We start from the raw sequence: 63,556 nt of genomic DNA, 5'->3' as shown, positions 1-63,556 counted from the left end.
CTCCTGCTCTCTTGGCCCCACATTCTAAGTATTTTCTTTTCTCTCCTGGGACACAGTGGTGCAGACCCCATCAGGGGGCACGGGCCTTGTGCACTCCTGGTAGTACTGCGGGGCCCCAGGGGGGCGGGGCCAGATTGGAAGCAATCAGTCACCACTTGCATCCCAACGGCCCCCTCCCCCTGCTCACATCTGCCGTCACAGCAAACACTCCCCTGCTTGCACCCTTACCAACATCCACCTGCCACTTGAACCTCTGCCTGCTGCTCCTCCTCAACCCAACTTGCTTTCCCCAACAGTATGTGCACTTTGCGCACTCTTCCCCCTGCTCGTATCCCTGTCGACACTGAGGACAGCGCATGCGCATAAGTAAAGGGGAAGTTTGTAGCACACACAGTCCTCAGTGCCTTAGGACAATTATGCGGCTGGACGGAATGCCGCCTGTCTGGATCCAAAAAAAATGCTTTGGTATGCTAGACATTAGCATCCCGTCTGACGGGATGCATTTTGTTGAAAAAAAAGAAGTGGCGGGATGCCATCCCACCGCATCCCACCCCAATTCAAGCACTGGATGTGGGATGTTTGTTTTGTGCTGTGATATGAGTGCATACAGCATAGGGGTTGGCTCCACAAATTGCCTTGAAGCAGTGTCCAGGGGAGGGAGGGAGCCCTTCAAAAACTCATATTACTTAAATCTATCACTTAAATAAGGATTATTATATCTAATTTTCTATTACTATTGGGGCAAGTGGATATTTTAACCCAATATTAGCAAATGCAGCTTTTCACATGACAGAGAAAGCATTGTCCTGCATCATAATTGTAGCAATTAGGCCATATTCTTGCGCAAATGTCTTTTCCTACCTGATTATTGATAACCAACCTGTCATTATTTCTATTTGTTAGGCAAAACTTCTCTGCAATGAAGAACCCAACTTGATCTGGATTGCAAGATCAGACATGGTGGACTATTCCTTACTCAAAAAGGATCAACTGATAAACAATTTCTGCAACACTAAATGCTTTACAACCAAAGTAAATAACCTTCTATTTTACTTACCTAAGTCATTCTTCGAAACGAATACAAAGTAGTACAATTTTATAGGGGTCTTTTATATAACTTGGCTCCCTGATTGATAAGTCTCCTTCAGTTGAAGCTACTGTAAGTTAGACCTTTGCTATCAAGCAGCTTACTACACCCCTGTTATGTCAAACATGCCATATATACAGTATATATATATATATATATATATATATATATATATATATATATACACATATATATATATATATATATATATATATATATATATATATATATATATATATATATATATATATATATATGTTGCTGGTAATAATTACTCCATCATTTAATAAATAATGCTCAATTGCCAATATATATTCTTCTTGCTTTTCTTCAAATCTCTTAGTTGATCATTTTTTTGTGTCTTTCTTCTAGGTGGGGTTGTGCAACTTGTTAGGCGAAATGCGTTGGAATGCAGATGTTGATCCATACTCCTTTATCCCACGTTGCTACAAACTGGGAAAGGAAGAAGAAAAACAGGAATTCATTGGTAAGTGTAATAGTCCTTGACTAATCAGCCCATATTTTCATTGAGGAAGCAGGACCAGTTTTGTTTCGTATTATAGCTTCACATTCATACAATTTTATTAAAACACGGTTTGCATACTGGCCCATGTTTTTAACGAAAGCATCGTTTTAAGGTTAACCTCACTTAAAAGTGGATTATTCTAACCATGGCTTCCTTCTTCTTTCTTTAGATGACTTTTTGCAAACAGCTGCTCGTGGTATATTGAAATGGGTTTCAGATGCCCATAGTCAAGTAAATCCATTTGAAAAAAGCAGATTCCCACGGAAACAGTGGTTAGCAAAAACTGGTAAGTACGAAACAATTCTTTTCAGACCAGTGTCTGTGTGTTGGTGCAAGATACTGTCATAACTGCCCTATATAGGTGTTATGAACAATAACTACCAGCCAAGAGACATTGATGATCCTTTATCTCTGTTTTTTTAACCAAATAGGAAAAAGGTCTACTCATAAGGGACGTGTCGGATTAGAAGTCCTCTCCACAGCTATGCAAATATGTGAAACACACCTCAACAATTTGGAGCACAATGACATCGACCAGAAAGAGTCTAAACCCATGTCACCCAAGTTCTGGAAAGAATTCTTACGTGACTATTACCGGGTTATCCAGTAAGTTATGTCCCATAGTACAAAATGAATAATCAGTGTATGGGGGAGATTGTTGTAACACAAAGTCATGCCTATCTGTGTTTTTGCAGTGACGGCGCATCTATAGATCATGCTCATCTCTATGCAGAGCAATGCCGTTATCTCTTAAATAAGCTGGAAGCGGTGTTCCCACAGTTGGATACTGAAGGTGGAAGGAACATCTGGATAGTGAAACCTGGAGCTAAATCCCAAGGAAAAGGTGAGAGAGACCTTGCCTAATTGCAATTGTTTTTTTTTTTAGAAAAAATATAATTGCTTAATGGATTACAAGATGAAGTTGATGCTAATTGTACAATCTTTACAGGAATTACATGCAAGGATAATTTGGAACGCATACTGTCGGCCGTTGATTGTGATCCAGTACTAGTGGATGAAGACTTATGTGTAGTACAGAAGTATATTGAGCGGCCACTCTTAATCCATGGGACCAAATTTGATGTGCGCCAGTGGTTCCTGGTCACGGATTGGAACCCTTTGACTATATGGTTCTACAACAGATGTTACCTCCGCTTCTCATCGCAATGTTTTTCTTTGGAGAATCTACACAGGTAGAATATTTAATATATATCGGATTGCTGATGAAAATAAGGCAGTGTTATATATAGATTTATAGATATTTTTTATAGATATTTACTTTACCATAATTATTGTTTTTGTCCTTGCAGCTCTGTCCACCTATGTAACAACGCTGTACAGAAGCATTATAAGAACTCTCCAAAGCGTCACCCAGATCTTCCTAAAGAGAACATGTGGTTTGACCACCAGTTTAACGATTATCTGCAGAAGATCGGGGCAACCAATGCCTGGGATGAAATTATTTTGCCAGGAATGAAAGAAATCATCATTCAAACGATGAAGACTGCCCAGGATAAAGTTGATCACAGAAAAAATGCTTTCCATCTATACGGTGCAGATTTTATGTTTGGCGAAAATTTCCAGCCATGGCTGATAGAAATAAATGCCAGCCCTGCACTGTCAAAATCCACCTCTGTCAATAGCATACTCAGTGCCCAGGTCCAAGAAGACATCCTACGAGTTGTCCTTGACCGAAAGCAAGACAGCGAGTGTTATGTGGGCAACTTTGAACTCCTGTATAAACAGGTATGTATATAGCAATAGAAATTTATTTGGATTAAAGGGGATGTAAATACATAGTTACATTTAAAGGAATAAACTGGTACTGAAAACCTCAGAATGATGATAAGAAGCCATTATATACAAACTTTCCTTACAATGTTTCCATATTGTGTTGAAATGAATGGAGAAATTGCTGCACCAAGTAAAGCCCAGTTCTTAGAGTGCTGCAGCTCACTAAAGTGAAAGGGCTACAAATTATAGGAATAAAAACCGCTAATACATGAATGCACTGCTGTTCTAACAATTTGCTACACGTTTCATTTTAGCCTGTTATTAGAACGACTCAACATCCAAGAGCAAATCTGCTAGTGAAAGGAATTGCGATGAGAAAACCACATCTACTAGAAAAATGTCATGTTTCCAGGGTCACCCTACATGACAAACAGAAAGTTAGTGTAAAACCTAGTAATAAAGTGCAAGATGACAGGAGAGAAGGAGCCAAGCAGTGTACTAAACCTACACTAGAAAAAGAGATTAAACAAGTAAGAGATCATAGCAAAGAGAGAGACAACCAGCGACTTTGTCTGCCTGCTGTCACCAAACCTGCAATAGAAAAGCCTCTAGAAGTAAAGGAACCTGTGTTATACAAGGGAAGAGAACCTATAGATCTAAAGCTCCCTAAACAAGAACCTGTCCAAGCACTGCCAAAGCTGAAAGAGACTAAACAAGTGCGAGGACGTAGTAAAGAAAGAGCCAATGAGAACATACATTTGCTCTCCACTTCCAAACCTACATTGGAAAAGCCTGTGTTATATAAGGGAAGAGAACATATAGATCTAAAGCTTCGTAAACAAGAAACTGTCCAAGCAATGCCAAAGTGGAAAGAGACTAAACAAGTACGAGACCACAGTAAAGAAAGAGCCAATGAGAACATACATTTGCTCTCCGTCACCAAACCTACATTGGAAAAGCCCAAGGTGAAGGAAGTATTGAAAAGACTTGATGATGGCAAATTGAAGCCTAAAAATCTTTCATGTGTATTCTGCAAGAGGCAAATTTGCCCCAAGCCCATGAAGCCAACTTTGGTGCCTACAGATATTTTCAAGAGAACACAACTGAATAAGTAATCAGATGCCAGTGAGAAAATACACTGTGCACAAATCCAGGCAACACAAATAGCAGCCAGCATGGTACAAGGATTAAACCTGATCATTACTGTTTCATGCATATTCTATCTCAGGATGAACAATCATAACCGCAGCGTGGAAATCCCTATAGATATGCAAATCACTACTCCCCGGTGCTGTATGGGAGGGTGGGTTGGTTGAGGAAGGATAGTTGTCCTTCCTTACATCAGCAGACCCGGGAGTAGGGATCTTTTTTTCCTTCTGTACAGTGGAAAATACAAGAATATTATTTTTATATCATTTCAGTTTTTTTCATTCTGTTTTGTTTTATACTCTTTGTACAAATAAAATATTTATTACAAATAAATATACAAGTCAAATTTGTCCATTCATTGAATTTAGGATTGATATACTGTATGTATAGTTTAAAGACATTAAAGGGGTTGTGCACCTTTAAATTAACTTTTAAAAAACTTTTAGTATTATGTAGAGAGTAGCTTTTTATTCAGCAGCCCTCCAGTTTGCAATTTCAGCAGTGGTTGCCAGGGTCCAAAGGAACCTAGCAACCATGCAGTGTTTTCAATACGAAGCTGGGGTATGGATAGGAGAGGGCCTGAATAGAAAGATGAGTATTAAAAAGAAGCAGTAACAATACATGTGTAGCATCACAGAGGATTTGTTTTTAGGTGGGGTCAGTGACCCCCTTTTGAAAGCTAGAAAGAGTCATAAGAAAAAGGCAAATAAATTAAAAATTATAGAAAAAATTAAGACCAATTGAAAAGCTGCTTACAATTGGCCAGTCTATAAGATACTTAAAGTTAACTAGAAGGTGAACCACCCCTTTAAAGTTTGATATCAATAGTGTGACAAGAGCTCTGATAATGCTGGAAGCTGCAGGCCTGAAGGGGTGGGGCAGGGAGGTCACATGGTCAGGAAGCTGTTTGCTCAGAGAGGTCAGGAGGAAGTGGGAGTGCATGCTGGGAAAGAGGTAACAGGAAATACTTGCTACAGTGTGGGCTGGTGGCTGCACAACAGAGTGGGATAAGCTGCTCCGCCCCCTCCATTTGGACTGTGATTCCTCAGAGTTGCACCCCATGTTTTGTTACTGGATTGTTAACAGTGGCGGAACTACCGGGGGAGCAGGGGGTGCGAGCGGGCCAGGGCCCGCACCCCCTCAGGGCCCTCCCCGGCAGCCCGTGCGCCACAGAAAATGCGGCCGTATGGAGGGGGCGGGGCCCGGCTGCGCGTCACGCACCAGGGCCCGCCCACCTCTACTTACGCTACTGACTGTTAATCTATAATCCTGTTATACATATATAAGAGCAGCTGGTATACTCTGACTTTCCCTCTTGCTGGACTGCCTGAAAGAGACTGGAGGTGAATCTTACTATATATAAGATTCTTATATGAGACTATTGCCTGGGGCCAGGTGCTGCCTGAAGGGACTAGGTCACAAATATACACTGACTTGAGCAGTTGTTCCCTACCAGATGCATAAAGGGATTGTTTGTTATTAAAGTTTCCTTGTACTGTTACCTGCCTGTGTGCTTCTTTTGTGCTCAGAAACCAGTCCCGTGCTCTGGGACGTCACAAACTGGTTGGCAGCCGTGGGATAACACACTGGGCACCATGCGCAGGCAGGAACTGGAAGAATTAATCCTTGCTACGCTAAGAAAGTGGTGTCGCAATCGGGGTATTGCCCCTGAAGGGAAGAAAAAGACAGAAATCATTGCTTTACTACTACCACTCCTACCTTCAGATGCAGAGACTGTTACATCTGAGAGTGCAGTTGCTGGGGCCCCCGAAATGGTCTAGGGGCCACCAACTAATCCTACCCGGGATCGGGTTGGAGAGGTGTTTAAACAAAGGCTGGACTTATTCAGTGAGGAGCTTACCGTCGCAGAAAAGATGGAGCTGATGATACAGGAGGAGGTAGCCCGTAAAAGATCTGATTTAGGGGAGCACGGCAGGCTATCAGTGTCTTCAGTGGAGAGTCGGGCCCGAGACATTCTAAAGTTAGCCACGGCTTTCCATACATTTCAAGAAGGGCAGGACAGCATTGATGCCTTTCTAGAGACATTTGAGATTATTTGCAGAGCCCACAACATCACAGAAGAGGATTGGCCCTGTATCCTGTCTGGCAAACTAACAAGAAGGGCCAGCGCCACATTCCGGGCCTTGTCCGATGAACAAAGACTGGACTATGAGGAGATTAAGCAAGCTTTACTGATCCGTTACGCTATCACCCAAGAGTTTTACCGGCAAACTTTCTGGTCACTGCTAAAGACCACCCAGGATACCTACCTGGAGTTTCGAAATAAGCTGTCAAGGGCCCTTGACCAGTGGATTAAAGGGACTGGGGCCGAAACCATGGAGCACTTAAGGCAATTATGCCTGAAAGAGCAATTTTTGGAGAGGTGCCCCCTAGGAGTTCGGGAGTGGATTATGGACCGTGAGCCACAGACAGTAGAAGAAGCTGCCCAGCTGGCCGACAAGTACACAGAGACCAGGACCCCCACCAAGAGTTCAACCCAAGCACAAAGTACTACAGGTGCCAAGGCTAGAGAGTTTCCAGGCTGTCAACAACGTTCCTCTATCACCACTTCCACACCCCGCCAACCGTTACCAGTGGCTGGGCCCAAAATCTGTTTTGGATGCGGGGCTCCAGGTCACTTTCAAGCTACTTGCCCTCTTAACCGAAGGGCTGCTTCTCCTTCAGGGCCCCCTAAACTGACTCCTGCTCGACCTGTTGCCCCTATTCAGAAGGAGAGCACAGAGTGTGACCCGGCCTAAATCAACCTCAGTGAGACCCCTGAATTTGCAGTAATACAGATTCATTGGGCAGATCAGTCAAAGAGAAGATGTCATGTGGTGCCAGTGGAAGTAGATGGAAACCGCGTAGAAGGATTTCTGGATTCTGGTGCCTCTGGACTGGGGGGAAGGGCCTGTGCTGCATGAGGTGGGAATCATGGATAAACTTCCTGCGGATGTGCTGCTGGGTAATGATGTTGGAGACATCTGCTGCAGCATCACACGGAGACAGGCAAAGTTGGGTGAGCCACCGACAGCTGTCCAGGAGGTAAGCGGGCAGACAGATGTGACGGGTGACCATTTTGACATAGGAAACTGGCAGGATTTTAGGGCTGAACAAGCAGCAGACCCTACACTGCAGACATTACGAGACAGAACTGTCCCTGGATTGGAGGGCCCTAATGCCGGGGAACAAATAGTGCAAGAGAATGGGTTGTATTATAGAGTCCTCAAAAACGCTAGGGGGCGACAAAGGGACGCATGCCGTCAGTTGTTGGTGCCTGCCAAATTTAGGACCCAGTTACTTCACCTTGCACATGAGTAGTGATGGGCGAATTCGCGGCGAATTTGTGCGATTCGCCCCCAGCGAATAAATTCACAAAACGCCCGCGAAAATTCGTGGCAAAAATTCGCCAGCTTTTTTTTTCTAAAAACCGGACGCCGGCGGCAAAAACGGGCACCGGCGTCAAAAACGAGACGTCGGCGCCGTTTAGCGAATTTCTCGCCGTTTCGCGAATTTCGCACGAAATTCGCTAATTTTTTCGGCGAAACGGTGCAAATTTGCCCATCACTACACATGAGGTACCCCTTGCAGGTCACCAAGGGATTTCTCGCACCCGCTATCGCCTGCTACAAAATTTCTATTGGCCAGAGTTGTCGCAACAAGTGGCACAATTTTGCAGATGCCAAACAAAGGCCCTTGTAGGCTGCCAGTCTTAATGGAAGCTACTAAATGGTCAATCAGAGCCCTTATTTGTTACCTCCAGGAACATTTTCCATGCTTGTGTTGCCCCCCCAACTCATTTTACATCTAAATGTTGCTCACAGGTAGAAAAGGTGGGGACCCCTGGTCTAGATGGTAACTCAACAGCTAGGACTAGGGTCAGTATTACAAATTTGTAATACCATATAAATCCCAACCTTTCCTGACCCTCTTTCCTACAAATCACCCCTTATTAGTACAGGCCTGCCTCTGTCCTACTCATTTCCCCGCCTAACTCACCCATGTCCCCAGTTATTTCCTCTCTCTATGACATCACTCAGCCTCCAATTTAAAGCAAAAAAAGGTGTCAAACCTAATTTGAAATAACTTAGTAGGTAGGTGGGAGTCATAGAACTTCTACAACTGCTTTCCCCTAGTTTCAGCCACAACACCTACAAGTAAAACAAGGGCCCAGAGAATATGCATTTATGTACAGTTTTGACCAAAAGAGTATCATATGCAGGTATAGCAGGGTAAGATGGGGATACAGGGTCAAAATAGTGACAGTATCCCATTGTATCAGTGTTGCATGTAGACCAGCCTGTGGCCTTTTAGTTACAGCTACTGACATGCAACTCCAAGTGCCTTCCAACAGGAGAAGGTTGCCAGTTTTAGCTCAACAATAGCTGAAATGCCATAGGCTGGCTACTATTAACAAGGTTTTCATGGAGTATGTTTGTACTTTTTAAGCACCTACTTGTGTGATGCCTATATTGAGATGGAAGTAGTTAGGGAAACACATAAGGACCCAACTTTATCACCTATTTTGGGGAATCGTTTGCTTATAGTGTTCGGTACAAAGTTTTACAGCAATGATGCAAAAAGTAGAATAAATAAATCAATCAAATTGCATCAACTCCCTCCAGCAGGGTAAGGGGGAAATGCAGGTAAATTCCAAAAAATCCCAGAGGTTTGACAGGCCTGGATTTAAAGTGTAACTGTCCAGCCAATACTACACATACCAAGCAGGCTGTCTTAGCTGCCTGGGACCTGTAGTTCAGTGACACATGGTGTGTAAGTATTTTATTATGACTGCTGAACTGAATCTATTTATAAAACTAAGGCTGGCAGTTTTGCCCCCATTAAAATAAGTGCCAATGCATCTATATATTGGACATTTGATTGGACAGCTGCACTCAGTAAACCATGCCCTCAATTTCAGTGAAAAGAAGGTTGTTTTTTTTTACCAAGCAGTAGTTTAAAGATGAATGTAGTTTATAATATATAGTATCATATAATGATTTAATGCACAAGAGCATTTTGAGGTATGTGTCATTTATAAATCGCAGTGGGGTAACTATGGACCTGTTGCCACCTAGTTACCCATAATCACAGGCCCCACGCCTCCCATCTACAGTAAGATTAAAATGCTGTGGTGGGGTACAGGGGCATTTTGGGTCCCCCTCTGTCTGTTCCCACTGCTTACACTACTGAAAAAAATAAGAGAACCCCTTTATAATCTATTTAAACTACTGGTAAAAGAAGATATTAAAAAAAACCGTACTAGATAATTAGGTGGGTTCAGGCCCAGACTGGCAATCTGTGGGTTCTGGCAAATGCTAGAGGGGCTGCTGTAAGTTGCCATAGACTGTCACTGTATAGTGTGCTGGAAAGGGGCTGCTTGGACCTCTGTGTACTTGGAATGCCACGGCCTATTGTGAATCCCAGTCCAGACCTGGGTGGGTTGACATCTCTGTGAGGACTTGGAGCCACACCAGCAATGGCTGGGTGCAGCCTCAAAGTCAGTTAGGGTGAAATTTGGGAAGAATGCCTGTATATTGTCCTGAACACCCAGAATAAGAGTTGGTGTAAGAACGTATCTGTTGCCCTCAGGGTTGCCACCCTTAATTGCAGGACTGTCCTTTGGCGGGGGGGAATGATAACATTTGGGGGGTTGGTGAAATCAGGAGCAGGGCTGTGATGCAGCAGCCTGTGATTAGCGAATTTTGAAATCTGGACAGGCAGTTTTGAACTGGATAGCCTATGCAAAAACTGGACTGTTTGTTTCAAAACCAGACAGGTGGCAACCTTAGATTCCCTCGATTTTTTGGCAGAGCTGTGCCGGGGAATTGCGGACATAGCTCACAGGGGTCTTCCTGCAATGTCAACCACCACCAAATTTTTACATAAAATCAATGACCAAATAATCACCCACACAATAAAATTGGTTTGGAAAAAGGTGTTTATTTAAACTAAAATGTTCTCAGGCCCCCAAAAATCATTTCAATTTAGGAACAACATACTTTATACTGTTGCAAATGGGTAGGCCCACCACCAGTGGTGGTAGACATGTATGCAGTTGTTATAGTAGACATCTATGGGCTTCTCTTGTAGGGTACTCCCCGACCTGGAAACAAAAACAGTGCCAGGTAGATTCCCAGTGGTTGCCCCACACAGTTTCAGGGGCCTATCAAGCACCACGTGGGGGCTGAATTGCCGCTGCAAACAGAGAGGAGTATACTCACTCTCTGACCCCAAAAAACAACCTAAACTTTCTACATGACCTCCCATTTACTTTTTATACTGCAAAATATATTTTTTTACTTATGTTCTTCATGTGGAAAGGTGGAACTATCTCATCTGTACAACCCAGGGACTTTTATGCTATCATATTTAATGAAGGAGCCTCCACCACAAAAGATGAACCTACTCACTAACCGGTTCACTTTTTTTCTTGCTTCCTCTATGGCTACCACTGAATTTGCGCTTCGCTACTCTAAGGGGGGAATTCACAAAAGTGTCGGGAACGAAAAAATGTCTTAGAAAGTGTCGTAGCAACAGCCGACAAATTCACAGAGCATTTCTCCGCCAATTTTCCGACATGTACGACACTTTTGAATTAGTGTCGTTAAAAAAGTGGGCGTGGCTTTTTCGGTGCCACTTTTCCCGACATTTTTATGAATTACTCGTAAACTCATTTTTTTTACCGACAATTTTTCAGACACTTTAGGCTCTCCAAAATGAAAATGCACACAGAATTAGAGTGCTCACCTGAACGTAATTACCCTCTCGGGTGCCGGGTGCTAAACAGTCCACAGGACCTCCTGCTCAAGGTCCAAATAACTCGAACATCCAAAGAAAACTGTAGCACACCGATCAAACTTGTCTTGTGAAGAAAAGTGTTTTTATTGGCTCACGGCAGACATAAAGTTTGGCAACGTTTCGGGCCACGCAGGGCCCTTTATCAAGCCTAAACTTACATTCAAAGTACTGTGTTAAATACCAAAGAAAAAGAGGGAGGAGTGGAGAAACAATGGTAGTGATCCTTCACGGATTGGTTAAGATTCAATGCTAATATACATAATTAATTGATAAATTTGAATAATGGAGTGACACATGTGAATAATTTAGTGAATCCTCAGAGATAGGAAGGTGACTGATAAAAACAATTTATTGCATTTTGCCAGTTTCCATCCTGATGCTTTAAAAAATTCTCTTCCTTACTCGCAATTTATGAGGGTGAAGCGAATTGTAAGTGATTCAAAGGACTGTGACTTTTATTTAAAAGAAATGGTGGATCGGTTTGGTGCTAGAGGCTACTCTAAACAGATTTTAAAGAACAATTTAGAGAAGGTGCACCAGCAAACCAGACAGGAATTGTTAATTGCCAATGTGCCAAAGCATAAGGATAATAACAGGATAGCCTTTGTAAGCCGGTATAATACGGCAAGTAAACAAATTGGGAACATCATACGTAAACATTGGCATCTGTTACAATCCTGTCTGACAGAAGTCCCAAGTTTTCAATTACCACCAATGTTGGCCTACAAAAGGGCAAGGAATTTGAAAGATCGTTTAGTCAAAGCTGATGTTGGCAGCCTAAAATCGCAGAAATGCTTATTTTTACAAAGGCCTAAATTTGGAACTTTTCCTTGTCTACATTGCTGTCAATGCAATTCAATAATTAAAGGGAATACTTTCAATCATCCCCATTCTGGTAAGCAGTATAAAATTAAACAGTACTACACATGTGAATCTACATATGTTGTTTATTTATTGAAATGCCCGTGCGGTTTGCTATATATAGGGGAAACAACCCAGAGGATTAGAGATCGTATCTCTAAACACAAATCTACTATTTGCACAGGACAAACTTCTCTACCTGTACCGGCACATTTTCGATCCGCAGGACATGCAATTAGTCAATTAAAATTTCAAATAATTGATTCTGTTCCAGTTCAGAGGAGAGGGGGCAATAGACTGCTACCATTACAAAAATTAGAAATGCAGTGGATCCATAGGTTGGACACAGTGTGGCCGAGGGGCCTGAATAAAGACTATACCCCATCTATGTTTATTTATCAGTAGGTAGGCAGACTTTTTACCAGTGCTGGTTTTTTGAAATATCTACTATGTGTATACATATGTATTCTAACGAACAATTTTTGTCTTTTTAAGGTCCTTGAATGAACCTTCTGAGTGCGGGTACCATCATCTGCATAACCCAAGATTATTGGGGAGAAAAATGGGCTGAGTATGCAGTTAAAGTACCGTGATTGCGCCTCAGTTCATTCATTCATATTCTCCCTGATTGGGAATTACAAATTAATTTTTATACATATATGCACTTTAAGGTGATAGTATTTTCATATGTAACTTTTTTACACTTGTGTCATAATGTTCATACTATTTTTTTGTTTTTGCTATTTATGGACTTTTTTATGGATATTTTATTATATGGGTGCACAAAAAATTTCCAATCAAACATAATGGTCTGTGATTATTGCACTAATTATGTATGCAGGGTTTGAATTTTAACCTATCTCTGAGGATTCACTAAATTATTCACATGTGTCACTCCATTATTCAAATTTATCAATTAATTATGTATATTAGCATTGAATCTTAACCAATCCGTGAAGGATCACTACCATTGTTTCTCCACTCCTCCCTCTTTTTCTTTGGTATTTAACACAGTACTTTGAATGTAAGTTTAGGCTTGATAAAGGGCCCTGCGTGGCCCGAAACGTTGCCAAACTTTATGTCTGCCGTGAGCCAATAAAAACACTTTTCTTCACAAGACAAGTTTGATCGGTGTGCTACAGTTTTCTTTGGATCTCCAAAATGAAAATGTCAGTAAAATTGTCTTTTAAAAAGTCTTGGTAAATGTCGTTTGTACGATGAAAAGATATACGACATTTAAGAAAATTGACAGACTTACGAGACATTCAGAGATGGTAACATCTGCTTTTGTGAATTTGCCATTCGTACGACATTTTACAAATTTGTCGACCGCCACTTCTGGGTGACTAATTTTACCGACACTTTTGTGAATTCCCCCCTATATGTTGGATTATCTCTGACCAAATGAGTGTAACTTCGGGTCATTTCTTTTTTTATGCTGTCCAATGTGGCATGCATTTTATTGATTAACTGGACTGATTGGGTTGCAACCAGGTTGTTACCCCAGCATGCAACACTATGATCAGTGGTGCGCCAAGCCGACCGGGCGCCCTAGGCGACCCGGGTGGCCACCGCACTCCCCTCCATGCTTCCCTCCACGCTCTCCTCCATGCTCGCTCCTGCGGACGTGCGCGCTCCTGAACACATTGTACGCACACATGTGCAGAACGCCATAGGGGAGGATGTTTGAGCGCTGGAGAGGCTTCCCCATCTCCCGACCTGCCACTAAACATTTCGATCAAAAAAACAGATCAGATCAGCCGAGGTTCTGCCCCTGACAGCAATCGTACAAAAGTTATGTCGGAAAAAAGCTAGTGACAGTCCCTCTGAAAATCGTACGATCGGCAATACATGCAGAGATATTATAGGCAGCCGACAGAAATCTTTTAACCTGTCCAATCGACCAAACGACCGAACTCCGCCGGACGAAAAATGTGACTTTGTGTCAGTCCACCTTATGGGAAGTTCTACAGCCCCAATGGGTATCACTTGGATCGCCTAATGCATTTCGCTGATGGTTTCAGCTTCCTCAGAGGCATGGAAATCCAAAGGGCCCGTTGTTCCTTTTGAATCCTGTTGTTGCCGTTTGTTAGGGTGATCTCCTTCACTTCAGGTATTCTACTGCGCATCATATCCGTGCTGAGAAGACTACACGGTGAAAGTATGTTGCCATAGTTACCTGTAACAGAAAGCCGGCAAAGCCACTCAATTGGAAGACAGCGCCCTATATGGACTTTATGTGATAATTTTATCACTTAAAAAGTGAGTGAAATTGCTTTTAAAGAATTGTATTTTAATAAAATAGGATTAAACTATTTATTTTCTATTGGTTTTTATCTATACCCACATAATTTACAATCTGGAGGAACGCGCACAGCTGGAGGGAGACCTGTGTGGGAATTTATATATACACGCCAAACTAAATCCTTTGGCCTGTAAGTAGGCAATCTGGCCATCTGTGAAAGGGATTGCAAGGGGTTAATGTCTTTTCCTGCCTGAACACTTGATTGCACGAGCATGCTTCTTATCACATACACACCAGCTGTAGACTGTGTAAACTACTATAGCCACTCAGGTGTTCAAACATTACCAAATATAGAGTAGTCACATCGTGTATGTCATCACAATGGAATCTCTTTGTTTACTATGCTATATAAGTTGTAGTATTACCCATAATAAACTGAATTTGTTTTGCAACACACAAGCCTACAGTGTCGTTCATTGCAAGTTCCCTGATCAGCACACCTGGATAGATGATATCAGATGGTTTACCGTTGCATCAATTATAAGACGAGCCGGCTCGCAGCTGCAAGGACAGTGCAGGGATAGCACAGTGGGATTCAGTGGCCCTTACAGTTCTCTGGTGTCAGAAGTGGAACAGCTGGAAATCCAGAGGTAAGTAGAATCACTGTCTGAACTGACGGTCTTTTCTCTTACCTTTGGCTCTTTCCGATTGACCGATTCCTTTGTTTAAATAAGTGTCTCATGTATGGTTGAGACAAGGGCATGATTAGCAGCTTAAAGTGTCTCATGTATGGTTGAGACTGTCTCATGTATGGTTGAGACGGGTTATGGAGATCCCATGGTAGTATAGTAAAATAGGGATACTCAGGTTGTGCACGGAGACTATTTCTTACTGACTGATTCGTCTTTCCATGCGTATTATTGTCTTGTCTTGTTTGTGTATTTGTGTATTTGTGTTTTAAAATATATCTGTGAACGGTTGCAGCATTAAGAGTGATCACGAGTTGCTAAACGGGTATTGTTGGGACCTTGATCTCAGTTCAGCCCTGGCTTCTCTGTTTCGTTGCAATAGTACATGATCTGTTCTTTGATAAGAATTTAAGGTATTGAGATATTTGGGTTTTTTTTATTGAATTTGATAGTCCACATAATTGATTAACCAATATTTCTGTTGACTCTATTTCACTTCTCTTCCTTCGGCCTATTCTTATCCCATTATACACCGTAGACTATAAATTCTGCGTGTTCAGAGTTCAAAGCTATCTTTCCTGCAAAAAGTTTAGATTTATGAGTCCAGGCAATAGGTGAATAAACCTAGAACAGAGAGTCAGCCTATAATATAAGAACAAATAAACAGTTCTCGTTAGGAAAACTGTGAGTTACATTTAATCATTACACCACCAATTAGTCTATCCTATACCTTCTTTTTCTCTTTTTGATACTTACTAATCTTATTTGTAGACTGTACTTGTCTTGAATAAAGATGGGTGGTAAGACTTCAAAATATTTACCACCACCCCTCCTTAATGCAAACAGTATGTGTATAGATGTAGTCCTACTGGAGGATTTTATGTTGACCCCTGGGTAGATAATCTTGCAGGTTGGTGTGAAAATTTAGAGCTTGATAATCCTTTTCCACGTGATGGAGCTAATGATTTATATCATATGAATATAGTTTATCAAATGTGTGTTCAGAAGAAAGAAGGTGACCCTAAATGGGATTATATATATGACACCGGGTGGGGAAAATTGGCTCAAGATTGCCCCAGGTTGGTACTCTACACCTTCCCTCCCTAAGAACTACAATCCACGAAAAACTGGTGTTTTAAAACTATTTAAACAACACAAATCACAATGCTCTACAACCTGTGATCAAACTGTTAATACTACCCCACCCCCTTACATGGCTATCTACCCCCAATTTCACACATAAACCAGACACCGTGGAGGATGATGAGATTTGCATTGCTGTAGCTTCTGCTCCTATAGTACCCCAAGCTGCCCATATAGCACCAGTCCAAGCAGCCCCATTGGTTCAACAACCAATGTCTGTCCCTGCCCCACCCTGTATGATTGAAGCTGCAGCCTACCCATTGCCGGCCTTCCCCCTATCTGGCTTAGATACAGTAGATACTGATAAAATCGAGATTCCCCTAATGCCAGAATTAGAAAAAGATATGGGTATAATCACTCAAGCAGGTTATGAAATAGTTCATATCACTCCTGACCGTCTGAAGATGACGGTAAGGAAAAAAGAACCTAAAAAAAGGGGGGATCAACATCCAGTTACAAAACAGTATCCTTTTCTTACTGTTGGTGAACAACTCATAATGAAACCTTTAAGCCCCACACATTTACAAAATATACTTGCTAATGCCCCTGATCCCAGAAAGAATCCTGGTGCGTGTCTTGTTTATTTAAAAAGAATGTGGCAAGGACAATGTATGCATCAGTCTGATATAAAATTGATTATTGATGGGATCTTGGGCTACGATCTTGAATCAGGATGGGATTGGACTAAGGTTCCCTCAATCTCGGTACCTGTTAATGTTAACGCCATGAAGCTTGACAAAAGGCCGCATGGCCTGAAACGTTGCGGCGATGCCCAAAGCTGAAATAAAGGCTTTTTAAACACTAAAGTTTCACAGTCTGGTGCTGTTCTACATACAAAGGCAACTAAAGGTTCAAACATGTTTGGGAAACATGACTCCTCAATGTAGTCTTACTACTAAACAACTTATTTCAGAATGGCCCACACTCACCTCAGGAGATTTCCAGAAAAGAATAATAGAGAAAGAAGCAGCAAGTTGTTACGAAAACTTTATTAGAGCAGATAAGAAAGTACAAGGCACATATATGGAAGTAGTTAGTCCAGAATACAATACCCAAAATGGGACTATCTCTGGTCCAAACAGTACTACAGAAATGTATTCTCACAATCCTCAGGGTTTTAATAATCAATACACTGAAATGGGTGGATATGGCAGAGGTCGCTGGAATGGAGGTCGTGGTAGAGGAAGAGGTAGACATAATTGGGTTAATCAGAATAATAGTTGGGGTTCTCCCAATAACTCCAATACTTCACCAAATAATACTCAATGTTTCAATTGTCATGAATTTGGCCACTGGCGTAATCAATGCCCCTGGCCGCCGCGTCCTACTTTTCAAAATCAACAAACAGTCCCTAATGCCCCAGCCCAAACATTTCAAATTTTCACCACAAGCTCCTCAGACACAACCCCAGACTTCGACAAATTCCACTCCCAGACACACCATCAACTGGCCAGGTTCTACATAGGGCTGCCCTGAAGGTTGTACCCCACTTTTCCCTGTCATCTCATCCTCATTCAGTGCAGACCCATACATTGTATTAAACGTTGCAGGAGTGGATTTATTATTCCTAGTGGACACGGGAGCCACCACCTCCTGCATTAATACAAAATATTATGAGGGAGACAGACACGGATCGATACCTTCAGTTGGGATTAACGGGGTAATAACTCCCACCTTCAAAACACCCCCTTTACCTATTGTATGCCCAAGCTCTACCCGTACCATTTCACACCCATTTACACTCATCCCTGGGTGCCCCGAAAATCTGTTAGGCAGAGATCTATTCCACAAGTTAGGATTTCAATCCATCAGAATTTCCCCTAATGGGGGCCTTTCTACAGATATTTTTGTTTCCGAAACTAACTCTATTTTTCTAAATTCTAACGACCTTTTTACTAACCCTTCCATTCTGTCTGTATGGGCTAATGACAAATTTGATGTGGGCTTTGTTGACTGTACACCTTACAAAGCACTACTTAAACCACACTCACATCCAGTATACATAAAACAGTACCCTCTTTCACAGGAAAAGTTAGATGGTATACGCTCGTTAATACAGATATTCCTTAATCAGGATATCCTCACTAGTGTTGTGTCTCCTTACAATACTCCCATCAATCCAGTTCCTAAGAAGAACAACGAATTTCGATTCGTACAAGATTTAAGAGCTATTAATTCACTAATTATACCAATTGCACCTATTGTGCCAGACATTACGCTTCTTCTTACCTCCATTCCATGTGATGCTCTGGTGTTCACGGTTTTGGATTTATCCAATGCATTTTTTTACGGGTCCAGTAGATCCTGAGACACAGTTACTTTTGGCGTTTACTTTTGAGGGGTTCCAACTTACCTGGAAACGCCTCCCCCAAGGCCTAGTGGATTCACCAGCAGCTTACTCCCTGGTGCTCCAGCATACCCTTAAGTCATGGGCCCCCGGCCATGGTTATGTCCTGCTTCAATATGTTGATGATTTATTGTTGTGTAGTCCAAGCCAGGAAGCTAACACCATGATACCACCTCACTGCTGCAACAATCTGGCAGCAGAGGGTCATAAGGTTGCTAAACATAAAGCTCAGATGTAGCTGAGACTGTTGAATATTTGGGATTCATTCTTTCCCACGGCCAGAGACAAATAAACCCAAAGAGAGTACAAGCATTGACTAAGATAAAAAAAAACTGAAACTCCAAAGGAAATGCTGTCCTTCCTTGGCATCGTCAACTATTGCCGTCAATGGATACCGAACTGTTCTTACTTTGACAATATCTTAAGACAATGTACTAAAAAGGATGCACCACCTTACGTACAATGGACTGAACAAATGACTAATGCTTTTCACTCTCTCCTACAGACATTGGTTACAGCACCTGCGCTTGGTTTACCTAATTATGATAAACCTTTTCATTTGTATGTCAAGGACACCTGTAAAACCATGGCTGCGGTCTGTGCTCAAGAATCTGGGGAAGTTTTCGTCCTGTGGCCTATTTTTCCAAAGTAATGCCGCTTCCGGTACAGGGGATGCCGGCGTGTCTCAGAGCTTTCGCAGCTAGTGCTATGGCTGTTGAACTGTCACAGTCTGTCACAATAGGCCACAATACTATTTTGCACACCTCACATCAGGTTACACACCTATTGAAGAACATTACCACCCAACACATGACCTCCCAAAGATTAAGTGGCTATGAAGTTATTCTATTAGGTATTGCAAATTTACACATCAAATACGCAATCAACACTCAAGGGCCTGCTGCCGTACTGCATGCTCTATTACATCTGTCTGACCCTACTAATGCTTTTATACTCGATCCTCATGACTGTGTTGAATCTATCCACTACTCTACCTCACCTCAACTCGATCTAACTGACACTCCTTTGCCACATGCTACTAACGTTTTTGTTGATGGTTCCTGTTCCAGGCCTTCCGATGACACCTACAAAGCGGCATATTCAGTTGTCCAACTCCCTGATATTGTACTCGAGACTAAGTCTATCCCTGTTAATTCTGCACAAGCAGCAGAACTTATAGCACTCACCAGGGCCTGACACTTGTTTGCCAACCGCCCCGTTAATATATTCAGTGACAGTAGATACGCTTTTGGGGTAGTTCATGATTTTGGCAAAATTTGGCAACAAAGAGGTTATGTTACTGCAGATGGGAAATCCATCGCACACCCTGCCCTCATTGATAATCTTTTACAGGCCATCCAACTTCCTTCTGAAATTGCAATTATCCATTGCAGGGCACATACCAACAGGACTGACGAGATTTCCCTCGGTAATGCCCTAGCAGACCAGGTTGCCAAAACTACTGCATCCTCTGCCACTCCTACTGTCATCCCCATGTTTCTCCACACACCTCCTAGTTGTCCAGACAGTCAAATTCTACAGTATTTGCAAACATTTGCCACTCAGACTGACCTGCATTTTTGGGAACAGCAAAATCTTACCCTTGACCAGTTTGGTCTTTATTCCATCCAAGGCAAAGTGGGTATCCCCGAAAGCAGTCTACCCCTACTTATCTTTCAAGCTCACGGCATTGGCCATAGGAGTTCTAAGCTCACTTTGGCTGAAATGCAAAAACATTTCATCGCAAAGAACCTCAGACAGCATTGTTCTACCTTTGTTAAAACTTGCCTCACCTGTCTTAGGGCCAACACCTTAGGAACACACAAAGTACACCAAAATTTGCCTCCCCCAATTGCACCTTTTTCTCACTGGCAAGTTGATATTACTCATATTCCTAAGATTGGCAAACTACAGGAATATTTGCTCGTTTTTACCGACCATTTCTCTCGCTGGGTAGAAGCTTTCCCTTGCCGTCACAAGGACGCCAAAACCGTTGTCAAATTCCTAGTTAATGACATCATACCCCGATTTGGTTGTCCGCAACAAATTAATTCCGACAATGGCCCAGCTTTTGTTAGTAAGGTCCTTCAGCTTCTAATTTCCACCTTACAAATCACATGGAAGTTTCACATTCCTTACCATCCACAGAGTGTCGGTGTTGTTGAGCGAATGAATCGCACCATAAAGAATAAGCTCACCAAAGCCACATCTGCCACATGGACTAATTGGAAGTCCTTTTTACCTGCAGTGCTAGCTGAAATACGCATGACACCACATTCAGTTACTAAATTATCTCCTTTTGAAATTGTCATGGGACGCCCATTTCCCACTCCCTGGGTCAAAGGCCCCTTAGTCATCCAACACACTGATCTAATTTAATTCAGGAGGAGTATGTACGTAATCTTATTACTACATTGAATGGCATCTATGGTGATGTTTCTTTGTCTTTTCCTTTGCCCCCCCAGGAGCCGACCCATCCATTTCGCCCAGGCGATCCTGTTGTGGTTCAACAGCTCCATCGCTATCGAAAAGTTGGATTCCCATTTGGCCCATGAGTCACAGTGATTGCCATCACACGGACAGCAGTCCTCACCGATGCCAGCGACCATTGAATCCACGCTTCACGAGTGAAACTCGCGCCAACACTTCCAACGCCGGAACTGAGTAAAGCTGACAACACGGAACATGACACCCCCACCAAATCCATCACAGAAGGACCCGAAGATGACGTCTCAGGACCTCACACTCCTACCACTGATGATGATGAGGAAGTCCACAAAATATGCACTATGGTGCATAATTGGCACTTTCCTTTCTCTATTTTTCCCGAATTATGATAATCCTTAACTGCATATGTTACCCAAACCCTCACAGCCCTTTGGGATCAGTTTGTTACCAGTTTTTCAAGAGCAATACAACACTACATTTATTATAATCAACAACGTTTTGTTAATTACACCAGAGACGCCCTACAAGGTATTGCAGATCAACTTACACCCACCTCTCAAATGACATTCCAAAATAGGGTAGCCTTAGATATGATTTTAGCAGAGAAAGGGGGTATTTGTAAAATGCTTGATGGTACCGGCACCTGCTGCACTTATAATCCTGATATCACCGGACCTAACGGTAAAGTCACTGTAGCTATTAAAAAACGGAATGATTCATCCATTGAACTTAAGAAAAACTCTGGTATTACCCACCCATGGGACGAGTATTTTGGATGGTTGACCGGTTGGCAAAAAATCTTAGCTCAGATCGGTGTCACCTTATTGATTGTCTTAATTTTTGTTTCATTTCTTTTCTGCTGTATAATTCCCTATATCAGGAAATTAACTTCATCTTTAATTACTTCTTCTGAGGGCTTGCAACTTAAGCTTATTCATGCTGCTCGCGTATAGTCACTTATGTGACTAAAAGGGGGATTGAAAGGGATTGCAAGGGGTTAATGTCTTTTCCTGCCTGAACACTTGATTGCACGAGCATGCTTCTTATCACATACACACCAGCTGTAGACTGTGTAAACTACTATAGCCACTCAGGTGTTCAAACATTACCAAATATAGGGTAGTCACATTGTGTATGTCATCACAATGAAATCTCTTTGTTTACTATGCTATATAAGTTGTAGTATTACCCATAATAAACTGAACTTGTTTTGCAACACACAAGCCTACAGTGTCGTTCATTGCAAGTTCCCTGATCAGCACGCCTGGATAGATGATATCAGATGGTTTACCGTTGCATCAATTATAAGACGAGCCGGCTCGCAGCTGCAAGGACAGTGCAGGGATAGCACAGTGGGATTCAGTGGCCCTTACAGTTCGGTGAAGTTTCTCCGTATGGTGAATGGGGCCAAATACAAAAATGTCTGCCATATAAATTATTAACCATAAATCCAAATCAGGGTGTAAATGGGAAAGGTGGGACAATAGGCACCTTCAATTAAGTATAATTGAACACTGGGTGATGCCACTTTAACAAGATATAGTACACCATATTAGTCTCTAAATCTTTGTTGCCACAGGCGTTGGTCCTGAATTTTATATTGGACTTTCTTTGGACAGTTGGAGAGACTGTAAAGAGGATAAAACACCTAAAGGACTGACTATTCGAAAATACGTTTTTATCCCTTTTGCATCAGGGTTCACAGGTGCCATCTTCTTCTCTTAGGTAATGTTCGGAACGAGACCAGCGGAGTGGCGCATGCGCAGTTGGAGCAATTTTCTGTTTCGCGACAACTGCACAGGCACCGAAACTCACGAAAATTCTGTATATTACCAAAGCGGCTGAAGATGGCGCCCGTGAACTCTGATGCCTGAATCAGCACTGAGGGATAAGTAAAACGTTAGGGGCATTTGCCCGGGGTAACACTTAGGCTGGGAGGAGATGGGAGGGGAGGTAGGGTTTTTTAACTTTTGGGTTTGCTTGTCCTTTAAGGGTCTTGGCTTGTAGTAACTACACTAAGCCTCTTAATTAATAACCGTCCAGACACCAGGAGGGCAAATGGGAAAATTGGGGGATTCACAAGATTTTCAAGAGAGTTGACAGCTTTGTAAATTGTTTTTATGAGCTAATGGAGGCTCTGACCAAAGCTTAGACCTCCAATAGAGGCGTGAACTGAACAGTCTGACATCCACTGCTTTAAGTTCTGCCAGTCTGATATTTCCTATTTTTTATGTGTAAAATGGGGGGTTTTAGGACCCAGAGCTGCCTGACTGACGTGTGCATACATTTGGGAGAATGCCTTAGGATCCTGCTTCCTGTTTTTCATGCAGTCACAGTGCAACGGGTCTAAAGCTATTCGGTGTCCCACACTCTTTTCATTCCCCCTCCCTATAGAGGGCTGTGTTGTTAGTTCCCCAGCAGCAGCTAGTAAGGGGGGTTATTTTCTCTGGCACATTGCTCTCTCCACGATTTAAAGGTATCTCTGCAAGGTTACTGAGAAGCTGAGGACTATCCATTCATTTGGATAAGACACACTTCTTCTTTCGTCAGGATTGCCCTTACTGCTGGTCACTACACCACTTTCTAATGTTTCTGTAAGTTCTCTTCCCCCTCAAGTGGGGAGATTTATGAGGTAAGGATAGAATGCTGGACACTGCCTCAGTGTCACAATACTTATACTAGAGAGACTAATGAATAAATTAAATCTGCACCAGAAAGTTGTCTCGAGATGTATTTAGCCGTATTTGCAGTGCTGTTTTATAAACAGATGTAGTTGTTCCAATCTAGTCTCTATGACCAGTAGCATAGCCAGTGCCTTATGAGGCTAAGGTCAACAGGACAGATTCCAACACAATGTCTGTTGTTATTTAATATTATTGAGATTGTTGAAGTGATCACATGTTGGAATAGTTAGCAAGGGCTGTGTGATATTATATAACATAGGTCAGGGGTGTCCAAACTTTTTGCAACGAGGGTTAGATTTGGTGAGGTGAAAATGTGTGGGGGCCGACCATTCAGCCTGACATCCATTCCGAGGTAGCTAGCTTGCGATCTGGATCATTCACTCCTGGAGATGGACACGTACACGGTGTTTAGGAAGCGGAGAAGCGGTGTCTGTTTGGACTTATTCTCCGCGCCTCATTTAAACAAGGAATCACATAGCCGTAGCGATAATATTTGGGCACATTAGTCAATATTGAAATGATCTGCCACAAATTCGCCAGCGTGACGTCAGTTCGGCACTTCGCCAATTCACTAACGGTTGCTGGCGTAATTTTGCCAAGGAGATAGACTCTGGCGCAACTTCGCACTCTAACGCGAGGTGAATTTTCAATCTGGTAAAAGAGCGTTACTACGCAAATTCACTACGTTTTTGATTTTACTGACCGTTATCGCCAGACTTGCCTCCGCAGACCAGGCGAAGTACAATAGAGTAGATAAGACTTACTTGAAATTCTCTAAGTCCCAAAAAACGCTGGCGTCTTTTCCTTTTTACAGGGTGATAGGCTGTAAAAGATCAAATTTTTTTTCTGGGGTACCCTCATTCCCCCCTACATTTGATAACATAAAGCACCTAAACTATACTGTGGGCACATGTGTAGGCCAATATAACACCTCTATATAATTTTATTAAGGTTTCCTGGCCTTGTGTACTGTAATGTATTTGCTGCAGCATATACGTCCATTGTACTTTAACTGCACGCCGTATGCAAATTAGCCAACGCTAGTGTAACTTTGAACTGCTGATCGTATTTTCGCTAGCGCAACTTCGCAAGCGTTCGGTACCCTGTGCGCAACTTCGGCTCTTCGTGAATTAGTGTTGTCCAGGCCGCGCGAAACCAGCGGTGGTGAATTTTCTCAGGTAAGTAAATTTGTCCCTTGGTCTATACTGCTGACTGTGTGCTGAAAGTGTTAGCATTAGACACATACTGGCACGTAGTGACGCCCAGGCCCGGATTTGTGGCGAGGCCACAAAGGCTCAGGCATAGGGTTGCCACCTTTTCCTAAAATTATTACCGGCTGGTGGGGGGCGGGAACCAAAGTGGGCAGCCGTGATTTAAAAGGGGGCGGTGCTGTGATGTAAAAGAGGGTGGGCCGCGTCGCGGAGATCGCAAGGAGGAGCACAAAAGTTAAGTTTCCAGGAGATTGGGGGTGGGCCAAGGGGTCCTGTACGCATCATCCCCAGTGCTCCGACATACGCTCACGCACGGGCGTTCGAACACAGGTGCCGGCACTAGGACGCAGTGGCCTCGGGGCACGGCAGCATGGTTTTGGGCAGATCAGATGAATTAATGTCCCTACTTCTGATTTGCAAATGTTTGGGGTGCTGCCGTCAGTATCATAACTACAAGTCCATACGTAAGGTGCCAAATTGCGATGATATTATTGTTTTGCCTCTGCAGTTTTAGGGAGTGTTTTGGTTGTTGTATGGGCAGCTATATCTACTGTGTATTTCATACCAGGGGTAAATTCAGGAAAAAAAGCCTGTGCCTATTGGGGTGCTAGGAGGCAAGTGTCTCATTCACAATGCCAGCTTTAGCATATTTTGGCCGACCTAATTTAAATGAGCAGAGATGGGCCGCTGAGCCTGAAAAAAATACATATACATTTGTATATTGCAAAGTTGCTTAGAATTGCTTGTTCTTTTATTAGGCAAAAACATTATTTTTTGGGTTGACATTCCCTTTAATCACAACAACATTTACTAATATAAGCTGCTGCCAAACAAGTTCAGCAGCAAGAAGGTTAAGCATTTTTCACTGATAAGGATTAAAGGGCAAGCTAGCAGTTACAGAGTAATCACTTTTTATAAGTCAGCTAAACAGGAAGAGAAAGTCCAAAGTTCTCTTGCTGAGAATGGCAGAGGAGATGGGAAGCAGATTCCACCCCCACCTCTCAATCTTCAGGATTGAACATTAGGACTGCTCAGACCTCAGGGATTCCAGTTTTGTAGGTAGGAATGTCACTTCTCTTTATCTTTAGTCTCTTTATCTTTCCTCCTGTTGTTTATTGTACTTGGCTAAACACTCCAATGAATGACGTTTCCCTACTCTTGCAGACAGGGACAGTTGTTGTAACTACATTTTCTTGAAATCAGAGATTTCCAGAAATGTCCATAGGGCAGCAGTTCTGTAGGTCAGTTAAGATGAGTTTCGGGCAACACTTAATTGCTGTACTAGATATGATTGGGAAAATAACAGAGCTACACTGAATGCCAATTTTGCACCATAAAGTGGGCTTGAACCAAAAGTATAAAAACCAATGTGTAGCACTGAACAAGACATTGTATCACAGATAATGAACATGGGCTGCATATCCATGTAAATGTCTGCAAAAGGTGCATGTTCATGGTTTGCTGAGTGAAGTTAATCTACCTTTCTTGGTGCATCGATAACAGCATCTAGATGCCTCAGCCACAAATGTTGCTACCACTTAAGCAAGAAGAACTGTGCTGTAAATTGTGTTGGCAATGCTAAAGTAGCATCTCCTAATCCTATGCTGAATTGATGCCCCAAGAACATCACATACATAATAAGGAATGAATAAGGAAGGCTACATATGGAAAGTAAGTAGGGATTGCTTTTGTCGACTGAAAAATTAGAAGCACTGGAAAGGGGCAGAGCAGCTCTGTGCTATAAAACCTTCAAAACAAATTATATCTGGGGCTTACCTGCCCTTTAATTTGATTTCCCAAATTCGATTTCATTTTCCCAACCAAAAACACCAAGCATGGGCAGCCTCTGGCTCTCCAGTTCTTGTTAAAGTACAATTAGCACTATCGATAGTGTTGGGGGTTGCAGATCAACAAAACCTGAAAGACCAGTGGGTTGGTCAAGCCTAATTTGAATACATTATTATAAACTGATATGCTATCAATATCCTTTAGGCAAAAAAGACTTGTAAGTGACATCTTTTGTAAAAAAAATCTTGTTTTAGGTTTACACAAGGGACACTTGTAGATCTGAAAAGAGATGGGTGTCCCCAGTAGAAGGGAAGATCTCAGTAATGGGATAGTGATGGATCCTGCAGTAAGGCATCCAGTGCTGAGTGAGGCCGAGTTGGAGGAAATGGCACCAAGATCTCAGCGAGCAGCTCCCTCCGCATTAACCAGGATGAAGAAGAAGATAAGGTAGGAGAAGGCAAAGCATGAAAGCAGTTAGAGCAAATGCAATGCTGGCTTTCTCATGGCATTCATATGTCTGTGCTATGCTAAGCTTCCACTAGTTTGTTTTCTGTTCCAGATGTTCCGGATCAGTTGCAAAGTCCCTGCTTCTGAAATTCATTCCAATTCTTGGTTGGTTACCACGGTATCCAGTAAAGGAATGGCTGCTGGGAGACATAGTATCTGGTCTTAGTGTTGGCATCATTCAGCTCCCACAAGGTATAGACCACACAGTTATATAGTTTTGATAAGGGTGTTATGCTTAGAAGCTATATGAAAACAAACTGCTGTTTTCCAAAGGTCATTACAATATTTTATAACTCAACTATTTACTTGTCTCTCTTATTCTATTCCCAGCTATAAACTCTCCAATCTGAATATCAAACCTACCTCCTCTTATATCATTATGGGGTAGGGAGTTGTCCTTAACTTGCTGGTTTTATTTTCCCTAGTCAGAGTAACAGGTGGAGAAACACTGTGTGATCATTAAGTGTTGGTATTTTGGGATAAGAAAACCTGCTAGAAGATGCTAACAAATGTAGAGTAACAACAGCTAAAGAATAGTGGGCTTGAACAGAAGTTGCTGGAAACCACTGCAAAATCTTTTTAGGTTCCCCCGTGAAATAACCTTTGAGGTGAAGTCCATATGCTCCCCTCTAGTGACCAGCGGGTTTGATCACTTGTTGGGCTGGGTAGAGTTGAAATTTGTTGTGTGGTTGGGTACGGGCCAGGCTGGGGAAGTACAGTCCTCCTCTGCTCCAGAAGATTACCTTTCTTGGAATCAGAGGCATGCACAAAAGTAGCATACAGAGTGAAAAGAAGTGCATATGTGCGTGGGTTTACAATATTTAATTTTCTCTTTTCCCTGTTTCTTTAGGTTTAGCTTATGCTTTACTGGCTGGAGTTCCACCGGTGTTTGGATTGTATTCCTCATTTTTCCCTGTACTTCTCTATGCCATATTTGGGACTTCAAGACATATTTCCCCTGGTAAGAATATTACTCAAGCTTTTCTCTTTGCACCCTCACCCCTGGTTGCTATACGTTTCTTGGTGGCCAAAATCCATCCATCATCCAGTTGGATCGCCCTGTTTTAGACTCAGATCTGCACACCAGATCCTGCTGAAACCATGCAATGAAAATATGTAAAGTATTATTTTGAAAACTCTATGTACAACATTCTCTTTCATGCAAGAGCAACATCAATCTTATCAGTAGTGTTGCCATTTTCTATTGGTTCTAGTGATGCTGTCAAGATATATATTTTAAAAATATCCAATATATTCACTCTCATTTATCATAGGAACCTTTGCTGTGATTTCTGTGATGGTTGGTAGTGTGACTGAATCACTGGTGCCGTCAGAAAACTACAGGTTACCTGGAAATGAATCAGTGATTGATATAGCAGCCAGAGACAATGACAGAGTTGAGGTGGCATCGGCCTTGACATTCCTAGTTGGACTTTTTCAGGTAAAAAGTCTCTGTGCATTAGTGTTTGTGATTACTGAGTCAAGAAACAGCACATAATACAGTGTTTTAATACATAGGTGAGCCCAAACATACAGGTACTCATTCCAAGTGTATGTACATGGAACACATTCAAATATGATTAGTAATATCATATAGAATAAAATATGATATAACAAAACACCATTAAATTCACAATTGTTTAGAACTACCTAGAAGGAGGTTACAGCTTACCTCACCCTGTGCTAGGCATGGCTTGATATAGAAGTAAAATGAAACTACATGAACCTTCACTCTCAGGTTTCCTGCAACCTACTCTTCATAACTATTCTTATCAATACAGGATGACACGGTACCTAGGTGCAGGTTCAGGGTTTTACACAATCTAATAGGTTTATTAACATATTATACAATATTATACACATTATATAAGCAACCAAAAATACTCTACAAGTTGATCCAAAGGAAAGAAAGATTTATTCTTACCTAGAAAATGCAACACAGTTAATTATTAATCTTAATCTCTAAACCATGCCAAACAGCTGCATAACTCAAAGGTATTGGGCCCCACAGCAAAATCATTTTAGGGCCTCCAGTGCTCCTCTGCGCCCACTCCCCAATAGTTGCAAGGTCTGCTTCCTTAATAGTTATACCCCTGCACCAATTGATCACAAATTATCAACTCTCTTGGTTGGGATTTCTATAACCTCATTGTCCTTATGATAGAGCTAGAGCTGAAATCTCCTTCCAATCATACACAATCCATGTCCTCCTGTAAGTGTGTCTTTAAAAAACAGACTGTTTATAATGAACCTCTACTCTGTCACTCAGCTACAATTCTACCCAAATCAAAACCTTCTGACCTAATTTCAGAATCCTAATTATATGCATCTGTTACCTAGAACAGTAGCAAATGCTTTAGCAAAGTCCCAGTATAGTACATCAGCCTTGCACTGATGTAGTCTGATGCTCATCAGATTTGGTTCAGATTTGTTGAGTAAAATGATCATTAAATAAACATGAATTGTCTCAATAATCAGTGGTATTAAATGTAATCCTATATTACATCTTTATATCCATTTAAAAATGTCCCTGCTGCTGATATAAGACTTACTGGTTTACAGTTTCCTGGTAGTGCTCTGGTCCATTTAATATAGTTGAACAAATAAACACATATTAAAAATAGTAGCATAAGTGCTATTGAATTAAGCTCCCACAAAATCCACTGATTTAACCAACATTATACACATAGCAATGGGTATCATGTTCCCTCATTATACTGCCACTTATATAATGCTACCCTTGCTTATTCTTATTTACATGTACACTTTCCCCTCTACTTTTCACAGATTATGTTGGGTCTGGTGCAAGTTGGCTTTGTTGTAACCTACCTCTCTGAACCCTTGATCCGAGGCTACACCAGTGCTGCTGCAATCCATGTCACTGTGTCTCAGATGAAGAGTGTTCTAGGCGTGCAGATCAGCCAAAGAAGTCATCCATTGTCTCTAATTTATGTAAGAATTACAAATTTCTTCTTTCTTGTTTCCATTCATATATATGCAGCTATACAACATCTCCAGAGGTCAGGGCTGTATTTAAGTCTAGTGTCACTCTACGTCACAAAACGTCACTTCTGTGTTTCACTGCAATGGGCCCTGTACCCCTCAAACCCCCAGCTCCGCCTCTGGATTTATGCAGTCTCCTACTGAGGCGGGGGGCATTTTTTAAAATTTCTTTGAAAATCTTTCAAATATATAGGCACCTGAGGGCCACCCCCCCTAAAGCTGCTGCCTTTAGGCACAGGCCCTTGTATGCTTAAATATAAATACAGCTCTGCCAGATACCCCATTAGCTGGCTGGAGTAAAATACACCAATAGTAAATATAAAAGTGTATTTTTTGGAGCAAAGGGGAAAAAAGTACAGTACACAGATATGACTTCATCTTTAAACTGTATACACATAGAATTACATTTTTCTTTGAAGTAATACATCCGTATGGATACGAAATGAAGGACAGCATTTACATTTGTCACATACTGTATATAAGGATAATCATGCATTGGTTATATACAGTATCTGGCCAGTGGTGTGACACGGGAACTTTGTTTTTCTGCTGTAGGCATTCGTGAATCTCTGTGCCAAGGTTCCTGAGACAAATATTGCTTCCCTTCTAATTGGGTGCATCTCCATCACTGTTCTGTTTCTGGTTAAGTTTCTAAACGACAAGTACAGCTCAAAGATCCGTATGCCCATACCAATCGAACTCATCACGGTGAGAAACCTTTGTAATTCTTGCTGATATATTTATATACGCTATAGCAATGGTTCCCAAATTTGGGGCTTCCTACTTTTTGTTATTAAAGGTGAACTAAGCCCTAAAAATTAATTTACAAATACCATATTTTATATAATGAACTTATTGTACCAGCCTAAAGTTTCAATTCCTTAAAGCAGCAATGATCCAGGACTTCAAACTTGTCACAGGGGGTCACCATCTTGGAAAGTGTGTGACACTCACATGCTCAGTGGGCTCTGAGCAGCTGTTGAGAAGCTAAGCTTAGGGCTCGTCACTAATTATCCAGCAGAAAATGAAGTTGGTATGTAATATAAGATGATGCTACAGGGCTGATTATTAAATTCTGATGCTAATTGCACTGGTTTCTGTGCTGCCATGTAGTAATTATCTGTATTAATTACTAATCAGCCTTATATTGTGACATTTCTATTCTATGTGTACTGTATATTGTGAGTGGGTCCCTAATAGTGATGTGCGGGCCGACCCGATAACCGTGGGTCGTGTCGATTCGGGTCGACCTCGCAGTGCTCCTCGCGGGTGGCGGGTTGAGCTCTTCTCCTGCTCTCCCCGCCCGCCACCTTCAAATGCCGGCATCCGTCTTCCGGGTTCCGGTTTTATAATCTTGCATCTACTTACCCTGCCCCTTTTTTGACGCCATTGTGACGTCATCGACAGGGCGGCGCGGGTCTATAAAAGCAGCGGGTTGTAGCAGGGCGGGTTATGGTCGGGTGCGGGTCAGGGAAACGCACATCACTAGCCCTAAGCTCAGTAAGTGACAGCAGCACAGAGCATGTGCAGTGAATCAGCAGAAAAGAAGATGGGGAGCTACTGGGGCATCTTTGGAGACACAGATCTTTACTGCTAAAGGACTGTGGTTGACTTGTACTGGTACAGAAGCACAAAACATAATGTACAACATTTCTAGCTACTTCTTTAGTTAAGCTTTAGTTCTCCTTTAAGGGAAACAAATGATAGTTCATATAGTATTTGTTCCTATTTTGCCATGTTTTATTTCCCTGCTTAAGTGAAGAATATTGAAACTCAGGCAGAAGCTTTCAGTACCAGTTTACACAGTCTTTTCCCACCCCCTCCGTAATCTGAATATTTGCTAATAAATTTGTAATTTTGTTTTAAAATGTTATCTAAATTCTGAGGTTCTTGGTCATTCTCCGCCCCCCAGTGGCCCTCAACTAAACCTTTGTCTGTTACTGTTATGCATTTCCATGCTGATTAGCCCATATCTAAATTTCTTGCCCCTCCCTGTCAAGTTTAATCTAGAACAGGGGTTCTTAACCTTTTTTTTTTTACCAGTGAGCCACATTCAAACGTAGATAAGTTGGAGAGCAACACAAAAAGTTCCTGGGGTGTGATTGACTACTGGTAGACCCTATGTAGACTGGCAGCCTACAGGAGGGCATGTTTGGCAGTACATCTTGTTTTTATGCAGCCAAAACATGCCTCCAACCTGGAATTCAAAAATAAGCTCCTGCTTTGAGGCCACTGGGAGGAACATCCAAGGGGTTGGAGAGCAACATGTTGCACACAAGCCACTAGTTGGGGATCATTGATCTAGATTCTAGAGGGTATCTGTTGTACTTATTCTTTTTACTTTACTTGTGTAATCACCTATCATTTGGATTTTTATTTTTACAGATGATTAATCTTTCTCTCTCGTTTTTAGCTAATTGTAGCCACTGGGATATCATATGGTGCCAGTCTCCACCAAGTCTATGGAGTGGACATTGTAGGGGAGATCCCAACTGGGTAAGAGAGGGAAAGAGAATGTAATAATCTGGAATAACTTATTATGTTCACACAAAATATCTATAGTTTGGGTATAGACTTCAAGGGGCTGAAGGGTTAGCCGATCTAGAAAACACTCAAAAATAGAGCTGGATTTCAAATCTTTGGCTTAAGGTGAACTACAAATCAGATGTTTGCTTTTATTATTCTAACTGCACTACAGATGTCAAATCTTATTGCTGATAGGAATAGCTTTGTGTGTGTATTTATAAGCTTCTTCAGTAGAGAAATTGAAAAGTGTTAGCCAAGATCTATTGCATGTGCCTTTACCGTAGTGGGGTGGAGAGAGGGGAGTTCCCATGGGTTGATTAAGTGAGAGAGCCTTAGTTAAAGGACCAGGAACATCAAAACATTTTTTTAAAAAATTTGTTACTATACATCATAAAATAAACACCAAGATAAATAAAACTTTAAAATTGCAAAGCCTTTATTAAGAAATAACTTACCGAAACTCCACTTCCGCTCCTTTTCAGAAAAGGCGATAGGGCGACCATCCATTTCTCGTCCCTGGCTATCTCTCATGTTGTACTGACAGCATGTGAAGCGGCTGCACCTCAGTGTGGAACAGTTGTAGGTGCTGTGTTGGAAGGGTGATCATTCACAGCAGCAGCTCTCTGGCGTTCATCTTGTACTACACGGACTTACACACGACCCACCACTCTACGAGTCCGATCCCACTCTCGCCCTATAGAAGGGTATCTCTTGCATGCGCAGTGCCGCCCCCCAACTTGCACACAGAGCCGGCTACACAGAGAGGCAAATAATTAGAGCAATGGATAGCACACCCGATTTGAAAAATATAGAAAAATAAATATAAGAAAGTGAGCCCAACGCGTTTCGACCTTAAAGGGCACCTATCACAGTCAAAATCGAACACATATTAACAATCTGACCAGTACAACATAAACACGTTTAATCAAACTACATATATAGTTTTTTGAAAAAAACTGCAGGTTTTAAAAAAATCCCTTACTTTGTCAAATGGGTTCTTTCACTGAGGGAGGCCATACTGAGACTATAACAGAGACTCTAATATGCAAATTTCAGGAGCATGCTCAGATTGTAACACTGCTTTGAGTATTCTACCCAGAATGCCTTGTTAAAGTAAACTCCTCCACTAGAAGAATCAGGAGATTTCCCTATCTTGTCCCCTGCTGGTGATGTTATTGTGCAAATGAAGGGCACACAGTAACTTCCAGCAGGTGGCAGCACTACTGAACAGCAGCTAACACACAGGTTTGGCTGATTTGAAAATAGCTTAGAAGGGTTGATAAGCAAGCAAGGAATTTCAACTGAGCATGTGCGAGATTTCAGAGCTACAGTTGGCTGGGAAGATATAGGTAGGAGGAGCCAGTGAAATCCAAGATGTCTGCCTCAGCTAGAACTGCAGGGGAGATAGGGGAGATCTTGCAGAAGGAATAGTGAGCTGATCATTTACATTATACAAACAATTCTAACTGTTTTAAAAATCGGATTTCTTGAACTTTCACATAGTGTATTTACTTAGTAAATGATTTTAGTTATGATTGGTGCCCTTTAAGGGTCTTCCTCAGGGGCACAAAATAAACAAAAAAGGCAGGCTGTTGGGTTGTGTGTGAGTCCGTGTAGTACAAGATGAACGCCAGAGAGCTGCTGCTGTGAATGATCAACCTTCCGACGCAGCACCTACAACTGTTCCACATCGAGGTGCAGCCGCTTCACATGCTGTCAGTATAACATGAGAGATAGCCAGGGAGGAGAAATCCAGCGCCGCACAATGGATGGTCGCCCTGTATCCTTTTCTGAAAAGGAGCGGAAGTGGAGTTTCGGTAAGTTATTTCTTAATAAAGGCTTTGCAATTTTAAAGTTTTATTTGTCTTGGTGTTTATTTTTTGATGTATAGTAACGAATTTTTTAAAAAAATGTTTTTGATGTTACTGGTCCTTTAAGGTACAGGTCGTCTTTATACCACTGACTTGGTGCTACCCTTAACATGTATGAAATTTTACAGATTCTTTTCCTGAGCTTTAGATATAATGTTGTGATTACAGGATGAAAGCTCCAATGTTACCAAACACAAATATTTTTGCAAGAGTGGTCGGCAATGCCTTTGCCATCGCTGTTGTGGTCTATGCCTTTACCATCTCCCTGGCTAAGATGTTTGGTGTTAAACATGGATACAATATTGACAGCAATCAGGTGGGTTACTTCTTTCTTTTTCTTACAGTTTCTTTTTTCTTAAATTTATATACAGTATATTCCATGCATATTGTGTGGCAGGATGGGTAAGATCAGTAGAAGGCCTGGACTTGCAGTCTGTATATTCTGGCAACTGCCAGAGGGGCCACTGTAAGAAAGACTGTTTATTGGGTTTGTGGGGACTGTTTGGGTCTCTGTGTATAAGAAATGCCAGGGCCCTTTTTGAATCTCAGTTTGAACCTGATCTGGAGTCAACAAATTGAGAAATGTAGCACTGAGTTTAGCAGGTGGCACTGGGAGTCCCATTTATTAACATTCTCATTTTACTGGTTTTTGAAACCACAAATAAATGGAGTTTTGTTAAAATCCTGAATGCCATTTAATTTATTATATTTATCCAAATATAAAAAGCCTGAACAAAAAAGAATGACCATTGCGCTAAAAATCCAAAAACCTCTAAAACATCTCAAAAATTTTCAGACAATTACTAGGAAAATAAATCCAAAAACCTCAAAGTCTGAATCGCTAAAAAAAATGTCTAATTGGATCAATGCAGCTCCCATTGACTGCTATGGGACCTCAACTGCTTTTTTTTTTATAACTCTTTATTTAAGTAGTTTTATGAATTTTACACAAATAATAAGTAAGACAAAATAGGAAACATAAGAAAACAGAAAAAAACACATAGGAAAAAGAAAAAAAAATATACAGTTGAGAAACTGAAGTATGCAAGGTTGTGGATACGATTGACTAAATACAATGAAATATCACAGCGTCATAAGGTTTCACAAGGTGCAGCCCCACTCTACATCAAAGTTTGGAGTGTGGTATCTGGGTGAACCAGTCAAAGAGTGATATGGAATTAGGAGATGTGGGTCTAAAGTATCGCAGAAAAATTGAAAGGAGGTGTAACACCTATTTGGGCTGCATAGCACACAAATAGTTAACTGTCCAGCTAGCAGTAGAAGCATGGGTTACACTGCAACTTACACAACAGGGTCAAGGCCTTCGCCATGTGGAAGTGTTCCCTCTATGGTGTAGTGCAACTACATCCCCCAGGTTACTGTGCATACAACAAAAGATGGGCGCCAGGAGGTTCTTGCAGTAAAACAGAAAACGGTTTATTTAACTATGCACGAGGCAAGTGACCACAGGTTTAGTACTCACGCAGGAGCTGAGGCAATAGCACATTTCTCACACAGAGCTGCAGGCATTAGGCATTTCTCACAGAGGAAAGGTCTCCATTAGGCATTTGCAGTATCACACACATTCCCTCCTGGAAGTTGTCAGGAAAGCAGCTTCTACCCTACAGTCCCTCTTCACTGAGGTCCCTGACTGGAGGCAACACATAAAGCCTCTGGGAAGCTACTCCCTTACTGCAAATCCTTGTTGGAGCTTCAGCTGCTCTTTCTCTCTCACCTCTCTGCCTTTCTCTCCTAGAGAGACTATGACAAGTCTGCCCTAGTGTAACTATTCCTCATTCACGGGGTTACCTGCTCCCCGACTTCTTCTCCAAAGCACATGGGCCTTTCTGGGCCTAGCTGTGCCCAGGCTCCCCTGAGCACACCCAGCTGGATCAGCATCCACAGGCCAAAGAGGAAGTGGCCACTCCCTACACTCACTATATAGCAGTGTAGCAGGGGAGTGTCATTCTCTCCTGGCAGATCACTCTAAGAAAAAGGTGGGGGCCTTAAAGCTGCAGGGCAGATTAACCCATAGGGGCCCCTACAGAGGACTTAGTGCAAAGAGGCCCTAATCAAAGAATGTAGTCGTGTCCATTCTCTGCAGTCATAAACTGTGCATGCTGTGTAGGCGCTCTGGGCCCCTATATTCTGGAAGGTCATAGTGATTATGTTGTTGTATGAATGTTGGGAAAATGGTATATCCAATTCGTCCATATCTTATCGTAAGCTGATTTGCTGTGATTATGTATGGCTGACATATATTCCATTCTGCGTATGTCTTCCACTTTATCTTGCACTTCAGTCATAGTAGGGGCTAATCTTTGTTTCCACTTTGAACATATAAGTCTCCTAACCGCTGTGAGTATGTGGTTCATTAACCTTTGATCTGCTTTGGGATTCCCCTCGAGGGGTTTACCCAGTATATATATCCAAGGATCAAGTGGTATGTTCCGAAAAAGCACCCTGCTTAAAAGTGTTGACATCCTTTCCCAGTACGGGACGATTACGGGACAATACCACATTAGATGTGCTAGTGTGCCTCGTTGTTTGCAGCCTCTCCAACATCTGTCCGTTGTGGTAGGGTATATGGTGTGGAGTTTATCCGGGGTGTAGTACCAATTAAGTAGGATTTTGTATACATTCTCTTTATATCGAACACATGTGGAGGATTTTTTGGCATTCTCCCATATTTCTTCCCAATCTTCATAGGATAAGTTAGTTGATAGGTTCTCTTCCCAATAGCGCATATATGAGTGTTTCGAAAAGGGGTCTGTAGGCAATGTAACCAGCATGTTATATATGTTAGTGATCAGTTTTCTCTGAGAGGGCCCATCTTTGGCGAGTTTTTCAAAAGGATGGAGGGATAGGTTAGGTTGTCCTTTAGTCATGGTTCTGACATAGTTTGAGATTTGTACGTATTGGTAGTATGGTATCGTTTTAGTCTCCATCTGCTCCTGTATCAGCGACAGTGGTTTAATCTTGCCCGTTGCAGGAGTTATAATGTCCCATATATGAAAGCTAACAGGGTCATGCCAGACCCGCCGGAGGGACATGGACTGCCTCAACTGCTTTTAATAGGCAAAGTTTTGTAGTAGCGTTTTTTTGTGGTTTTTACACTTCTTAAACATTTCTAGAATTTTTGAGAAACATAAAAAACACATTTGGAAAGAAAATATGATTTGTAAAAAAAAGTCGTGGGCAAAAAAAAAGAGACAGTTTAAATACCAAGAAATTGGCCAGAACTTTGAATGGAACATGGGTGAGAATTCCAGAAAAGGGGTTCAGCTGTAGCCAAATTTTGAATGCCTGTATGTGAAGAGATAATGGGCGAGGTACTGAGTATATGAACATAACGTGCACTTTGGTGAGTACTTGGCGATAAGTTCAGAGATGTGGGGTGGAGTAGAGTTGCTTTGCTATTTTCTCCAACTTTTGTTTTCCAGGCTGTCATGCAAATGACTATTACAAGCAGTTACAAGCCTGGGTGGCTGGTGAAGGGGCAGAAATATCTTTTTTTGCAGAGGAACCTGGAGAGTGCAAGTAACAGCCTTCGAGTGTTGGTCTTGTATCTGATTCCTATGTTGGAAAGAATGGACAAACATTTCCAATTACTTGCAGCATACCATTGGGATCAGATATTTGGGAGGACCACAGCTGTTGCTTGTAGAACAGGGTTTACCTTAAAAAAATAGTCAATGCATAACATATACCTTTATGGTAAAGCTATAAAAGTTGCAAATTATTTAGCACATCACATGGCAACCAATAATCAGGTAGGAGCTAATGGAAAACGTTTTGATTTGTTTCTGTAGTTTAATAGAACTGGTGCAAAATGTTACACCATTAAGCTTTATAGGCCTTGTGTTTTCCTTCACTATGCCTAATGGATTTGGTGTTTTGCCTTCACCTGCAGGAACTGATCGCCTTGGGGCTGAGTAATTCAATAGGAAGCTTCTTTCAGTGCTTCACAATTGGGACAGCCATGTCAAGAAGTCTGGTGCAAGAAAGCACAGGAGGGCACAGTCAGGTACATTGTTCTCTTTAATGTCATTATGGCCATGTTTGTGCTGACTTTATGCCCCCCCAAAAAATCATATCCACTTGTGTTTAGGTAGCCAGTGCTGTCTCTTCCTTGGTCATCCTTATTATCATTCTAAAAGCTGGGGAGCTGTTTGAAACCCTACCAAAAGTGAGTGAAATGACAACATGGTGAATTTCACCTCTTGATTTGTTTCTGTACTATTGCATGAAATACTTTAGAACATTGTAATACCTGAATAAACTGTTTCCATGTGTACCATAATTTTGATTCAAATATTTTCAAGGCCTGAGCCTCTTATGAGTACAAATATTCCAGTGGATCTGTTCCTACAGGAATATAGATCTATTAAAGGAGAAGGAAAGGCTCTATTTACTTGGGGTGTGATAAGTTAGTCACCCCCAAGTGATTGTATTGATGTACTTACCTTATTGTATTGATGTACTGGTCGGTGCTCCTATCAGCAGAAAACTGCTCCGGCTTGGGGTTCTTCCAGCGAGCACCACAGAGTGATCAGCTTCCTTCTTTCTTCGCGTGGGCGTGTATGCGCAGTAGCGTGAAAAGTTGAACTTTAACGAAGAATTCGGATATTTCGTTCTACTATACATGCATCTGCCCCAGGAAATTTGAAGAAGGAAGCCGATCTGTGGTGCTCGCTGGAAGAAGGTATATATAATCACTTGGGGGTGCCTAACTTTGGGCACCCCCAATTAAATTGGCCTTTCCTTCTCCTTTCAAAAGAAATGATGCATATGTACAGAAGCAGTGCTAGGATCTTAAAATCTATAGCAATTAAACAACAAATACCATTATCTTGTCTAGTACAGTTTGAAAAATGAAAGAAAATTTAGTGTGTATGAGTGAATAGGAGTATATGATTAGGATTTCCCATTTCTATTTATTTCTCTGTTTATCTTCAGGCCATACTGGCTGCAGTTGTTGTAGTCAATCTCAAAGGTATTTACAAGCAGTTTACTGATGTGCCAATGTTATGGAGATCCAACAAATTTGATCTGGTAAGGACTTGATTTCAATGTATGCAAAACGATTTATATCAAAAGATATATGTCCCAAAGCTTTTCAGTAGTAAAAATAAGTTATTTATTCAAATTCCTATTAAAAATAGGATACATACTGACCCCACATGGCCCACCGTACGCTTTTCGTACCAACCGGCACTTAGGTGTCTCTAGGTGTATCTACAGAAATCAGAAGTGGACCCCCGAGTGAATAAGAATAATTTTTGATATAAAAATGTAGGCATGACGTTTTGGTCTAATTCTGATTAGTTATGGTTTTACTTGCCGAGCCCAACTTTGTAGAACCCTGATCCAGGGTAATTTCAGAGGCTGCTGTCGTCTGAGGCAGTAGCTCTGATTCCGCCTCCCTTCCCGCTCTGCACTTCTAACCTCTAGCGTCTTAGCTGGTCAAGGGGTGGCCGCATCGCTAGTGCAGTGTGCGCTATTGTGCTCGCTCACTGCACTAGCAGAGCCGAATTTACGTTTTAAAAAATGGAAATTCAGCTCTCAAAGTTATCAGTCGGTTTTTTGCCACCCCTGGTAACTGGCCTCTCCGTGCCACCTGAGGCAAGGTTCTCACCTTGCCTCATGGCAGGAGCAGTCCTGCACTGATCCCTTTTAATCAGCTTTTAATAAGTGGAGGGTGGTTTTGTAGACTTAGACCAGGAGGAATGGGAAAAACCATTGTTCTGGCATAGTTTTTTTTAACATCAGATATGAATATTGCCAATAAAATTTCGTTTGGGCCAAAACCACAATGCAACTTCATGTACCTCATATGGGATTGTAACATATCTTTGGATTTTCATGTGGCCCTCATGTCTAAGGAACTAGCTTTGCCCAACCTTCTTAAGCCCAAAGTCTTCCACCACGAAGCAACTGGAAATGTGATCTCAACAAAAGAAGTTAGGATGATATATTGCTCTGTGGTGCACTAAACTTTATTATGTAGTGACTGGAGCCATACTCCCAACAATTACTATTTTGTTAGCATTAGTTAACTTGGTTCTTCCTTTTTTTTTTTTTAATAGCTATTCTTTTTATTGAGTTTGGGGGTTAGGATGTTTCTTCCTTTTTATGAGACTGATTTACATACTTAAGAGCTCTCCCATGTTTTGATTAGAGATGAAATGGTCGGTGGCTCCCACTTGGACCGGCACTCTGTGGGATTAAAAAAATGGGTTCCTTAGATTGATTTGGCTGATTTTGAACTGTTGTAAAATAATTGGGTAGTGCTTGTTGAGACCCTAATTTTCTTCTTTTCAATAATTAATAATCATTTACGTAAAAATGTTTTCTAGCTTGGCAACATTCTGCACTTTTCTAAAGGAGAGCAAATAGCCAATAATAAACACTACCACTTTGGTCATACATATGATCTAGTCCAAGCTAAATTTCTGACAAACTGAAACTAATAACACAATATAATCCTGTAAAGAGCTAACCTGTAGAATTCTGAGAAACAAGTGTCTTCTCATAAAACTAATGGCTAATCTACATTAACACAGTATGGACAGGGCGTTGTGAAATATCCACTTGTGTGATTGTCTTTTTGGCCAATTACAGTTGGTGTGGCTGGTTACGTTTATTGCTACAATTCTGCTGAACCTGGATATCGGACTGGCTGTTTCCGTGGCATTTTCACTCTTAACTGTCATCTTCAGAACCCAGAAGTAAGTCATTCCAAAATTCAGCTATTTTTATCCTTTCAAAAATGATTCTATTTTCTGTTAGCTGAAAAGTGAGCTAAATTTTTTACCAAATCCATATACTTAATCCAGAAGAATCATCGTTAACAGGGACAATCTTATCACAAATAAAGGCGATAAAATTGGTTAAAGCCAATGAAACACTAATGGGGTTATTATTAGGGTTGGGGCAGACGGGCAGATTCGGGGAGATTTAGTCGCCTGGCGACCAATCGCCTTCAGTTTTCTTGAATGAAGAATTGCCTGTGCAAATGCAATTGCGGCGCTTCGATTTCCGAACTCGCGAGGAAACTTCGGGCAACTTCGGAAATGGAAGCGCAGCGATTCTTTGTTCAAGCAGACAGAAGGCAGTTCTGGGAGATTGACGCCTGTAGAAGAGGCGATTGGTCACCAGGCGACTAAATCTCCCCGAATCTGCCCGCCTGCCCCAACCATTAAGGTTCATTTGTGTTTTTTAAGATGTGTTTTTTAAGATTTCAGTCTTCAGTTATTTTTTGGTCAAAACTTTTTCGGGTAAAAAAAACCCCTAAATTTTTCGATATTTATTATACCCCGACCCTGGAAATAGCTTGAATCCGAAAATACACCATCTAAAACTTGTTGAGGTCATGTAGGAGTAAAGATGGCAGGTCCCTTGAACCATTTGAAAATGTTAATAGCCTTCATGATGTTCCAGTTTATTCAGAGGGATTTTGCCTGAAAACTCAATCAATTTTTTGTCGAAAACTTGTTTAATTCAGGTTTTACAACTCAAACTCAAATTGTTTCCATTTGAGTTTTTTTCTTAAATAAGAAACCATTTGAGTTGTGAGTTGCATTCAAGTTCGTTCGAGGTATAAAAGACTTGACATTCAATCTTGATAAATAACCCCCTTAGGGGCCTATTTACTAACATTCAGATTTCCTTTTATTTACAAATCGTATTTTTGTGTTTTTTAAAAATTTCTCTAAAACTCAAAGAATTGGAGATTTATTAAGTGTAAAAACCAGGATAAACTCAAATACAAAGCTTCACCAAGTAAACACAGTCCAGGTCCCATAGAAGTCAATGGGAGCTGCACTGATCCTATTGGACTTTTTTTAGCCATTCAGACTTTAATGTTTTCTGTAATTTACCCAGAGAACACACTAATTGTTTTAAAAATGTGATGCATTATATTGGTATTTTGGATTTTAGGTACCATACAGTATAGCTGTTACCAGTAACATCAACATTGAAAGAAAAACACCAAGACAAATTAAACTTTAAAATCACAAAGTCTTTATTAACAAATAACTTACCAAAACTCCGCTTGCGCTCCACTTGAGGAAAGGCGATCGCAATCTATCGTGCGGCGGTCAATTACTCCTCCCTGCCTTCCTTATAGGAGATAGCCAGGGAGGAGAAATCCTCCGCACAATGGATTGTTGCCCTGTTGTCTTTTCTGAAGAGGAGCGCAAGCGGAGTTTTTGCAAGTTATTTCTTATTAAACGATTTGCGATTTTAACGTTTAATTTGTCTTGGTGGGTTTTTTTTTCAATGTATACTAACGAATTTTTTTAAAAAAAAAATTTGATGTTACTGGTCCATTAAGGGCACCAATAAATATTCTGAGGTGTAAGGATTCACAAAAATGAATACAGATTTTCTCATCTGAATTATCCACAAAACAACATATAAATCATGATCTTTCTTTAGACCCCATTACTCCATCCTGGGAAAGGTCCACAATACTGATATCTACAGAGACGTAGCCCAGTTTGATCAGGTAACTGTATAAGTGTTCTCTTTCACGGCTGTTTCACCCATTGTATAACCTACGTTACATGTGCTACAAACAGAGAGTAATAAAGCATAGAATTGCTCCCATAGAATCTTCTAGTGGTCCCACATAATTGTTAGGTTTAGGGCTAGTCCACACGGGGAGATAGCGACGCGTTTGCGGTCGCGGCGACAAAGCGCCGCGACAGTCGCCGCGACCGGCGCAGGCGACAGTTTTGTATGGGCGCCTATGTAAAAACGCCTGTGCTAACCACACGAGGCGATGCGCTTTTCAACAGTCGCCTGAAAATGCCTCGCCAGGCTTTTTCAGGCGACTGTTGAAAAGCGCATCGCCTCGTGTGGTTAGCACAGGCGTTTTTACATAGGCGCCCATACAAAACTGTCGCCTGCGCCGGTCGCGGCGACTGTCGCGGCGCTTTGTCGCCGCGACCGCAAACGCGTCGCTATCTCCCCGTGTGGACTAGCCCTTAAGGTGAAGGGTCATTACTTAAATCATTACTTAAAGAGATTGCCTATGACTAAGTGCTAGATAAGCATGAAACGTGTTAGGCTCCATGTGGGGAGTTGTTGATATTTTAAAATGATTTAATAAAACAATATTTTCTCTCTAAAAAGTATGCATGTGGAATTTTTTTTGAAGTAATGGGCTATACCTCTGTCTGGTCACTAGAGGACCCCAGCATGCTATTATTAGTTAACGTATGTCTATTTCCAAGAAACGTACCTAGAGAGTTAAAGTGAAGGGTCACCATTTGAAACATTACTACTAAAATTACATGTTTATGTATAAGGCAGCCTCCTGGCTGTTGGTTCTCTGATCTCCCCAGCTTCCCATCCATATCACTAATATCTGTGTTCACTTCTGTTTGAATGATTTTTACATTATAAACCCAGGGGCAATTTTGGACCCTGAGGCGGGTGCTGTGAAGCTGCCCTCCCTCTCCCCACTGTTCTTAGCTATATTGCGTTGGAGCGGGTCTGTCCGCAATTGCTCTTTCTGCATTAGAATAGATGAATTTTCAGTTTATTATCTGGACAAAGAACAAGGAAACCCTTGAGTTCAATAAGCTGGTGTTAAATAAATCACCCCTTGCTAAAGTAGATCACTAGATTTCCTCTTAAGAATACTGATTTATGTCTCTTGCTGTCCCTGTGTCCCATTTCGATTTGCCGAAAATGTTTGCAAAACTCTGGAAAAAAATTGTGCGCGAAATGCATTGAAGTCATTGGGCGTCAAAATTATTTTGACGTGCGACAATTTTTAAACGTGTAACTTTTTTGTCGCAGCGAATTTTCTCACCGGCGAATTTTTGCAGCAGTTTCGTGAAACAATATGCAGGTGGCGAAATGTGGAAATTCACCACAAATCCATGCCTGGCAAATAAATTCATCCATCAGTAGTCATGAGGCCCATCTTTCATTCACATACGTCACTATCACTGCCACTGCTGAAGTAATGTGCAAGAGCGAAAATATCGGACCGAACAATCCTGCTCGTAATACACATAGCACGCTCACACATTTATCCTCTGTGCATGCGCCTATTAGTAATCCTTGTGCATGCTCCTTTAGTCTGAGTTTTTTGTAAACTGACGGTTTGATACTGAAAAATGGCTGGAATATTATGGGAACTGCAAACGAGGATAAAGGTATGCCTTTCCATGGGCCTATATTTACTCTTAGGCTAAGACTACACGAACGATTCCGGCGCAATGCGACGCACTGCGGCAAAACGCATGCGACTTGTCACATACGACAAAAACAAGGTAGGAGATAGAATTGTCGCATGGTGTTGCAGTGTTGATCCAACGCAACAGCGTGCAGCGTCTGCATCCGACGCAGTCGGATCAATGCTGCGACACCATGTGACAATTCTATCTCCTACCCGATTTTTTTTTTTTTTTGCATCGCGTCGGATCACACCGGAATTGTTTGTGTAGTCCTAGCCTTACACTTTTCTTGTCCTTTAAAGTTATCAGGAGCTGCTTTTTGCAATGCTGGATGTTACAAGGTTCTCACTTTGCCTCATGACAGGTGCACCCCTGTATAAACCCGATCTTATTGCTATCTTATTCTATCAAAGGTACAAGAAATACAAGGAGTGAAGATCTTCCAGTCATCCTGCACCCTTTACTTTGCCAATGCTAATCTGTATGCAGAGGCTGTTAAAAAGATGGTAAGTGTGTAAACCTTTAGGAATTGATTCACTAAAGACTAATGAAAATCCCTGCCTAGGCTCATGCACAAATACCATGTTATTCTCTGTAAGATATCCACTCACCATTCACTAACAATGCGTCCCACTCATAGCAAATACTAATGTTTCACAAGGGACAATTTCTTTTCTGCATTGGAATGATTGTTCTCTCTTTAATCATATTATACAATTTGCATTGACTTTTTAACAATTGGTTGGGTGTAAAACAGGGGCATAACCACACCAGGTCCCCCTGCAAAAGCAAATCTTCAGGGGGGCTCAGCACGTGCCCTTATTGAAGTCAATGCTCAAAGCAGTCAAACCCATTGTTAGAAATTAATGTATTGATATGGAAAATATTGAATTTCTGGGAATCCCGTTAGATTACCCAGTTCAAATAAATGTTTATAGTAAAAGGATACCATATCCTATTTTTTAAGGAAAGTACACGTTCACTTAATTTTTCTATAAATGTTCTGGAAAACATATGTACATGGGTTATTTTTTAAAAAAAAAAAAAATCTGCATATTTATATTGGTCATTAATTCCTGGGGGTTGTCATGTCGCTTATTACAAGGTATAGGATCCATTATTTGGAAACCTGTTATTCAGAAAGCTCCAAATTATGGAAATGCCATCTCCCATAGAGTTTATTTTATCCAAATTATCCAAATTTTTAAAAATGATTTCCTTTTTCTTTGTAATAATAAAATAGTACCTTGTACTTGATCTAAATTAAGATAAAACTAATCCTTATTGGAAGCAAAACCAGCCTATTGGGTTTATTTAATGTTTACATGATTTTCTAGTAGACTTTAAAGTATGGAGATCCAAATTATGGAAATATCTGTTATCCAAAAACCCCAGGTCCTGAGCGTTCTGGATAACAGGTCCCATACCCGTACAATCAAACCTATTCTGGTCCCATAGAAGACCAGGTAAATTGGCAGTATTGGGGCAGATCTAAGCAGCTGGTGCCATGGCAGTATGATGGATATACTGTGTGTATTACAGTGTGGCACTGATGTGGATACATTGATTGAACTGAAGAAAAAAGCAATGAAAAAGCAAAAGCAGCTACAAGAAAAAGCAGAGAAACAGATGAAGAAAGAAAACAAAAAAAGAGTAAGTTCCGAATCAGAATGTACAAAATATAAAGAGAAGACACACACCCATTAAAGTAAAATGAGGGGTGCTAATCCATAGGGGACTCCCCATAAGGGTCTCCAAACAAGACTATAGATACTCAGAGTAATGGATAGCACACCCAATTTGAAAAAATAGTAGAACATTTATTACAAAAAGGAAAAGAAATAAAATACAAAAATATTAAATAATATAACAGTGAGCCCAACGCGTTTCGACCTTATGGGTCTTCCTCAGGAGCACAAATAGACAAAAAAACAAAAAGGCATTTGTGCCCCTGAGGAAGACCCTTAAGGTCGAAACGTGTTGGGCTCACTGTTATATTATTTAATATTTTTGTATAATTTTTGTATTTTTTCTTTTCCTTTTTGTAATAAATTTTCTACTATTTTTTCAAATTGTGTGTGCTATCCATTACTCTTGAGTACCGACCGAATCAGAATGTAGTGATATGTATCTCTCTCACTGATAGTGTCTCCTTCTATAATTTAAAGAACTTTAAAGGGTTTCTGTCATGATTTTTATGATGTAGTTTTTATTTCTAAATTATATTGTTTACACTGCAAATAATTCACTCTACAATATAAAATGTCATTCCTAAATGAATAATAGTTGTAATATTGGTGTGTAGGCGCATCTCAGGTCATTTTGCCTGGTCATGTGCTTTCAGAAAGAGCCAGCACTTTAAGATGGAACTGCTTTCTGACAGTCTGTTGTTTCTCCTACTCAATGTAACTGAATGTGTCGTAGTGGGACCTGGATTTTACTATTTATTGTTGTTCTTAGATCTACCAGGCAGCTGTTATCTTGTGTTAAGGAGCTGTTATCTGGTTACATTCCCATTGTTCTGTTGTTAGGCTGTGGGGAAAGGGAGGGGGTGATATCACTTCAACTTGCAGTAAAGAGTGACTGAAGTTTATCAGAGCACAAGTCACATGACTGGGGGCAGCTGGGAAACTGACAATATGTCTAGCCCCATGTCAGATTTCAAAATCAAATAATAAAAAATGTGTTTGCTCTTTTGGGAAATGGATTTCAGTTTTGAAAAAAAAACATTTTTCCCATAACAGTATCAGTTTAAAAGAGGCAAGTAAAGAAGGGAAGATCAGAATATTGAAATAGTAGTACAGTGGCTCCTTATATTGTATTCTTAGGAAAAAGAATTGGACGCCATTGTCTCTAATAGTCCTGCTGCCAAAGAGCCAGAGATTCAGATTGCAGCAGACTATGAAGTCTTAGAGGAAGCTGGCCTGGACTACCTTGGCTCTGAAAAATGCAACTTGCACTCTCTTATCCTGGACTTGAGCACAGCTGGCTTTTTGGATACAGTCAGTATTAAAGTTTTAAAAAATGTAAGTATACTTTTAAGTCTACCCAATATTGGTAAACTGTCATCTGATTTCTTAGAATTAAAAAACCATCACTTTCACCTGAGGTTGCCATTTATGTACAATGAGGAAAAAAAAACAATGGAAGTCAAGTTTTCGGTGTTTAATTTGGGACCATATCTTAAATGGGGACTGTGTGGGACATTCACTAAGATTCGTAGTTGCGCCAGGCGTAACTTCGCCGCACTTCGCCAGGCGTAGTTTCGCCAGCGCTCCGCAAATTCACTACAATTCGAAGTTGCGCTCAGGGGTATCGTAAGGTTGCGAAGTTGTGCTAGCGTTGATTCGCTAAGCGAAGTTACGCTAGCGATGGTTAATTTGCATACGGCGCCAAATTCAAATTTCAATGGAGGAATATGTAGCAGCACTACAAATGCCTGGGAAACCTTCAAAACATCAAATAAAAATTTTATTTTGCCCTACACATGTGCCCACTGTATAGTTAAGTTGCCATGAGTTAGGAAATGTTGGGGGGAAGGAGGGGGAGCCCCAAAATTTTTTTCGATCTTTTTCAGCCTATCACCCATAATAAAGAAAAAATGCCAGCGTTTTTTGGGACTTAGAAAAAATTTTAACTTTTTTTGAAGGAATCCCTATATACTCTATTGCGCTTTGCCTGGTCTGAGGTGGCGAAGGAAGTCTGACGTAAAAGGTAGCGTTCAGTACAACGCGCGTGTTAGTGAATTTGCGTAGTTACGTCCGTAGCGCAACTTCGCCAGGAGTAAGGGTGCGAAGTAACACTAGCGAAGTTACGCCAGCGTTCGTTAGTGAATCGGCGAAGTAATGAAAATGCCCAACGCTAGCGAATTCACGCTAGCGTTCAGCGCTTAGTGAATTTGCCCCTGTGTCTCTGTGCAACAAAAGGTACAATAAAGATTGTTTCTTATTTGTACCTTGGAATTTATGTTGCTTTGAAACCTGTACTAGACAGTATTGACTGTCATACCAAGTGAGAATATGGGGGTGTAACTGTGGAATATGTTTTCATTATATGAGAGTATGGTGGTACATTAATGCCTTGCGGTGATGGGGTATTGGGTTCATTTTCAACCAAGATAATATGTTGTGAAGTTTGTTCCCCACCCGTGCTTGTGTGGTTTTCCTCCATGTAGTATGATTTCCAGGGACACTTAAAGGAACAGTAACACCAAAAAATGAAAGTATTTAAAGGACTGACAATATCATGTACGGTTGCCCTGCTCTGGCAAAACTGCTGTGTTTGCTTCAGAGACACTACTATAGTTCACATAAATAATATATAATGTAGCAATGGGAGCAGCCATTCGAGCATACGATACACAGTAGATAATAGATACATTCTGTAGAATCTCATTGTATATTTTGTTATTTTGTATCTGCTGTGTAAACTGTGCCTTTTCTCCTTTTTCAGCTTTGAATGGCTGCCCCCACGGCTACACAGCTTGTTTATATAAACTATAGTAGTGTTTCTGAAGTAAACACACCAGTTGTACCGGTGCAGCATTACAGTAAATTATATTCTCATTGCTTCAAAACACATTCATTTTTTTTTTGGTGTTATTTTTCCTTTAAAGGGATGCTTCACCTTTTAGTTAACTTTTAATATGTTATAGAATGGCCAGTTCTAAGAAACTTTGCTATTGGTCTTCATTATTTATTTTTTTATATATATAGTTTTTGAATTATTTGTCTTCTTCTTATGCTCTCCAACTTTCACTTGGGGGTCACCGACCCCCATCTAAAAAACAAATGCTTTATAATGCTACACATGTATTGTCATTGCTACTTTTTATTACTCCTCTTTCTACTCAGGCCTCTCCTATTCTCTTATTCAAATCAATGCATGGTTGCTAGGGTGATTTGGACCCTAGTAACCACATTGCTGAAATTAGACATGATGCAGATTGCTAGATCACATGTCAATAGTCCAATTAATGGACAATATTGCACCAGATCTAGGTATATGGCCTAAACATGCTGTGATGATTAATATACAGTATGCAAAATTGCTAAGATTAACTTTCTGGGGTTCAGGCAATGGGACCCACGGCCCAGAAAATAGATTTATACACTTTTCTGCTTCCAATAAGCCTTATTGCAATGTAAACCTACATCATAACACAAGACATACTGTTTCACATTGTTAGAGGTGTTTGAATACATCATTTCATTTAATGTCATTTCATATTTTACTGACTGAATTTGTTTTGGTGTTTTCAGATATTCAGGGATTTCCAAGAAATCGATGTTCAGGTTTACCTTACTGGATGCCAAGGTAATAATATAGAAAATAATCTAGAGCTAGCTGCAGTGCATTTTATGATTAAAAAATGAATGCTGAATCTTCTTACAGCAAAACCAGTAAATATAGTTATTCGCTAAAATGAATGGTATCCCCTACTTTATATTTTCTGGTTTTGATGGCTACCAAGGTACAACTCTCGGCTACTCTTTTTGCAGTATACATCATTGAACAGTTAGAGGCCGGGAACTTTTTCTCCAAGTCAATCACCAAGAACCTGCTCTTTAATTCTGTCCATGATGCAGTGACGTATATCTCCAGGACACACGGCCAGCAGGATACGAAAGGAAGTGACGTAAGTTCCGTTATCTGGAAACCCATTATCCAGAAAGCCCCAAATTACGGAAAGGCCATCCCTTAGGCTCCATTTTATCCAAATATTCCAAATTTTTTTAATTATATGTTTCTCTGTAATAATAAAACAGTAGCTTGTACTTGATCCCAACTTAGATCCTTACTGGAATCAAGACAAGCCTATGGGTTTATTTACTGTTTACATGATTTTCTAGTAGAATTAAGGTATGGAGATCCAAATTACAGAAAGATCTGTTATCCAGAAACCCCTAGGTACTGAGCATTCTGGAAACCAGGTCCCATACCTGTACATCTTGTTAGAATCAGTTTTTATTTATATACAATTAGTAAATTACTCCTACACTTTCTTCTCAGGCTACAGGGAGTCTTTAGGGCAATGCAAACACCTGATAGGCTGGAACACTGGGTTGCTTCTCTCAGGGGGAGATTTATGAAAGTTCATAGAACATTCGTTTCTCTGAATCTAAAATTTTAATGCAAATTAACACATTTGTCATACAGTTATTTAATCCATGTTTTTTTCATGATTTATCAAGTGTAAAAACCATAAAATCTACAAATACAAAAGTACGGCAAGTAAAAGCTGTCGAGGTCATGTCGACGGAATAGAAGTTCCCTTTCTTTTCACGCAAAGATCAGCCTTTTGTTTGTGATTTTAGAGGTTTTCGGAGATCAAAACATTCATTGTCGTATGAATTTCTTTGTTCATTCACGAAAAAATTTGTGGATTACTAATTTATTTTCAACCGCTATTTTCATTCATACTTTTTTATTCGGATCTTTTAATAACTTTCATGGCATTCGTGATTTTAGAGTTCAATTGTTGTTTCTAAAAGCAATAATACCACTAAAATTCAGCCTTTAGTAAATGGGCCTCTTAGGGGCCTATTTACTAACATTCAAATTTCTATTGTTGTCACAAATCAAATTTCAAAGATTAGTGTTTTTTTATCTCTCTAAAACTCAAAATGGTGTAAAACCATGAAAATCTCTAATACAAACTTCGGCAAGTAAAAGCAGTTGAGGCCCCTTAGAAGTCAATGGGAGCTGTGCTGATTCTATTTGTCTATTTTTAGCCATTCAGGTTTTAACATTTTTTTCGCTAGTATTTGCAAATTTTGAAAGGTTTTCGTATTTTAGCGCATCATTCACTGTTTTTTTTAAATTTCATTTCTGTTTTCTATATTCGGATCTTTTAATAATTTACAAGATTTTAGAGAAATATATTTAAATTGTGGTTAAAACAAAAACAAAAAAAACTCAAACTACCAAAATATGAGTGTCGATTAATTGGCCTCCCCAAGTATTTAGGGGCATATATATATATATATATATATATATATATATATATATATATATATATATATATATATATATATATATATATATATATATATATATATATATATATATATATAAAATAGATGTAGCGACACACACTCTGGTTCTTTATCTTTCAAAATTTATTAAGGGGCCGATTCACTAACTTCGAGTGAAGGATTCGAAGTAAAAAAACTTTGAATTTCGAAGTGTTTTTTGGGCTACTTCCACCATCGAATGGGCTACTTCGAATCATTCGACTACGACTTCGAATCGAATGATTCGAACTAAAAATCGTTCGACTATTCGACCTCTTTAAGAAAAAACTTCGACCCCTAGTTCGCCATCTAAAAGCTACCGAACTCAATGTTAGCCCATGGGGAAGGTCCCCATAGGCTTTCCTAAGTTTTTTTGATCGAAGGATATTCCTTCGATCGTTGGATTAAAATCCTTCGATCGTTCGATTGAACTATTTGCACTAGACTCCGTCGACTTCGATATTCGAAGTCGAAGGATTTTAATTCCCAGTCGAATATCAAGGGTTAATTAACCCTCGATATTCGACCCTTGGTGAATCGGCCCCTTTAACATGCAAAAGAAGGCATCAACGTTTCGGTCCACGGTCTTGGACCATTGTCAAGAGGCATATACTTGTTTAATAAATTTTGAAAGATAAAGAACCGGAGTGCGTGTCGCTACATCTATTTTCTACAAATTCAACTTTGACACAGCACCCGGAAGCAGATATCTGAGGTTGAGTGAGTGTGGACGCCGATTTTAAAGTGTGTGTGTGTGTGTGTGTATATATATATATCTATCTATATATATATATATATATATATATATCTCTATATATATATATATATATATATATATATATATATATATATATATATATATATATATATATATAAATTGAGATTAGAGCTCATTAAAAGAAAACTCTCTCTCTGTTTCAAATTGTGAACTCTTAGGGGCAGATTTATCAAGGGTCGAATTTTGAAGTAAAAAATACTTCGAAACTCGACCATCGAATTAAAATACTTCGACTTCGAATATCGTAGTCAAGGGATTTTTTACCGAATTTGGCAATCGAACGAAAATAGTTCGATCATACGATTAAATCGTTCGAATCGAACGATTTTAGCGATCGATCAAAGGATTTTCCTTCGACCTCAAAAGACTTAGAAAACTGCTTCAAAAGGTCCCCATAGGCTAACATAGCACTTCGGCAGGTTTAATTTGGCAAAGTATTGAAGTTTTTTTAAAGAGACAGTACTTCGATTATCGAATGGTCGAATATTCGAACGATTTTTACTTCGAATCGAAGTATTAGTAAATTCGTAGTCATAGGATCCTATTCGATGGTCGAAGTATCCAAAAAATTACTTCAAATTTCGAATTGTTTTACTTCGAAAATTCCCTAAAAATTCACTTTGACCCTTGATAAATCTGCCCCTTAATTTCACCCATTGATAAATACACCTTTAGGAATGAACAGAAAGTTTGAGAGTTTTTTTGCGATGCACTCTAATCTCACATATTGATAAATCTGCTCTAAGTGAAGGATTCGAAGTAAAAAAACTTTGAATTTCAAAGTGTTTTTTGGGCTACTTCCACCATCGAATGGGCTACTTTCGAATCATTCGACTACGACTTCGAATCGAATGATTCGAACTAAAAATCGTTCGACTATTCGACCTCTTTAAGAAAAAACTTCGACCCCTAGTTCGCCATCTAAAAGCTACCGAACTCAATGTTAGCCCATGGGGAAGGTCCCCATAGGCTTTCCTAAGTTTTTTTGATCGAAGGATATTCCTTCGATCGTTGGATTAAAATCCTTCGATCGTTCGATTGAACTATTTGCACTAGACTCCGTCGACTTCGATATTCGAAGTCGAAGGATTTTAATTCCCAGTCGAATATCAAGGGTTAATTAACCCTCGATATTCGACCCTTGGTGAATCGGCCCCTTTAACATGCAAAAGAAGGCATCAACGTTTCGGTCCACGGTCTTGGACCATTGTCAAGAGGCATATACTTGTTTAATAAATTTTGAAAGATAAAGAACCGGAGTGCGTGTCGCTACATCTATTTTCTACAAATTCAACTTTGACACAGCACCCGGAAGCAGATATCTGAGGTTGAGTGAGTGTGGACGCCGATTTTAAAGTGTGTGTGTGTGTGTGTGTATATATATATATCTATCTCTATATATATATATATATATATATATATCTCTATATATATATATATATATATATATCTATATATATATCTATATATATCTATATATATATATATATATATATATATATATATATATATATATATATATATATATATATATATATATATATATATATAAATTGAGATTAGAGCTCATTAAAAGAAAACTCTCTCTCTGTTTCAAATTGTGAACTCTTAGGGGCAGATTTATCAAGGGTCGAATTTTGAAGTAAAAAATACTTCGAAACTCGACCATCGAATTAAAATACTTCGACTTCGAATATCGTAGTCAAGGGATTTTTTACCGAATTTGGCAATCGAACGAAAATAGTTCGATCATACGATTAAATCGTTCGAATCGAACGATTTTAGCGATCGATCAAAGGATTTTCCTTCGACCTCAAAAGACTTAGAAAACTGCTTCAAAAGGTCCCCATAGGCTAACATAGCACTTCGGCAGGTTTAATTTGGCAAAGTATTGAAGTTTTTTTAAAGAGACAGTACTTCGATTATCGAATGGTCGAATATTCGAACGATTTTTACTTCGAATCGAAGTATTAGTAAATTCGTAGTCATAGGATCCTATTCGATGGTCGAAGTATCCAAAAAATTACTTCAAATTTCGAATTGTTTTACTTCGAAAATTCCCTAAAAATTCACTTTGACCCTTGATAAATCTGCCCCTTAATTTCACCCATTGATAAATACACCTTTAGGAATGAACAGAAAGTTTGAGAGTTTTTTTGCGATGCACTCTAATCTCACATATTGATAAATCTGCTCTAAGTGTCTGGTAAAAAAATGTCTCTTAAAATTTACAAGGGGCACGTTCACTTCAGTATTTATTGGATAAACTGAACAACAAAAATATATGATTTATTGAAATTATTTCTCGTTTCAGACGTGCCTAAATACAAAGATATGAGTCCTGCCGGCTGCAACAAGGTTTTTTTGGCTCCGTAGAAATGGAACACGTTACAAAACAAAGCCAAATTCTCAATATGCTTCACTTATGTGGGTGGAAATCAATTTTGTATGCAAGATACTTGTATTTTATTCCTCAAAAGTGTTTTAAGGTTCAGATATTTTTATATTTTTAAAATATACATTGAAAAACCCCTCACCAGCCACTAATGGGACACTGAAGGGGCAATCTCCTAAAAATAGGAAATCATTTAGAAACCTGACCATGAATAAAGTCCTTTTTATATATACATTTGCACTAAAGTGTTTTTTAGGTAAAATAATTTGCTTTAATAGAATGTTAAAGGAATGAATTTATTGGATCACTGTGTCTTGCACTTCCATGTTTTTTTAATGGTTTTAGATGGAACATGGATATTGTGCTTAAAGGGGTGGTTCACCTTTAAGTTAACTTTAGGTATATTATAGAATGGCCGGTTGTAAACAACTTTCCAATTGGTCTTCATTGTTTATTTTAATCATTCTTTTGACTCTTTCCAGCTTTTAAATGGGGATCACTGACCTCATCTATCCCTAAAAACAAATCCTCTGTAAGGCTACACATTTATTGTTATTGCTACTTTTTCTTACTCATCTTTCTATTCAGGCCTCTCCTATTCATATCCTAGTCTCTTAATCCAGGCAGTCTATGGTTGCTTGGGTAATTTGGACCCTAGCAACCAGATTGATGAAATAACAAACTGGAGAGCTGCTGAATAAAAAGTGAAATAACTCAAAAACCAAAAATAATTTTAAATGAAAACCAATATAATTTTTTTTTCAGCAAAAGAACATGTTGCTCCCAGTGGCCTCAAAACAGGTGCTTATTTTTGGATTCTTGGCTTGGAGGCAAATAAAAACCAGGGGTACTGCTGATCAGACCCTCCTGTAGGCTGCCAGTCCATATAGGGGCTACAAAATAATCAATCACAGCCCTTATTTGACACCGCCATGGACTTTTTCATGCTTCTGTTGCTCCCCAACTCTCTTTACATTTGAATGTGGCTCCCGGGTAAAAAAGGTTGAGGATCCCTGCACTACATCATACTAAACATTAACTCAAAGGTGAATAACCCTTTTAATGGGGCTACATGGAAACCAGAATTTTGCCCATCATACCTTTGGCTATGAAAATGAATATTTATTCATCTCCCCAATCCAAAAATGTGTGTAACTTGAGTGATCCTGCCAATATGTGTGTCCAGGGCCGCCATCAGGGAGGGACAGGGGGGACAAGTGTCCTGGGCCTGAAGGGGGGCCTGGCAGTGCTGCATTTTTGAAAAAGCCGGGCCCCCCTTACGAGCGCCCGAGCCATGCGGCCATTTCGCAGGTTGCCGAATGCTGAAGTCCCGAAGCGGCAAAAAGACCACGAAAACAGCCGAAGCCAAAGTCCCGAAGCGTCAAAAAGACCTGAAGTCACGAAAACAGCCGAAATTTAAGTCCTGAAGTGGCGAAAAGACCCGAAGTCACGAAAACAGCCGAAATTAAAGTCCTGAAGCGGCGAAAAGACCCAAAGTCACGAAAGGAAGTTGAAGTCCTGAAGCCTTGAGTTCAATTCTACTGAACACCAGTGTCTGTTTTTTTTTTTTTAAATCCCCTGGCCACCAATGTATTATTTTAATATTCTATAGGCCCCTGCCACCAATGATTTTCTTTTTTAAATTTTTTTTTAAACTTGTAAGGGGGGTCCTGACACCAATTTTTTTTTAAAAAAATTTTTTAACTTGTAATGTTCCAATGTTCTTTTTTTTTTTTTTTTTCTTTTGAAAATTTTTTAAAAAAAATGTAAAATTTTTTTTGGGGCTCCAATTTTTTTTAACTTGTAATGGGCCCTTGCCCATCAATAGCTTTTTATAACCTGTGTGTGAGGGGGTTACTTTTAGTGCTGATGTCTGTGTGGTCTTTTAACTGTGATCTGGAGTGGGCTGGATATGGGGTGGGGCTTGGGCATGAGTGTGGGCGGGGCCCAGGGGCCCCAAAAATGTTGTTGTACGGGGCCCCGTGATTTCTAATAGCGGCCCTGTGTGTGTCCAAAATGATGGACAGTTTTTTTCTTTCCATCAAACTGTATAGACATCTTAAGCGTGAGGCTGAGAATGGACTTAAGCTCAACCCGTCCTCTATGGTGGCATCAAACATTTTGTTAAAGGAGGGGAGGGCTTGGAACAACATGGTCCCAGAAACAACTGGAAGAGGAATAGCAGCTGCTGCATGCTGTATAATGTACAGCTGATCTATATAGGCACATCTATCCTGAACCCTATGTAGATCTTGGCAGGAACTCTCCCTGCAGTAGATGCTGATTAGTGATAAACTTGAAGTATTAGACGGCACTTCTGGAAAAGGGTTTATTGATGCCGTATGCTGTAATACACCTAATGCGTTTCGGGATAGTCTCCCTTAATCATATGAATAAGGGAGACTATCCCGAAACGCGTTGGGTGTATTACAGCATACGGCATCAATAAACCCTTTTCCAGAAGTGCCGTCTTATACTTCAAGTTTATCATGTACAACATTTTTTTGACCTATTTTGGCCAAATGCATTAAAGTCAATTGGCGTCCGAATAATTTTGCCGCGGGACAATTTTATGCACGCTACTATTTTGACGCGTGGCCAAATTTTTTTCGACATGGCTAATTCGCCGCCAAATTTTCGCGTTGCTTTTGTGAACTTACTGCCCGGCGGAAATTCGCAACGAATTCACGTCTACGAAATTTATTCGCCCCTCACTACTAATAATCATACAAGGAGAACTAGTTACAATTTATTTGCCCCTCTACCTCATGATGACTGAAAAGCCATCACTGTTTTTCATACTAAATCACATTAGGACATTGATATTGATAAGTATAATGTTGCCTCTCTGTCCAGGTGGCTGTTGGATGGGTTTTACCCAATCTTCCACCAGGAACCAGATGTACATGACCTGAAAGCACCGGTGTAACTAGATATTAATGAGCCCCACAGCAAATAAATTTTAGGCCCCCAAAATGTATAGCGGTTGACCTGTTTTACCAATATTTGTTGAAATTGTATATGAATTAGGGCTTCATGGGGCAGCCACAGGGTCTGCTTCCTCTATAGTTACACCCCTGCCTGAAAGCTTTAGCCAGTGTATTGGGGGATAAAAAGTATAAAAAGATAAATTAATCAGTCTGTCCAATTTCTCATAGTATATACTACTTACACACACTACTTACTAGTGGGGTTAGGATCAGAGCTGGCATTTAATAAAACTCTGTTGGTGTTTATGAACATGTGCAATTGTCAATCGCAATCAACCAAGTCTTTACTATCCTCATTCAACTTGTAGTAGACTGCACTCAATTAGCCCCTGTGAATTGTGGTAAGGGTGTGTCAGCACACAGACTTCATTTACTAAACAGTGAGTAAAATTGTTGGAGAGGCGTAACAGAGCAACCAATCAGAAATTACCTTAGATCCGTCTGTAGCACATGGAACAATTTATGCAACCCCCTGATTGTAAGGGTTGCTGCACTGAAATAATTTTGCCCACTGGTAGTAAAGGAGCCCTCTTATTGGCAGAGAATTGAGACAAGAATCTGGTTGCAAATACTTAATGAAAATATTCATCTTCTATATTGTTATATACCGCTAGACCAGTGCTGTCCAACTTCTGTGGTACTGAGTGCTGGAATTTTTCTGGCCTACATGGTGGAGGGACAATAATGGAAGTCAGTGTTAACCACTCCCTGTTTTTAAACCACACCCACTTTAAACCACACCCACTTTAAACCACACCCATGTAAGGGCCCCTAAAAATAATTTTCAAATGCTAACAAACTCCCAGAATCAATACCAGGCTCATGTTCCACAGGCAGAGCAGGGCACACACAGGCAGAGTAAGGCACACACAGGCAGAGGATGGCACACACAGGCAGAATAAGGCACACACAGGCAGAGGAAGGCCCACACAGGCAGAGTAAGGCACACACAGGCAGAGGATGGCACACACAGGCAGAATAAGGCACACACAGGCAGAGGAAGGCCCACACAGGCAGAGTAAGGCACACACAGGCAGAGGAAGGCCCACACAGGCGGAGAACGGCACACACAGGCGGATGATGGCACACACAGGCAGAGGAATGCACATACAGGCAGAGAAAGGCACACACAGCAGAGTAAGGCACACACAGGCCCCTCCAGCAGTTTGTAGTGTGAAGAATGTGGGGAGTTTCAGTCTGGGTCTCAGGTGTGAACAGCACAGGGCTTGAACAATAGAGGTGTTACAAGTGTGAACAATGCAGAGGGGATTACATGTGTAACCAATACAGGGGATTGAGGTTTAAACAATGTAGTAAGGCACACAGAGGCGGAGAATGGCACACACAGGCGGAGGAATGCACACACAGGCAGAGGAAGGCAGAGTAAGGCACACACAGGCAGAGGATGGCACACATAGGCAGAGGATGGCACACATAGGCAGAGGATGGCACACATAGGCAGAGGATGGCACACAGGCAGAGTAAGGCACGCACAGGCAGAGGATGGCACACACAGCAGAGGATGGCATACAGAGTCAGAGAAAGGCACACACAGGCATCGGATGGCACACACAGGCACAGGAAGGCACACACAGGCAGAGGAAGGCACACACACATGGTAGAACAGAGCAGGAGACAGGGAAACCTATCAGGACCACTCTAAGATGTACTACTGACAGTGCTGGTGCCCCTCCAGCAGTTTGTAGTGTGAAGAATGTGGGCAGTTTCAGTCTGGGTCTCAGGTGTGAACAGTACAGGGCTTGAACAATAGATGTTTTACAAGTGTGAACAATGCAGAGGGGATTACATGTGTGACCAATACAGGGGATTGAGGTATGAACAATGCAGGGGCTAATTAATCTCTATTGTGTGATATGTAGTCTTTGAATAAATTGATTTATGAGTTCACACAGGGTTGCGGTAACCCTTATGAGATTCGACGCACCAATATATTATCTTAACACAGGCAGAGCATAAGAACAATCATTATTGTTGCTAATTAATCTCTGTAGTGATACATTTTAAAGTTTACACATGGTAAGCAGACACAGACAAATGTCTCCCACGTTCCCTCTGCAGAGGGTAATATGTGACCTGTGTATACAAGATATGAAAAGACTCTGCCTATTGACTTATAAGGACAGTTGCTGAACAATACCCCTTCTTCCACTAGGGTTTGCCCAATTAGACCTATCTGCTCTAACATTATTCTGAGACACCTAAAGGAGGCCCATCCTCCTCACTCTTCCTATTCTATCTCGGACTTTTCCGAAGGACTACCTCTTTCTCTTCTCTTCTATATAAAGGTTTAAAAATTGCAAAAAAGGAAATCTTTCAACAGGGCACTAAAAAGTAACATAAAGCTTTTCAAAATATTTTCAAAGCTCACTTGAAGACGGGGAAAAGGTTAGGCAAACAAAAGCTTTTATTTTGTGCCTCTTGTACGGCTCGTTTTTAGAAAATCTATTGTACCTTTGTTTAAAACACTTAAGTCCCTGAAAGGGGAGGGTACATATCTATAAGCACTGAGCTGATTAACACTGTGTGCCCATTATGGGACAATATAAGGGTTGCACTTACTCTCACTGGGCTCTTGGTTATTTGGCGATCACACCCTGGTTCCATGTGAATAACAATCCACAAAAGGTACGTGAATATTTATACAATAATATATTTTCACTAAATATTTTCCAAAGACATAATAATATATTTCTCTTGATCATGTGACTACTAAACGACAACAACTAACAATACAATGAATCCAGGATTCAGTTTGGGATTCTCCAGAATCAGCATCATTTTGACAGGATTCTGATTCTTTTTCAATCCTAATTTTTCAATAATGCAATTTTTGATCATTTTTCTCAAACATTAATAAGCATTGAAAGGTGTGCATGAGGACACTCATGGGCTGACAATGTGCACCCCTTACATAGTGGCCACAAGTTACATCTGCCAATATACCACACGCTTTTAGATGCAAATCTTTGGGGCTCCATATGGAAGGGAAAAGATGGGCATGATAATGGGTGCAAAAATGGGGAGCAAGGTAAACTAGGAAAAAAAAACATGGCACTTTAAGTTTGCATTTTGCCCTTTGCCCTTTGCAATGTGCCTCCTTGTAAATGATATACTGAACAAAGTACTCTCTACGTTAAAATATGAGGGTATTAGAAGTCACCTTGGAGTTCCATGATAAAAAAACACAAGGCCGAAGGCCCAGTGTTTTTATACAGGTCATGGAACTCCGAGGTGACTTCTAATATCCTCATATTTTGCAACTGGGGGTACTTTATTTATTATAATACACAAGTTTCAGTGAGTCATGTGACAGAAAAGACATCACTAAGCTCCGATTATAACTGATGATATCACTAACAGGGCCGCTCTTGCTATGAGCCAAAAAGCCGCCTCTTGTATCTTTAAGAGCCGAATTTCTGTGTTTTAACCCAGAAATTTGGCTCCACTAGTGCAAAGAGCGCAATTGCGATAAATGCACTAGCAATGCTGCCCACTTTGGCACTTTGGGGGGCGGCGGCATCTAGGCTGCCTCAGGTGGCAGCAGCCCCGAAATCAGCACTGATGACTAAGCACCATTTATATAGTGAATAAAGTACCCCCTCTTGTAAAATATAAGGATATTATACCTGTTACCGAGGAGTTTCATGACCATATAAAAACATGAGGCCGAAGGCTGAGTGTTTTTATCCAGGTCATGGAACTCCGAGGTACTTTATTTATTATAATACACAAGTTTCAGTGAGTCATGTGACAGAAATGACATCAGAACTCACCGTTTATAACTGATGACATCAGAACTCGCCATTTATAAGGATATAATTTATAGGATATTCATGGCTCTTGTGTATTATATATTAACTATATATACTGTCTATAAATCTGTGTACTTTAGCAAATTTACATAAAATTGCAATTCAGGCTTTTATACATTACTTCTAGCACTATGGGACCTTCTCAAGGGGCTCAATCAATGGATGGGGGGGGGAAGCCTAATCCCAGTTAAAGAATTGAGGAGAATGAACATTGGCTCTCCTAAATACTTCCAACCTGAAGGCTACTTAGAGTGATATATGGATGATTATTGGAAGCACTAGATATTATTGCAGGATGACAAATATAGATATCTTTTAGCGCGTTATAAAATAAAGGAGCCCTGAGTAAACAACGGACAAAAACAGCGTCTTAAACCCTAGAAATCTTTAAGGGGGTTGTTCACCTTTAAATGAACTTTTAGTATGATGTAGAGAGTGATATTTTGAGACAATTTGCAATTGGTTTTCATTTTTTTTATTATTATTAGTGGGTTTTTGTGAGTTATTTAGCTTTTTATTCAGCAGCTCTCCAGTGCAATTCAAAGGGGAACTATCTCAAAAATCAAAATGTAATATAAGCTTCCTCATACTCAAAGTAAGAAACTTTCTAAATACAATCAATTAAAAATGTTTTCGGAAATAATCAAGTTTACATTCACTATTCCTCTCTCAGCGTCTGTTTCTCTTCATGCTGTCTTCATTCAGGAGTTGGGTGTCAGATGAATGAACAAAAAGTAACTCCAGCACACGTAACATGCTCAAGGGATTACTCCCGTGTTTAATGTCAATCCAACAAGAACAACGTTTCGGGGGCGTACCCCTTTGTCAGTTGCTCAAAACCACCCACCACCTTCCTTAAATCCATTAATTGCAGGTATCCACCCCTCCACTTATGCAAATTTACAAAATAAACAGTAGAACATCAGTCCAAGCAAATGTGAAAAGTTCCTTTTAGCAAAGTCCAAGTACAAAATCCGTGAAATACGATACTTGAAAGCTGTTAGGAATAAATTTATACATTATGGTTAAAGTACAATACAGGTGTTTATAGTTCAGCAAGAGCTCCAAGAACACTAAATTGCCACAAGACCTTATTTAAAAAAAGGAAATACATTTAGCCATACCTTCCCCTGCTATTAGATTCTATTTGCAACATTGTTTCTTTGGAAAGGTGGTAAAGAAAAAGGTTTGGATTTCCTTAAAGGGATACTGTCATGGCAAAAAAGTTTTTTTTTTTTTCAAAATGAATCAGTTAATAGTGCTGCTCCAGCAGAATTCTGCACTGAAATTTCTCAAAAGAGCAAACAGATTTTTTTATATTCAATTTTGAAATCTGACATGGGGCTAGATATTTTGTCAATTTCCCAGCTGCCCCTGGTCATGTGACTTGTGCCTGCACTGTAGGAGAGAAATGCTTTCTGGCAGGCTGCTGTTTTTCTTACTCAATGTAACTGAATGTGTCTCAGTGAGACATGGGTTTTTACTATTGAGTGTTGTTCTTAGATCTACCAGGCAGCTGTTATCTAGTGTTAGGGAGCTGTTATCTGGTTACCTTCCCATTGTTCTTTTGTTTGGCTGCTGGGGGGGGGGGAAAGGGAGGGGTGAAATCACTCCAACTTGCAGTACAGCAGTAAAGAGTGATTGAAGTTTATCAGAGCACAAGTCACGTGACTTGGGGCAGCTGGGAAATTGAGAATATGTCTAGCCCCATGTCAGATTTCAAAA

At 40.5% G+C, this 63,556-nt stretch overlaps 2 protein-coding genes and 1 long non-coding RNA gene across 4 annotated transcripts in view; all 3 read left to right on the top strand.

Moving 5' to 3' along the window:
- The window catches only part of LOC108713585 (tubulin monoglycylase TTLL3), a 15,102-nt gene extending 8,825 nt beyond the window's left edge, over positions 1-6,277 (top strand). The window contains exons 5-11 of the mRNA XM_041591068.1: positions 904-1,032; positions 1,460-1,574; positions 2,045-2,219; positions 2,309-2,457; positions 2,563-2,806; positions 2,924-3,359; positions 6,026-6,277. Of these exons, the coding sequence (XP_041447002.1) occupies positions 904-1,032; positions 1,460-1,574; positions 2,045-2,219; positions 2,309-2,457; positions 2,563-2,806; positions 2,924-3,359; positions 6,026-6,277 (1,500 nt within the window). The remainder of the gene's footprint in view (positions 1-903; positions 1,033-1,459; positions 1,575-2,044; positions 2,220-2,308; positions 2,458-2,562; positions 2,807-2,923; positions 3,360-6,025) is intronic.
- Positions 6,278-14,504: 8,227 nt separating this feature from the next.
- Positions 14,505-21,996, top strand: LOC121403123. Its single transcript, XR_005967070.1, has 2 exons — positions 14,505-15,053; positions 21,048-21,996. It is a non-coding gene; the product is annotated as an uncharacterized LOC121403123 (long non-coding RNA).
- Positions 21,997-23,405: 1,409 nt separating this feature from the next.
- Positions 23,406-55,240, top strand: slc26a6 (anion exchanger SLC26A6). 2 transcript variants are annotated; one of them, NM_001091806.1, is given in 20 exon segments: positions 23,406-23,662; positions 26,968-27,160; positions 27,273-27,412; positions 28,071-28,181; positions 28,495-28,661; positions 30,008-30,172; positions 30,779-30,931; positions 32,637-32,719; positions 34,789-34,936; positions 38,534-38,647; positions 38,732-38,809; positions 39,580-39,675; positions 41,245-41,351; positions 43,066-43,135; positions 45,233-45,325; positions 46,362-46,472; positions 47,648-47,845; positions 50,081-50,135; positions 50,321-50,457; positions 54,928-55,238. In NM_001091806.1, coding segments are annotated over 19 exon segments (2,208 nt in total). In that variant the 5' UTR covers positions 23,406-23,662; positions 26,968-27,002; the 3' UTR covers positions 54,952-55,238.
- The last annotated feature ends 8,316 nt before the right edge of the window (positions 55,241-63,556 follow it).

Source organism: Xenopus laevis, chromosome 4L (genome assembly GCF_017654675.1).
Source record: "Xenopus laevis strain J_2021 chromosome 4L, Xenopus_laevis_v10.1, whole genome shotgun sequence".
Lineage (NCBI taxonomy): Eukaryota > Metazoa > Chordata > Amphibia > Anura > Pipidae > Xenopus > Xenopus laevis.
The sequence above is the reverse complement of the archived record's forward strand: the minus strand, read 5'-3'. Positions and strand labels throughout refer to the sequence as shown.

Bases quoted from the DNA above. Each gene is read 5' to 3' on its own strand.
- slc26a6 (XM_018256674.2), top strand. From the start codon at position 27,003: ATGGGTGTCCCCAGTAGAAGGGAAGATCTCAGTAATGGGATAGTGATG. The intron at 27,413-28,070 runs GTATAGACCACA...CTGTTTCTTTAG, and splicing joins CATCATTCAGCTCCCACAAG to GTTTAGCTTATGCTTTACTG. The intron at 41,352-43,065 runs GTAAGTCATTCC...ATCTTTCTTTAG, and splicing joins GTCATCTTCAGAACCCAGAA to ACCCCATTACTCCATCCTGG.